The sequence below is a fragment of the Triticum dicoccoides genome, chromosome 4A, assembly GCF_002162155.2.
Source record: "Triticum dicoccoides isolate Atlit2015 ecotype Zavitan chromosome 4A, WEW_v2.0, whole genome shotgun sequence".
In the NCBI taxonomy this organism is placed as follows: domain Eukaryota; kingdom Viridiplantae; phylum Streptophyta; class Magnoliopsida; order Poales; family Poaceae; genus Triticum; species Triticum dicoccoides.
Genome location: NC_041386.1, coordinates 539194671 through 539265181, shown reverse-complemented (window position 1 = coordinate 539265181; position 70511 = coordinate 539194671). Strand labels below are relative to the sequence as shown.

Sequence of the window (70511 nt, the reverse complement as noted above, 5' to 3'; positions counted from 1 at the left end):
GGATCTCCTAGGGCCGGCCACCCCCCCTTGGCCCTCCTATATATAGTGGGGGAGAGGAGGGACTTCATACCTGAACGCCTTGGCCTTTGGTTGCCTCCTTCTCCCTCCCCAACACCTCCTCCACCTCCATAGTGCTTAGCGAAGCTCTGCCGGAGTACTGCAGCTCCATCAACACCACGCCGTCGTGCTGCTGCTGGTGCCATCTCCCTCAACCTCTCCTCCCTTCCTTGCTGGATCAAGAAGGAGGAGACGTGGCTGTTCCGTACGTGTGTTGAACGCGGAGGTGCCGTCCGTTCGGCGCTGGTCATCGGTGATTTGGATCACGTCGAGTACGACTACATCATCACCGTTCTTTTGAACGCTTCCGCTCGCGATCTACAAAGGTATGTAGATGCATCTAATCACTCGTTGCTAGATGAACTCCTAGATGATCTTGGTGAAACGAGTAGGAAAATTTTTGTTTTCTGCAACGTTCCCCAACAGTGGCATCATGAGCTAGGTCTATGCGTAGTTCTTCTTGCGCGAGTAGAACACAATTTGTTGTGGGCGTAGATTTGTCAACTTTCTTGCCGTTACTATTCCTTTCTTGCTTCAGCGGTATTGTGGGATGAAGCGGCCCGGACCAACCTTACACGTACGCTTACGTGAGACCGGTTCCACCGACTAACATGCACTAGTTGCATAAGGTGGCTGGCGGGTGTCTGTCTCTCCTACCTTAGTTGGAGCGGAATCAATGAACAGGGTCCTTATGAAGGGTAAATAGAAGTTGACAAATCATGTTGTGGCTTTAACGTAGGTAAGAAAACGTTCTTGCTAGAACCCTAATTCAGCCACGTAAAACTTGCAACAACAATTAGAGGACGTCTAACTTGTTTTTGCAGCAAGTGGTTTGTGATATGATATGGCCAAAGTTGTGATGAATGATGAATGATCTATATGTGATGTATGAGATGTTCATGCTATTGTAATAGGATTCACGACTTGCATGTCGATGAGTATGACAACCGGCAGGAGCCATAGGAGTTGTCTTTATTCTTTTATATGACCTGCGTGTCATCAAGAAACGCCATGTAAATTACTTTACTTTATTGCTAAACGCGTTAGCCATAGTAGTAGAAGTAATAGTTGGCGAGCAACTTCATGGAGACACGATGATGGAGATCATGATGATGGAGATCATGGTGTCAAGCCGGTGACAAGATGATCATGGAGCCCCAAGATGGAGATCAAAGGAGCTATGTGATATTGGCCATATCATGTCACGTTTATTATTTGATTGCATGTGATGTTTATCATGTTTTGCATCTTGTTTACTTAGAACGACGGTAGTAAATAAGATGATCCCTCACAATAAATTCAAGAAGTGTTCCCCCTAACTGTGCACCGTTGCGCAGTTCGCTGTTTCAAAACACCACGTGATGATCGGGTGTTTTATTCAGACGTTCACATACAACGGGTGTAAGACAGATTTACACATGCAAACACTTAGGTTGACTTGACGAGTCTAGCATGTACAGACATGGCCTCGGAACACATAAGACCGAAAGGTCGAGCATGAGTCGTATAGAAGATATGATCAACATGAAGATGTTCACCGATGTTGACTAGTCCGTCTCACGTGATGATCGGACACGGTCTAGTTTAACTCGGATCATGTAATACTTAGATGGATAGAGGGATATCTAATCTAAGTGGGAGTTCACTAATAATTTGATTAGTTGAACTTAATTATCATGAACTTAGTCTAAAATCTTTGCAATATGTCTTGTAGATCAAATGGCCAACGTAGTCCTCAACTTCAACGCGTTCCTAGAGAAAACTAAGCTGAAAGACGATGGCAGCAACTATACGGACTGGGTCCGAAACCTGAGGATCATCCTCATAGCTGCCAAGAAAGATTATGTCCTACAAGCACCGCTTGGTGACGCACCCGTTCTCCCTGCAGAACAAGATGTTATGAACGCTTGGCAGGCACGTTTCGATGACTACTCCCTCGTTCAGTGCGGCATGCTTTACAGCCTAGAGCCGGGGCTCCAAAAGCGTTTTGAGAGACATGGAGCATATGAGATGTTCGAAGAGCTGAAAATGGTTTTCCAAGCTCATGCCTGGGTCGAGAGATATGAAGTCTCCGACAAATTCTTCAGCTGTAAGATGGAGGAAAACAGTTCTGTCAGTGAGCACATACTCACTATGTCTGGGTTGCATAACCGCTTGACTCAGCTGGGAGTTAATCTCCCGGATGATGCGGTCATTGACAGAATCCTCCAGTCGCTTCCACCAAGCTACAAGAGCTTTGTGATGAACTTCAATATGCAGGGGATGGAAAAGACCATTCCTGAAGTATTTGCTATGCTGAAATCAGCAGAGGTAGAAGTCAGGAAGGAACATTAAGTGTTGATGGTCAATAAAACCACTAAGTTCAACAAAGGCAAGGGTAAAAAGAACTTCAAGAAGGACGGCAAGGAGGTTGCCGCGCCCGGCAAACAAGCTGCCGGGAAGAAGCCAAAGAATGGACCCAAGCCCGAAACTGAGTGCTTTTATTGCAAGGGAAGCGGTCACTGGAAGCGGAACTGCCCTAAGTACTTAGCGGATAAGAAGGCCGGCAAAACAAAAGGTATATGTGATATACATGTAATTGATGTGTACCTTACTAGTGCCCGTAGTGGCTCCTGGGTATTTGATACCGGTGCAGTTGCTCACATTTGTAACTCAAAGCAGGGGCTGCGGAATAAGCGGACACTGGCAAAGGACGAGGTGACGATGCGCGTCGGGAATGGTTCCAAGGTCAATGTGATCGCCGTCGGCACGCTGCCTCTGCATCTCCCTTCGGGATTAGTTTTAAACCTTAATAATTGTTATTTAGTGCCAGCTTTGAGCATGAACATTGTATCGGGATCTCGTTTAATTCGAGATGGCTACTCTTTTAAATCTGAGAATAATGGTTGTTCCATTTTTATGAGAGATATGTTTTATGGTCATGCTCCTATGGTGAATGGTTTATTCTTTATGAATCTCGAACGTGATGCTACACATGTTCATAATGTGAGTACCAAAAGAAGTAAGGTTGATAATGATAGTCCCACATACTTGTGGCACTGCCGCCTTGGTCACATAGGTGTCAAACGCATGAAGAAGCTCCATGCTGATGGACTTTTAGAGTCACTTGATTATGAATCATTTGACACGTGCGAACCATGCCTTATGGGTAAAATGACCAAGACTCCGTTCTCAGGAACAATGGAGCGAGCAACCGACTTATTGGAAATCATACATACTGATGTGTGCGGTCCAATGAGTGTTGAGGCTCGCGGTGGCTATCGTTATGTTCTCACCCTCACTGATGATTTAAGTAGGTATGGGTATATCTACTTAATGAAACACAAGTCTGAAACCTTTGAAAAGTTCAAGGAATTTCAGAGTGAGGTTGAAAATCAACGTGACAGGAAAATCAAGTTTCTACGATCAGATCGTGGAGGAGAATACTTGAGTCACGAGTTTGGGGCACACTTAAGAAAATGTGGAATAGTTTCACAACTCACGCCGCCTGGAACACCTCAGCGTAATGGTGTGTCCGAACGTCGTAATCGCACTCTGTTAGATATGGTGCGATCTATGATGTCTCTTACCGATTTATCGCTTTCTTTTTGGGGCTATGCTTTAGAGACTGCCGCATTCACTTTAAATAGGGCTCCGTCGAAATCCATTGAGACGACACCGTATAAATTATGGTTTGGGAAGAAACCTAAGCTGTCGTTTCTAAAAGTTTGGGGATGCGATGCTTATGTCAAGAAACTTCAACCTGAAAAGCTCGAACCCAAGTCGGAAAAATGCGTCTTCATAGGATACCCAAAAGAAACTATTGGGTACACCTTCTACCTCAGATCCGAAGGCAAGATCTTTGTTGCCAAGAATGGGTCCTTTCTGGAGAAAGAGTTTCTCTCGAAAGAAGTAAGTGGGAGGAAAGTAGAGCTTGATGAAGTATTACCTCTTGAACCGGAAAATGGCGCAACTCAAGAAAATGTTCCTGAGGTGCCTGCACCGACTAGAGAGGAAGTTAATGACAATGATCAAGATACTTCTGATCAAGCCTCTACTGAAATTCAAAGGTACACAAGGACACGTTCCGCACCAGAGTGGTACGGCAACCCTGTCTTGGAAATCATGATGTTAGACAACGGTGAACCTTCGAACTATGAAGAAGCGATGGCGGGCCCGGATTCCGACAAATGGCTAGAAGCCATGAAATCCGAGATAGGATCCATGTATGAAAACAAAGTATGGACTTTGACTGACTTGCCCGTTGAGCGGCGAGCCATAGAAAATAAATGGATCTTTAAGAGGAAGACAGACGCGGATGGTAATGTGACCATCTATAAAGCTCGGCTTGTCGCTAAGGGTTATCGACAAGTTCAAGGGGTTGACTACGATGAGACTTTCTCACCGGTAGCGAAGCTGAAGTCCGTCCGAATCATGTTAGCAATTGCCCCATTCTATGATTATGAAATATGGCAAATGGACGTCAAAACGGCATTCCTTAATGGTTTCCTTAAGGAAGAATTGTATATGATGCAGCCGGAAGGTTTTGTCGATCCTAAGAATGCTGACAAAGTGTGCAAGCTCCAACGCTCGATTTATGGGCTGGTGCAAGCATCTCGGAGTTGGAACATTCGCTTTGATAAGATGATCAAAGCGTTTGGGTTTACACAGACTTATGGAGAAGCCTGCGTTTACAAGAAAGTGAGTGGGAGCTCTGTAGCATTTCTCATATTATATGTAGATGACATACTGTTGATGGGAAATGATATAGAACTCTTGGACAACATCAAGGCCTACTTGAATAAAAGTTTTTCAATGAAGGACCTTGGAGAAGCTGATTATATATTAGGCATCAAAATCTATAGAGATAGATCGAGACGCCTCATAGGTCTTTCACAAAGCACATACCTTGATAAGATATTGAAGAAGTTCAATATGGATCAATCCAAGAAGGGGTTCTTGCCTGTGTTACAAGGTGTGAAATTGAGCTCAGCTCAATGTCCGACCACGGCAGAAGATATAGAAGAGATGAGCGTCATCCCCTATGCCTCAGCCATAGGTTCTATTATGTATGCCATGCTGTGTACCAGACCTGATGTTAACCTTGCCGTCAGTTTGGTAGGAAGGTACCAAAGTAATCCCGGCAAGGAACACTGGACAGCGGTCAAGAATATCCTGAAGTACCTGAAAAGGACTAAGGAAATGTTTCTCGTTTATGGAGGTGATGAAGAGCTCGTCGTAAAGGGTTACGTCGACGCTAGCTTCGACACAGATCTGGATGACTCTAAGTCACAAACCGGATACGTGTATATTTTGAATGGTGGGGCAGTAAGCTAGTGCAGTTGCAAGCAAAGCGTCGTGGCGGGATCTACATGTGAAGCGGAGTACATGGCAGCCTCGGAGGCAGCACATGAAGCAATATGGGTGAAGGAGTTCATCACCGACCTCGGAGTCATACCCAATGCGTCGGGGCCAATCAAGCTCTTCTGTGACAACACTGGAGCTATTGCACTTGCCAAGGAGCCCAGGTTTCACAAGAAGACAAGGCACATCAAGCGTCGCTTCAACTCCATTCGTGAAAATGTTCAAGATGGAGACATAGAGATTTGTAAAGTACATACGGACCTGAATATAGCAGATTCGTTGACTAAACCTCTCCCTAGAGCAAAACATGATCAACACCAGAATTCCATGGGTGTTCGATTCATCACAATGTAACTAGATTATTGACTCTAGTGCAAGTGGGAGACTGTTGGAAATATGCCCTAGAGGCAATAATAAAAGCATTATTATTATATTTCCTTGTTCATGATAATTGTCTTTATTCATGCTATAATTGTGTTATCCGGAAATCGTAATACATGTGTGAATAACAGACACCAACATGTCCCTAGTGAGCCTCTAGTTGACTAGCTCGTTGATCAACAGATAGTCATGGTTTCCTGACTATGGACACTGGATGTCATTGATAACGAGATCACATCATTAGGAGAATGATGTGATGGACAAGACCCAATCCTAAACATAGCACAAGATCGTATAGTTCATTTGCTAGAGTTTTCCAATGTCAAGTATCTTTTCCTTAGACCATGAGATCGAGTAACTCCCGGATACCGTAGGAGTGCTTTGGGTATGCCAAACATCACAACGTAACTGGGTGACTATAAAGGTAGACTACGGGTATCTCCGAAAGTGTCTGTTGGGTGACATGGATCAAGACTGGGATTTGTCACTCCGTATGACGGAGAGGTATCACTGGGCCCACTCGGTAATGCATCATCATAATGAGCTCAGAGTGACCAAGTGTCTAGTCACGGGATCATGCATTACGGTACGAGTAAAGTGACTTGCCGGTAACGAGATTGAACGAGGTATTGGGATACCGACGATCGAATCTCGGGCAAGTAACATATTGATAGACAAAGGGAATAGCGTACGGGGTTGATAGAATCCTCGACATCGTGGTTCATCCGATGAGATCATCGTGGAGCATGTGGGAGCCAGCATGGGTATCCAGATCCCGCTGTTGGTTATTGACCGGAGAGTCGTCTCGGTCATGTCTGCTTGTCTCCCGAACCCGTAGGGTCTACACACTTAAGGTTCAGTTACGCTAGGGTTGTAGGGATATGTATATGCAGTAACCCGAATGTTGTTCGGAGTCCCGGATGAGATCCCGGACGTCACGAGGAGTTCCGGAATGGTCCGGAGGTAAAGATTTATATATGGGAAGTCCTGTTTCGGGCATCGGGACAAGTTTCGGGGTTATCGGTATTGTACCGGGACCACCGGAAGGGTCCCGGGGGTCCACCGGGTGGGTCCACCTGTCCCGGGGGGGCCACATGGGCTGTAGGGGGTGCGCCTTGGCCTAATGGGCCAAGGGCACCAGCCCCACATAGGCCCATGCGCCTAGGGTTTGAGGGGGAAAGAGTCCTAGGAGGGGAAGGCACCTCCTAGGTGCCTTGGGGGGAAGGGAAACCCCCCTTGGCCGCCGCACCCCTAGGAGATTGGATCTCCTAGGGCCGGCCACCCCCCCTTGGCACCCCTATATATAGTGGGGGAGAGGAGGGACTTCATACCTGAACGCCTTGGCCTTTGGTTGCCTCCTTCTCCCTCCCCAACACCTCCTCCACCTCCATAGTGCTTAGCGAAGCTCTGCCGGAGTACTGCAGCTCCATCAACACCACGCCGTCGTGCTGCTGCTGGTGCCATCTCCCTCAACCTCTCCTCCCTCCCTTGCTGGATCAAGAAGGAGGAGACGTGGCTGTTCCGTACGTGTGTTGAACGCGGAGGTGCCGTCCGTTCGGCGCTGGTCATCGGTGATTTGGATCACGTCGAGTACGACTACATCATCACCGTTCTTTTGAACGCTTCCGCTCGCGATCTACAAAGGTATGTAGATGCATCTAATCACTCGTTGCTAGATGAACTCCTAGATGATCTTGGTGAAACGAGTAGGAAAATTTTTGTTTTCTGCAACGTTCCCCAACAGGGAACACCAGCTCGAAACTGACAAGACATTGCGCCACATCACTCCTTAGCCTTGGTACGATTTCTAGATCGATCACCTTCTGAGAGATTGCATTGAGGAATGCACATAGCTTCACAATGGCTAATCAGACGTTTTCTGGTAGAAGCCCCCTCAATGCAACCGGAAGCAGTTGCGTCATAATCGTGGCAGTCATGAGACTTTAGGTTTTGAAACTTTTTCTCTGGCATATTTATTATTCCCTTTATATTCGACGAGAAGCCAGTCGTGACCTTCATACTGAGCAGGCATTCAAAGAAGATTTCTTTCTCTTCTTTCGTAAGAGCGTAGCTGGCAGGACCTTTATACTACTTCGGAGGCATGCCGTCTTTTTTGTGCAAATGTTGCAGGTCCTCCCATGCCTCAGGTGTATCTTTTGTCTTCCCATACACGCCCAAGAAGCCTAGCAAGTTCACGCAAAGGTTCTTCGTCACGTGCATCACGTCGATTGAAGAGCGGACCTCTAGGTCTTTCCAGTAGGGTAGGTCCCAAAATATAGATTTCTTCTTCCACATGAGTGTGTGTCCCTCAGCATCATTCGGAACAGCTAGTCCACTGGGACCCTTTCCAAAGACTACGTGTAAATCATTGACCATAGCAAGTACGTGATCACCGGTACGCATGGCGGGCTTCTTCCGGTGATCTGCCTCGCCTTTGAAATGCTTGCCTTTCTTTCGACATTGATGGTTGGTCGGAAGAAATCGACGATGGCCCAGGTACACATTCTTCCTGCATTTGTCCAGGTATATACTTTCAGTGTCATCTAAACAGTGCGTGCATGCGTGGTATCCTTTGTTTGTCTGTCCTGAAAGGTTACTGAGAGCGGGCCAATCGTTGATGGTCACGAACAGCAACGCCTTAAGGTTAAATTCCTCCTGTCTGTGCTCATCCCACGTACGTACACTGTTTCTATTCCACAGCTGTAAAAGTTCTTCAACTAATGGCCTTAGGTACACATCAATGTCGTTGCCGGGTTGCTTAGGGCCTTGGATGAGAACTGGCATCATAATGAACTTCTGCTTCATGCACATCCAAGGAGGAAGGTTATACATACATAGAGTCACAGGCCAGGTGCTGTGATTGCTGCTCTGCTCCCCAAAAGGATTAATGCCATCCGCGCTTAAAGCAAACCATACATTCCTTGGGTCCTTTGCAAACTCATCCCAGTACTTTCTCTCGATTTTTCTCCACTGCGACCCGTCAGCGGGTGCTCTCAACTTCCCATCTTTCTTTCGGTTCTCACTGTGCCATCGCATCAACTTGGCATGCTCTTCGTTTCTGAACAGACGTTTCAACCATGGTATTATAGGAGCATACCACATCACCTTCGCAGGAACCCTCTTCCTGGGGGGCTCGCCGTCAACATCACCAGGGTCATCTCGTCTGATCTTATACCGCAATGCACCGCATACCGGGCATGCTTCAGATCCTTGTATGCACCGCGTTAGAGGATGCAGTCATTAGGGCATGCATGTATCTTCTCCACCTCCAATCCTAGAGGGCATACAACCTTCTTTGCTGCGTATGTACTGTCGGGCAATTCGTTATCCTTTGGAAGCTTCTTCTTCAATATTTTCAGTAGCTTCTCAAATCCTTTGTCAGCCACAGCATTCTCTGCCTTCCACTGTAGCAATTCCAGTACGGTACCGAGCTTTGTGTTGCCATCTTCGCAATTGGGGTACAACCTTTTTTTGTGATCCTCTAACATGCGATCGAACTTCAGCTTCTCCTTTTGACTTTCGCATTGCGTCCTTGCATCGACAATGACCCGGCGGAGATCATCATCATCGGGCACATCGTCTGGTTCCTCTTAATCTTCAGCAGCTTCACCCGTTGCAGCATCATTGGGCACATCGTCTGGTTCCTCTTGATCTTCACCATCTCCCCCCGTTGCAGCATCACCGTATTCAGGGGCACATAGTTGTCATCGTACTCTTCTTCTTCGCCGTCTTCCATCATAACCCCTATTTCTCCGTGCCTCGTCCAAACATTATAGTGTGGCATGAAACCCTTGTAAAGCAGGTGGGAGTGAAGGATTTTCCGGTTAGAGTAAGACCTCGTATTCCCATATTCAGTGCATGGACAACACATAAAACCATTCTGCTTGTTTGCCTCAGCCGCATCGAGAAACTCATGCACGCCCTTAATGTACTCGCAGGTGTGTCTATCACCGTACATCCATTGCCGGTTCATCTGTGTGCATTATATATAATTAAGTGTCCAAATTAATAGAAGTTCATCATCACATTAAAACCAAAGTGCATACATAGTTCTCATCTAACAACATATAGCTCTCCAGAGCATCTAATTAATTAAACCATACATTGAAACTATGTAAAACATTTCAATGCGAAAACAAATGTGATCATAATCGCAACCAAGGTAACAATTGATCCAACGGCATAATGATACCAAGCCTCGGTATGAATGGCATATTTTCTAATCTTTCTAATCTTCAAGCGCATTGCATCCATCTTGATCTTGTGATCATCGACGACATCCGCAACATGCAACTCCAATATCATCTTCTCCTCCTCAATTTTTTTTTATTTTTTCCTTCAACAAATTGTTTTCTTCTTCAACTAAATTTAACCTCTCTACAATAGGGTCGGTTGGCATTTCCGATTCACATACATCCTACATAAATAAAATCTATGTCATGTTGGTCGGTATAATTTTCATAAACAATAAATGAACCAATAGTTATAAAGATAATATATATACCACATCCGAATCATAGACAGGACGAGGGCTGACGGGGGCGGATACCAAAACCATCGCACTATATAAGATGCAATAATAAAAGTAAGAAAATAATACAAGTATCTATGTAAACATACAAGTAAGAATATTTTTCCTTTCAGAAAGAAGATAAGAACAAGAGGCTCACCACGGTGGTGCCGACGATGAGCTCGGCGCGGGTGATCGACGGCGGTGAAGACGGGGACGGGGTGTGACGGACCGCTAAATCTAGACAAATATTGTGGAAAATGGAGTTTGGAGGTCGAGCTTGGAGAGGAGAAAGCTTAAGTAGTGTGGCTCGGGCATTCCATCGAACACCTTGTGTGCATAGGAGGTGAGCTAGAGCACCACCAAGCCCTCTCCCCCTCGGCCAAAAAAAAACAGAGCAGTGTGCTTTGCTCTTACGCGAGGGGGTATATATAGGCACTTCATTGGTCCCGGTTGGTGGCATGAACCGGGACTAAAGGGGAGCGAGGCCCATTGGTCCCGGTTCATCCCACCAACCGGGACCAAAAGGTCCAGATGAACCGGGACCAATGGCCCACGTGGCCCGGCCGGCCCCCTGGGCTCACGAACCGGGACCAATGCCCTCATTGGTCCCGGTTCTGGACTGAACCGGGACTAATGGGCTGACCCGGCCTGGACCAAAGCCCTGTTTTCTACTAGTGATTACTAAGGCATCCAGACCGATAGCTCTCAAAACCCTAGTGAGCGAATAGACAGCAGCAATCTTGAAACACCTTTCCATCGCTAGCCTAGCCACCAAGTCTAGGAACTCCAGGCCGCCACCCTTGCGAAGCTCGATATACTATGATATGAATCTGTTATAACAGTTGTATGATACTTGGATATATTTTTTCCAGATGCCTTGCTTTTAACTCTAGCCGAATAGTGCACATATTTCTTACCATGATTTCCAAATAATATTATTTCCTCTAACAGATTAGAACTGAGTTGTGTTGATGTTGGGACTGCTTGATTTGTCTATTCTAGAAGAAGAGGAAGCGGGTATGAGCAGGTGCATAGATTGATGTATGTGATATGGCAAACACTAGTAAAGTGAAGTTTTCGTCCCTCAACTAATCGCAAGGTGTGGCTTTCGTCCCTGAACTTTTTTTTTTGGTGTGACATTCGTCCATAGTTAGTTCCTCGTAGTGGTATTCCTCGGTAAAAAAAAAACCATATTATCATACTAAACATATTTGGTATTCCATCAAGCCAATGGTCAGCAACACTTGTTGGTGGATACAAATTTGATTAGTCTTCTCCTCACTGGATTTTGCAAACTGAGACACACAACACATCCGCAACAAAAGTGTTGATATTGTAGTACTAGGCGCAAAAATATTCCAAAAGCGGAAAAAGAAGCATTGTACATGCCGTATATCAAAATATTGGGTCGGGCTCTCCTGCTGGGATCCCTGCACGCACTATCGTGCAGGGCCAACCAGCGGCCAACACGTGGCCTGGTGGACCCCATCACTAAAACAACCAGCCTGTATCTCTCTAATTACATAAAATCAGTAAAACTGCCTTTCTTTCTCGCGCGTATCAACAGATTGCCGCCAAAATCTCCAACATCCTTTCTCCTATCTATCTACTCCATTGTGGATCACACGAGATCAGGATCGATAGAGAATTGCCCTCTCACGTGGACCAGCATCTACGGTGTTCTTCGGCATGGAAGGAGCTCCTGCGACTTCATCCATAGGTTTGTTGTTGTGTCTTGAATCTGCAAATTATCAACGCTCTCATCATATGGAGGAGACAAGATTAAACAGAAACAAAGGAAGAGCTTAATCTATGACATGCAAATTAATCCTCGAGACTTAGCTCCACGTACTTCATCTTCCATAGGTTTGTTTCTTGTGTCTTCTTTGCCAATTGTAATGATAGAGATTATTATATCTAAGAAAAAGGACAATGTTTTGCTAATGCTCCTATGAATACAGTGTGATATTTGGCAAAATATGTTGTCCCATCTTCAAGTGTTGTTCAGGTTTCACTACAACAGGACTCTGAATATCGTGTTTTGTTTTAACAAAACTGTGTCATCCATGAACTAATTAGTATATGATATTTTTATGTTGTGTAGATCATGAGACCACTAATGTGGGAGAGGCAGGTCGAAACACAGATGATTATTACAGCAAAAGGTTAAAACCAGAGATAGGAATGGAATTTGAGAATGAAGATATAGCATATGAGTTTTATATAATGCATATGCAGGACATGTAGGTTTTAGTGTCAGGAAATTTTGGCATGATAAATCCTCAACGAATGTTATTCGAACAAAGGAAATTGTATGCTCAAAGGCAGGTTTCAAGGAGAAGAGCAAGGAACAATGCCAGCGGAAGCGAGTTTCACTTACAAGTCAGACTCTCAAATTCAAGTTTATTTCTCACACGAAATCGTTCCTTTTTTTTATTTCAGGACTTGGGTAGCCAATCAAGCCATGGACAAGATAGCACTTTTAAATAGCTCATTCGCAAAAAAAAAAAAAGCTCTATATAAACTTTGCTTCTCAGGATTGCTCTACAAAACAATTACGTCCCCATGTAATAGTTTATCTTACTGTTCCTTTTGGTGTGAGATGTATAACGGATTTATTCTAAATGGATATATATAGGTGCACCGATTAGTTGCTGGTTATTTCTCCGTGGTTCCACCCACAAGGATCTTTCACCAATTTGAGATTTCTGTGACTGTCGTGTGACTAAAAACAGAGAACATAGCTGAACATAGCTACATGACGCTGCTTAGTTTGAAGTCATTGAAAGCTAGTTTAATCTCAAATTAACGGTTATCTTAGCAACATACTAGCAGTAATTAATTGGATAGCCCTTGTACTAGTTTGAAGCCATCGAAAGCTAGCTACTACTACAGGATAGATGAAGAAATCAGCTACCACTAACCTGTAACCTCTGTTCGACGAGTGTGCATCGGGCTCCCGTCTTGATGTGCGCCTGCATGGCCTCTTGCGGCATCTCGGCGAAGCAGTGCTGCACCCAGCCGGCCGCATGCCCTGCAGTTCCCCACCTTCTCCAAGGGATCTGGTCGGTCCAGGAGGGGAACGGCGGCATGCCAGAGCAGCTGCTCCAGCCTTGGCCGGGGCTTGGGCGCGCCGGAGTCAGGCAGCGGCAGCCGCGGCTGCTCCCTCTGTCGCTCGCCACGACCACGACGTTGCCGGACGGCGGACCTCACTTTCTGGAACTCTATATCTCTCTCACTCACGGAGCTTAGTTCAGTGGAATAATGGTAGTACTAGCTCGAAGCGTCCGCGGCGGATAAGGCAAGGAGAAGGACTTTTCAGAAAATTAAACAAAACAAAATCTGTTTATTAAGTGGTGGGGTCCACCAGGCCACGTGTTGGCCGCTGGTTGGCCATGCACAATAGTGGGTGCAGGGCTCCCAGCAGGAGAGCCGAACCCAAAATATTAAACGAAGTCTAGACAACATTCAAAAGAGTAGCATCGCTTAGCATTGTTTTCCACATTAATGATATGACCGAAACCTACATATTGAAAAGCAAGTACAGATATGAGAACATCGTGGGGCGTGGGTGCTTCCACCAGTTTCTTCACTTACACCAAACCTTACAAGCATTCAGGGTGAGTGGCCATGGAAGCTCACAAGGATAGGCCACGACGTCGTCATTCTTCTTGCACTTGTACTCCGCCACGTCCATGGTCTCAAGGTCGACCGAGAACATCCACGCCTTTGCTGCTGCGGCGAGGACTACAGACCCCTTGTCGGCCGCAATAATCTCCAGGGCACCGCTACCACCTCGAAGGTATTCCTCTTTGTATCCTACCAGCCCACTTGTAGCCTCCGTTAACTGGATGCTCTTTTCAAGCACCGAGTTCTCCATATTATAAAACAGCGCCACAAAGATCCGTAGAGTGCTGCCATGCAAGCAAACAACACGAATCTTGTCGTACTGACTGGTACGATCAACAAGACGGAAGACCGACCCTCGAGCGACGTCGGGCACACTGTAGACTTCGGTATATCCTTTAAAAAGCAGCAAGGCTCGATCATCATGCTTGATACCCCAATACGGAAAATGTGTCGTGCGCCCCAAGAAATAGAGAGATTCTGGACCATGAAGATTAAGAGACGACGGCCCATGGTACTCCTTCTTGAGGTACCATCCTGGCGGACGGTTCAAGACCAATCTGCCACAATGAGTGTAGTAGTAGAAGACGCAGACCCTGGCCCTGCCAATCTCCTCACACACGCGGTCGTGCCTTTGGTAGAGCAGGCAGACCACCTGGAACGTGGACTGGTTATAGCTCTTCTCCTCCCACGAGCCCACGTTGATGGCTCCGTCTCCATAGAGGAAGGCGCCGAAGTAGCGCTCGTGCTTCATCTCCTCCATGCGCGGGATGAGCTGGTAGCGCCGCGTGGCCGGCTCGCAGAGCACCAGGTCCGGGAAGCAGCGGCGCATCCACCCTGTCTTCCTCTTTGCCAGGAGCAGCACACTGCGGGAGCTGTCGATGATCTCCCATGGCCCGCCACCGCCGGGGAGGAAGTCGAGGGAGAAGTGGCGGCGCTCCACGGCGGCCACCGCGAGCGGGGAAGGAACGAAGACGGGGCCGCGGGCGGGCGCGGCGCGGTTGTTGCGGTAACTGCCTACGACGAGGGGGTGCAGTAGTTGTCGACGGGGGATGTACACGTGAAGGATGATTCGGCGCCACCGCCTGCATGTGGCGGCGGCGCGGACGAACCAGAGGGGCCAGCCGAGGCGCTCGAAGATGAGCCTGAGCAGCTTGTCGGGGACGTGGTGCACGGTCGTCGTCGTCGGAGACACCGGCACCGGGGGTGCCGCCCGTGAGCTCTTGTTGGCCGCCATGCTTTGGATCGATCGAGTTGATCGGTCGGCAGAGGTTCCTAAGATGCCGATTAGTGCTCCAATTAGAGTTTGACCAGGTTTATACGTCCGAACATTGCGCGGCGCCCGTTCATGGATCCGGTCGTCACGCGCGCGCAGCGGCAGGCGTGTGTGCTTTGAGATTCGTAGTATGCGCACGCGCGCGTGGATCTTTCAGCTTCGATCGGTCCACTTCATGAAAGGAAAGCCTATTCCCGCAAAAAAAAAAAAAATGCGTACATGAAAGGAAAGCCTTGGCCTAGCAGAACTAGTAGAATGCCTTGCTACGGGCTACAATGCATATAAATGAATCAAACACATGATTAAGGTCGTCTCTAAGGTCGAAACTCATTTCTCCCTCATATGTCCAAGCGTGTTTGCACATCAGACATGCGCCTAGTGAACTCCGCAAAATCAAACCGCCTGAATAGTTTCAAGCTACGACAAATCCAGCCCATATATGGGAAAGAAATGTGGTTGTCTGAATTATCTGTCATGTTATCTCCAACACGTGGTCCCAACACAAGAACCCCACCCCATGATGCTTAGTTTCCCGTCGGACCATCCTTTTCCTGCTCGGTTTCCCGTCGTAGCGGGAGATTTCTCGCTAGAGTCTTATCCTTTAAAACTGTATGATGCCCACCTTTCCCTCGCCATGGTGCCTTCTCTTCTTGACACCATACTTCCCCATGAACCGCCAAGGAGGAATCCCCCGCCAACTGTCCCGCTCTCCATCTTGATCCCCTCCCCCCGTGTTCGTGCCGATTCGTCGCCACCATCAAGGGGGGTGAGACATGTGCCGCTCATGATGCCCAGAGAGCCAAGAAGGCAGATCCGAACAAGCCGCACTCCACGTTTGTCACTACAAATCAATATGGGCAGAAACTTATACAACAAGTGTGATTTGGTAAAAATCAAACACCACACATAAAGAAAATGCTTACAGAATAAATCACTCCGACATATACACCACCTCCACTTAGAGTTGTAGCCGCTCCATACTATGATGACAACATGGGCAGCGTCTCCATACTACGATGATGACTCTGAACCTCCTTCCTTAAACACCTTCACACGGTTGGGGACATCCTCGAGGAGATAGAAAACAATATTATTGCACCCTCAACGGATAGAGTAATAACCATATCTAGTACATACAAAGTTTGGTTTATATTAAGAAGAAAATGATGAGAATATCGGATGGTAAGAAAATGATTAGCTGAACTCCAAGTAATCTGCTAGTGTGGGGGCCAAAAGGAAATCTTACAAAATATCATAAAAAGAGACACGCCTGTTCAAGAAGCAACTCAACAAGAACATGTGCAGTTCCACATATCTAGTTGGCGGTGTGAACTCTGTTCCCCAAAATATCAGCAAATTGATGTACTAAACTAAAGTTTTGCAACAAGTTTATATACTATATAAAAGTGCAATTACTTGATCTGTTAAGCAACAATCTCGACTTCATTTCTGAATTTATGAAGGTTCAAAAGTGTCAGTATGTTTTTGCCAGTTCATCTGCTATATAATTAGAATGCTCATGACATTATCGCACTGTCAAAACAGCCTGCCACTATCACCGACAAGATAACAAAAACAAATTGTTGCGGCAGAAAAATACTACCATAGCATGGAATACAGAAATAAAAGTACGCTCGAGAGAGGAAAGATATAGAGCAACCGGTTACGGGTGACATTGCACAGAGAATACGTAATTTATGGTTCCAGTTATGAATTTTAATAGTGGGCACTCAATTCTAGCAGAATAAAAGGATAGGTTTCTTGCTATGTGAGCAGGCTCACACTACATGTAAGTTAAGGTAAGCCATTGGGTAGATTCTGAATATACTGATCTATTTTGCTTTAGCACATGTGTCTTCCCATCCTCTTCAACTCTTGAGGAATAAGGTAGGAAGAATTTGCTTCAGCACATGACTAAATCAAAGTCTACAAAGAGAATTGGGTTGGTGCGGCAAACCAGCATAGGCTGTACAACAAAATATACATGCAGAAATGAGGGCTCTTGGAGCCTTGTGGTAGTCAAACAACGGAAAGAGTTTATCTTAAAAAATGCCGAAGAGCTTCAACACATATACACATGCAAGTAGCCACAGAAGGATCATCTTTTACATGTACACAACACAGCCTAGCTAGTCAAACAAAGAGACTGTAGCTTGCTCAACAGCGAACTCGTTCAACGCATGAAGAGCATGGAATCTTAACTGCAGTTGTTTATGAGAAATATAATATGCTCTTACATATGTAACTTTAGAATATCAGTCCAATAATAAAAAAATTAGTCCTGCAGCTTATTAGTACATCGCAACCATGGCAAATGGGGGCATGCCACTTGAACTTCTCTCAAAATTAGCATGATTACTTGGCATGATTACCAAGTTTTATGTGGAAATTTCAGGACATCATTAAACGAGAGAGGGCATGTCTTACAGATATAGTAACTTTTGTGTTAACATTGTGAGGTAGAAGGCAAGTACCAGAAGCAGGATATCTGCAATGGTAAAAAACATGACATTTTTAAACCTCTCGACCTTTTGTTTTCATGTGTGCATACACCAAAGCATACTAAGGAACAACTTCAAAACATTTTTTCTCTGCCATGGCGAACATCATGACATCTTTAAAGCAAAGAAAATGCATGATAATGTAGAGAACTGAACAATGACAATTGGAAAAGTACCTCACTAATATTCAGATTGACTACAACCAATACAAAAGTCAGATTTCAGATCAAGGCAAATCAGGAGAAGTGTGACTACTGTCTTAGGTAATTGACCACATACAACACTATACATCAATGAATCAGGGTCATCACGGCCTGTGATAACAAAAACAAATGGCGTGGCCTCCCTTATAAATCACGCCAAGATGAAAAATAGTTATAAGCAGGGTCTAATAGTTTTTAAGGTACAGTCTAGATAGCAGTCCCATTTATCCTTAGAAGACAAACGAATCAGAAATTATGCACGAACAAATATCTTATTATGCTGTTTGACTCTGACTTCTATAACCTGTATGAATCAGCTTTAAAATATTTTCTAAATTGGCCCGACTTACACCGGAATGAGCTGTGCAAATGGTATGATCAATGTGCTATTAGTGAAAGATGAGAAAGTGTCAGATGTATTATACTAATATATATGGTGTACATTTCCTTTTTGAATATTCCTGCTCCGCTCTAAATGAATTATGTGACATCCTACTAAAGGAAATCAATAATGATCTAGCTTGGGGCTTACTCTCCTTGAGCCATTGAATCCTCATTTTGTCAAAAAACTTCTTGATTTAATCTCACTCCCCTTGCTTCCACAACCCGTGGATGATCTTAATAAAGATCTTCGGGTCTATGTACATCCCTTCCTCCTGCATTGAACCAAAGAACTACAGAGCATGTTTCATGCTCCCAACCCGACAGCACCTCGAATCAAAGCATTCCACATAGCAATATACAGCTTGATCCCCTCTGTACGGCATACCTGACATAGGAAACGAACATATGAATATGGTATAATGCATATTTTGGTAAAGATCAAAAGCATATCATGAGAAATCGATGAACTTGCATTTGTTGGGCTCATTAACACCAATTAAACTATTTGCTCAGCCCAAACCTAAGCCTGACCAGTGTAAAAGTTCAGCCACAGAATTATATTTTGACCTAAATGTATTCTCTTACGGATTAAGGGGCATCCTTCCATCTTATTCATCCTTCTTCCAACTCCAAAATAAAATAAAAATCTAGATGGTATCTCTATGGGAAGACACAACGTCTCACATACCAATGTATATGGCCTAAATCTTCGAAATTCAAACAAGGTAAAATGTACCCTTTGTAAGCCACTGAACATTTGTAATTAATGTGAGGCCCAGATGTGCAGTTCCTTACTTTTTCTCATGATCACAGCACCTTATCACATATATACCTCTGCTGTACACCCGCGCCAACTGAAACTTGACAGTAGCAATTTTTAAAATGTTAGAGAAGTAATCCAGACCAAATGAACATGGTGAGCGAGTGAAAGCGTCAACGTTGGTTAACCAAAATCTCCTCATAAGCCAAACAAATATCCTCCCTGTATTTTTAACATATCACATTGGAATATTTAGATGTATCAAGAAAATCAAGCTAGTCTAGTCTAGTCTCGGCAGTCAAGCTTCTGAGCAAATGCTGCCAAAAGGGCAAGCAACTATAGCAGTTTGTATGAAAATGATTACCATCAGGAAAAAACAATTTTCATGAAAAAAAATCCTTTTGGAGGTACTGACATGCACTTTACTATTAACCTAAAAAACATCCACTTTACTGAGATATGAAAAATTATGATAATGCAATAGAACTCTAGAATTGAGTAGAAAATGACCAAAAAGTAGCTCAAATCTCTAGTGGCTGAGTTTAGACCATCCTGCTACTATACAACTTCATGCCACCAACATCCCTGCCACAATCGTGTCCTCATCCGACGGATGGTCATAATTCACACCGTAGCCTTGATCATGTAGGGAGATGCAAATTGGATTTCATTGCTCACAACCATAGAAAAGAGGAAAGACAAAATCAAATACACCGGAGCAAACAATAGCTTCTTCAGATGAAGGTTGTCCATGGCTGCTGCATGGTTTATATGTGAGGAATCATGTCGACGGATATCAAAAAAGCTGGGGCATCGCCTAAGGCGTACAAGATTGATTCAACTCACCTTGCGGGATCCGAACAGCAAAAATAAACCGGACAGCGACGCCCTCAGGTATGGCGACGTGCCGATGTCGATGGCCAACTCGGACCCCATGGTGTGGTACAACAGCTTCGAGTACCTGGACATGATGTCCCGGGCGATGCGGACACGGAGGGCGTGGTAGACGCGGAACCGCTTCTTAAAGCTGGCACCGCCCACGCGCGGCCTAACAAACGCAAACGCCGTGACTGGCCATTCTCAAAGATTTCGAACGTGTTCAGGGTGGCCAGCGCCGCCCCGAGGTTGTGTCGCATCACCATGATGCTCACCTCCACATCCTTGGAGGTGTCCACCAACTTCCATACCTGTCATCAATGACTCCTAGCTTTCCCTGCTTCAAGAGGCACCACAATCAGTAGAAAACACAAAGTACAACAACAAGTACAGAGAATCTGTAATCCAAATATAAATATATGCTGTGTAAATAGTAATCACAAGTGGATAAAGCATATGTGCAAATTCTATGACACTAATATACTTATGTTCCAACTCAAAACTCAATCCATCAGACACAAGAAATACATCGTCTGGAATAAAAAAACGAGCATTGTTTCTGGACAGGACAGGCAATATTCCTCTACCTCACCTTTAAATTTTAGATTCTGAATTAAGTTCTTGGTTGATGGAATTAGAAGCCATATCTTCAAAAATCCTGAGCAATGAATCAAGCTGAATAATATGCAGCTGGAACTTGAGGTCCGTTCCTCCATCCTTAGCATGTTCCTCAATAAGTGTTTATTATCTTCAATAAGGTGAATGCAACGAACCTAGTGGAACAAAGGTATCCAAATTTGAATGCTGGAAATAATCCATGCATGAAAGTATTGTCCTAAGACACTGGCACCGAATAAAGAACAGAACTAAATCAAGGTGCACAAGAGGCCTCAAGTGGGAAGGACCAAAAGAAAAATAAAAGCTTAACACATAAATAAAGATAATTATGAGATGAAAAGAACTGAAAATCCACAGTAAACTGAACCGACAAAACCATGGGCGTGCATCTTCCTGTTTGTACCACTCATGACCCCATGCCGGCCAACTCCTCCCTCTCTCCTGCAAAAAAGACAAAATTCAGTACGGACAAGAGTTTGACCTTCATTGCATTAAATACTAATTTGAGTTTAATGGTAAATCAGCAAAGAAGTCACCGACCTGGTTGATTTTTCTTGTTTTTATCGGTTATCGCTTTTGATGGTAGAACCCAATCCGTTTTTTGGATAGAATGGAAAAAAGGTAGTAACCACTCTCTCTATATAAATCTACATCATACAATAATTAACATGATTGTATTTCACCTTACAAAAGAAATAAAGAATTGTCTTCAACATAACTGCTACCCGCAAAAATAAAAGACATGACACCCGCAAAATAAACGACATGTTGAAGAGGAAGGTTGTAGTTACATATGATGTCTTGTAGTACTTGTAGATGACCAGGATGTAGTAAACACTCAAAAATGGTGAGCTCATTTTTGCTAAACGTTATGTGTCCAACTGATTTTTTGCCTTATTTCCCGCTAAATACCTTATTCTTTGTTCTTCCAATGACTCTCTTCACCACCCCTACCTTGGCTCCTCTCCACTCCATGTCAACCTAATGTGGCATGCATATTCTGATCATGTCTATCATTCATATACCCAAGTTCCCCACCACTGTGTTCCCATCCTTCCGCATCTTGACAAGTGTCTGCGAGCATCACGCTTCCATCACGCCTAGCACAATCAATGTTGCAGTGTACTATTTAACAAATATAACAAAAAAATTATTATCAGGCAAAGCACCTTTTTTGACAGATGAACTACAACATTTGGGAGTCATCCGAGGGGTAATAGAAAGATATTTTATGTAAAGGACAAGAGAAATATCATGAAAACATACATAGCAAAAAAGAGGAAAGGTATCCAACGCACTGATGAACATCATTTGGCCTTATGAAAATAAGAACCCCTTTGAACTTCACCAGATCAAAACAATAAAAACATAGGTGCGTCACACACCTATTGCCATCCAATAGATTTTCCCGTGTTTGCGCGTTCTGTGCGTTACATGTGTGCGCTCATCTAGCTGAAGATTAACTAATCAAGCTAACTTTCTGTATTAGCGCATCTGGCCAAAATCAATTAGTGAATCTATGTTGTTTCACGTGAGTGTACGGGAAGAAGTAATCAGCAAGAAGGCGTGCTATCTGGCTGTGCAAACAAAGATAACAAAACTACTTAGCTTCATCGGTCTGCAGCTTGCCGATTCCTTTCCAGCCGGATGGGCATGTCTGGCTGCTGCGCAATACAAAGCAAGCAAGCTGGATCGAATCAGGTTTTCAGTGAATCACAGGGGGAGGCACGGGGCAGTGGAAGGTGAGGACTGCAACATTGATACCTTCAGCAAGGAAACGGCCTGCCGGCGCGGCCATCGACAACTCCGGCCACTGCCGGAGTTCAGCTTTCGCCGGCAACCTCAACCATCCAACCAGTGGACCCGAGTAGCCCACCTCGCCAAGCATCACCGTGTAAGACCAGCGCACCTACAGCCCCTCCAACCACCGACCAGTCGCGGAGAAACGGCCACTTCGCGCTGCCATGCCCAGATCCGCGCCAGCCCTCACGTGCAGCCGCACGCCCCGCACCAGCTGCCCAAGAACGCCCGCCCTCTGGAGGCCAGCAGCGCCATCAGCAGGGACGCCCACCTCCACAGCCAGGCCAGATCTGGCCGGCCCGCCCGCCCACTCAAGCAGCAGGGCGCCGCTAGACCAGTGGCTGAGGCCGCATCAACTCTGGCGCCCTGCGCCGCACGCAGGCGATGCACCCGCGAGCCTCCTTGCGGCCCGGAGCACGGGCGCTCCCGCCCACGCCCTCCAGATCGATGCCCTGCTCCACGACGCCCTCCACCACACTGCCATGGTGCCACGCCCTCCTGCACGCTGCGACGAGCTCGCCTGCACGGGATACGCCACACCTCTACGCGCCATCACCGCGCAGTCCATCCTCCGGGCCGCTCAGGCAGCCATGGCCTACGGAAACGGAAGAAGGGCCCCATCGTCGCCTTCCTTGGAGGCGACGCGGGCTTCGTCGGCCGCTCCTCCGGCGACGGCGAGACGAAGGGCAGGGAGATAGGGTGGCGGCGCGCGTGGTCTAGGGTTTCCCCTGTACCGCCAGGGAGGGCGGCGGTGAAGCGGGAGATGGGGCGGCGGCGGTGGAGCGGGAGATGGGGGAAAGAGAGAGGTCGCAGCGGGAGGGGGTGGATCCAGAGGAGAGGCGGTTTTTTTACGTAGGGGTGAGGGGGGGACCTGGCGAAAAAAACCAACTAAAAAAACCGGATGAAAATAATGGGACGAAAAAAAACCTGGAAGCGAGACTGCCAACTGCTTCATTAGGAATAGAGATTTTACGTTTCCTTATCGTAGCTGGCACAATCTTTCAGCGCCTGTTTTTCCGGACACGTGCGATACACAACACAGAGAGAGAGAGGATAAGGACGGACGGAATTTGTTCAGGAGCTACGTGCCCGCTCGCCTGGTCTCTGAAGGTGAGAGACACGTACAGCTCCATGGATATTCAGCTCCATCGACCGGCCATTGCTATGATTCTGGTCTTGTATGGGTCTTTGCTTCGGTCCTGTTTAGGTCAGCCAGGTCGTTTTGATCCATGGTGGGTCGCTGTAGACGTAGTATATACTCCCTCCGTTCCAAAATAGATGACTCCGTTTCGTTTCTGTTCTTGTTCTTCTTTTTCATTCTCTTTTCTTTTCTTTTCTTGCTTGTTTACCGGACCAGAGTGTACTTTCTATCGTATCTATTTACTCCGTATATACACATACATGCATGCAGTTCTCCATTAATACACAAGCACCAATTTGCAAATATAGTTTGCGAAACATTGCATCTAATTAATTTTGTTAGAGTTATCACTTGAGTTTAACTCACTTTTATAATCAACTACTCCATCCGCCCCACAATATAAGATCATTTTCAAGCTTGAAAAACAATCTTAATTATATTGTGGGAGGGATTGAGGGAGTATCATATAATTCTACACACTGCTTAATTCTAACACGATTCTACGACCGTGTATGGATCTTTTATATACTTTATCCATGATAAATGCTTTTTTTAGCTACCGACAGGAGCGTTACCTTTTCATTAAGAAGGGGGAAGTATTTACAAGGATAAACTCTATATTTATCTGATGCATTCTTGAATTCGCACTTACATGCAATCTGCAAAAGCTTATGTCCATTAAAATATGAGCTATCAGTAAACTAAACATGATTCAAAAAATAACAAACCAGAGCTTAAAATTCACTGCATGCATGCATATAATCTCCTAAATCTAAACTATTGAAGGAATATTATTCATGTTTTTATAAATGAGGAAACCAATTACATGATTGCAACAGTTCTGAGATTAAAAAAACAATTGTACTTATGGGCATGCAAGCAGAAAAGAAGGAGACAATTGCTAACAAGCTGATGGTAATATACCAGTTTTGATCTCATGTTGGAATGTGCGTATCAGCTCATGAAGCTAATTTGTCCGTGTCATTGGTCTCAATGAAAGTTTGAAACTAATGTATGTTCCTATTGACCGGCTCAGGATGGCAATGGTGTTGGATTTAAAGTTAAACATAGTCCACTTTTTTTCTTGAATAGAGTCCACTTTTCAAATATTCATTGTTATGGGTTTGCTTAGTTTTTTTAAAGCCTTACAGAACTCTACAAACATTCTTATGTCCTTACAGAACTCTCCAAACATTCTTATGTCCTTATAGAACTCCCCAAACATTCTTATGTGTTCCACTTCAGTCGTACACACTTGTGATATCATCATATAGTATGTGTGGATGCGCTGGTTTTCGACTAATTGAACTAATCATCTTCCATTGACAGGTTTTCTGAATATACTCACAAGTCACAACCATGGCATTACAGTGCTACGTCCCTCTGGTGAAGCCCCAACTGGCCCAAGTCTACATCAGCCCTTCCCTTAACACGATACAGATTCCAGGTATGCATCGTTGGTGTTTTTCTGATTGATTGATAAGTGTTAGAACATCTTGTAATATCATCATATAGAACGTGTGGAAGCACTGCTTTATGACTAGTTGATCCTATTATCTTGCATTGACAGGTTCTCTAAATATACACGAAATAATGGCCCTGCAGAGCCAGTGCTACGCCCCTCTGCTCAAGCCTCAACTGGCCCAAGTCTCGGCCAGCCCTTCTCTCAACGCGATGCGGATTGCAGGTCCTCCTCGCACGAATATGCTCGTTGCATAAGCTAGTAGCCTCTAGTCATTTTTCATCATACTTGCATCATGCCTGATAACTTCTTTTGTGCCACCAATTTTAGTGTATGTTTGAGGAGTAGCGGACTTTAGGGATCGTGTTTTCGTGTCGTTGCTTCAAATGGAAATTTAAGTAACAGACGACAGGTCAAGCGGAAATTTAAACCAGTTTATGATTTGGTAAGAAATTGATATATACTAGTGCATGTTGGTACATTGAGCTCTACATAACGGGGAGCACACAAAAATTACATTCAATCCAAACAGGGCTGGTGTTTGCATCTGTATGCTATATTTAAATAAAGAGTTTCATCTGTCCTCTTAATAATGATACTCCCTCTGTTCTATTTTATAAGTCGTTTCAGACAGCTGAAATTGAGCTGTTTTGCACGCTGTCTGGAATGTCTACAAGTCTTATAAAAGTGAACAGAGGGAGCAAATGTTGTTTACGTGAAAATATGTGTAAGCCTAGCTGAACAAAGTTGAACTATAAGTTTGCCATGTTTCAAAATACTACACAGTTTAGTACTTTTTTCCGGAAACCTTTCTTCTCAAAATAGAAGAAAACTTTCCAGGATTCTGCATTAAAAAAACGGTGTCTCGATGTGATCTGATCATCAGAATGCATGAACTATATTGAATTTTTCTAAGGAAGTATCTGAACGTTGCTTGTCTTGATCTAATTATCTGCAATCCACAGGCTATGGAGCTGCACTTGCAGTGGTGGCAGGAACGACCTTGCTTGGGCCACCTTCTCTTCGATCACCCCAAATAACCAGGAGGCGTCCCTCGGTGGTTTCGATGGCTCAACGCCGCAATGCTAAGGTGTCGGGTCTAAGAGCAGCACACGCTCCCGCGGTTACTCCTGGCCTCGGCTTCAGATCAACAGAGCAAGGTTTGAGGATTTCATCGTCGAGAGGGAAAAAGGATGATCGTTTCGTCACCAGAGCAATGCTTGAGGGTTTCACTGAGCACGCGTTAGATGTCATGGCTCTCGCACAAGAGGAGGCACGACTTTTTTTAGGCCAGCACAACCTTGCAAACGTAGCACGTATCGTCGCACACAACATAGTTATAGTTGCCGTGGGCTATGCGCTTGATGAGGTAAATAAAGTTCATTTAGATTTTAGAATCCTGCTTATGTATGTCTAGTTGTGAGTTCATGCTTTGTAAATTTGTCTTGCATCGCAGATCTTCCGAAGGATTTTTCAAGCCACACGTGGTCAAGCGGTTGGTGCTCGTGTTGTGGCAGGAAGCAGTGAAGCTAAGATGCCGACACTCGAGGAGTATGGAACGAATCTTACAAAATTAGCACAGGAGGTACTATACTAGAGTGACTGTGCATTGCAAATTAATTTCAACACAAATGAGAATGTTGAAAGAGAAGACATGCCATTTTTCTACAGGGGAAGTTAGCACCTGTTGTCGGAAGGGAAAAGGAGATCGAGAGTGTCACGCAAATCTTGGGCAAAATGAAGAAGAAGAATCCCTGCCTGATTGGAGAGCCTGGTGTTGGGAAAACGGTGATAGTCGAAGGGCTTGCTCTACGCATCGTTGCCGGGGATGTGCCTGAAACAATTCAAGGGAAAACGGTTCGTGCTGGCTCCGATGACATCTCTTCTTTTTTGACTAAAATTTTGACCTGTCTCGTACAAAAAATGTTCTGATCTTGAATTTCTGTAGCTTTAGCAGTCCTGCACGTTTGGTGTGAGATGAACAATTAGTTAGCTGCTCTTGTTATAAATATAGTAGTCTATATCATGTCAGGTTATCAGCCTTGATATGGGGCTTCTGGTTGCTGGTACCAAATACCGTGGAGAGTTCGAAGAAAGGCTGAAGAACCTGATGGAAGAAATCAAACAGAACGGCGAGGTAATACTGTTCCTCGATGAAGTTCACACTCTGGTAGGAGCAGGAGCAGCAGAAGGTGCTATCGACGCTGCCAATATACTGAAGCCAGCATTGGCAAGAGGTGAAATTCAGGTACGCCTAGAATGTTGTGCATAGTTGGTCGATTGGTCGCACCAGCATCGTCAGTAAATGAAATGCGAGCATCTTGATCATTTTTCTTCGCAAAATCGATCGCCGGAACTTTGGTTGTCAGTGCATCGGAGCCACCACATTCGACGAATACGCGAAGCACATTGAGAAAGACCCTGCACTGGAGAGGCGCTTCCAGACGGTGAAAGTTCTAGAGCCCACGGTTGATGAAGCCATAGGAACTCTCAAAGGGCTCCAGGAGGGGTACGAGGACCACCACAAGGTCAAATATTCCATGGAAGCGCTGATCGCCGCTGCTCGGCTCTCGCACCGATACATCAGGTTTCTGAATTCCACCAAATGTTCCTCTCTCTAATGGTTTCAGTATATTTCGGTTCCTTTTGGTCTTTTTTTAACACCATCTTTTGTTTGCAGTAATCGTTTCCTCCCGGATAAAGCCATCGACTTGATTGATGAGGCGGGATCTCAAGTCAGGCTACGACATGGCAAGGTGAACATTTTCTCTCATTACATATGATGGACCTAAGTGTAAACCTGCACGCAGTTTAGTTTTCATGATCCGAGAATCTGAATTTAGAACTGTACTGACACTGACAGTTACCTGAGGAAGTCAAAGATCTTTGCAAGAAGCGTGAGGAAATCATCAAACGGAGGGACGACGCCGTCCGTTGCCAGAATTTCGAGCTGGTAATAGAATCGAAAATTAGTCAAGTACGATTTCGCATTTCGTTTAAAATTTCCATTATGATGCTATGTGATTACAGGCGAAAGAGCTTCGCATGGAAGAGCTGGAGCTCACGTCCAAGATCACGTCTGCCGTGCCGACGGTCACCGAGGCGGACATCCAGCGCGTCGTCTCCTCGTCGACGGGCATCCCCGTGGAGAGGGACTCCGCGGACGAGTCGGCCGGGCTGCTAACGATGGAGGAGACCCTGCACCGGCGCGTCGTCGGCCAGGACGAGGCCGTCAAGGCGGTGAGCCGCGCCATGCGCCGCTCGCGCGCCGGCCTTCGGGACCCCAGCCGGCCGATCGCCAGCTTCGTGTTCGCCGGCCCGACGGGCGTGGGCAAGACGGAGGTCGTCAAGGCGCTCGCCGCGTGCAACTACGGCTCGGAGGAGGCCATGGTCCGGCTCCACATGAGCGAGTACAGCGAGCGGCATGCCGTTGCTAAACTGATCGGAGCGTCCCCGGGCTACGTCGGGTACGAGGAGGGCGGGCAGCTGACGGAGGCGGTGCGCCGGCGGCCGCACGCGGTGGTGCTGTTGGACGAGATCGAGAAGGCGCACAGGGACGTGTACAACATGCTGCTGCAGGTGCTGGAGGACGGCCGACTGACGGACGGCAAGGGGAGGACGGTGGACTTCCGGAACACGATCATCATCATGACCTCCAACGCCGGCAGCGGGGAGATGACGGGCGTGATGGTCGAGAAGGACATGAGGGAGAAGCACGGGTTCCCGCCGGAGTTCCTGAACCGTCTCGACGAGGTGATCGTGTTCCGGGAGCTCACCAGGCCGGAGATGAAGGAGATCGCCTCCAAGATGCTGGAGGAGGTGGTCCGGCGGATGAGGGAGAAGGGGATGGAGCTGCGGGTGACGGAGAGGTTCAAGGAGGTGATGGCCGAGGAAGGGTACGACCGCAGCTACGGCGCGCGGCCGCTGCGGAGGGCCATCACCAGGCTGCTGGAGGACAAGCTGGTGGACATGATGCTCGCCGGGGAGGCCAAGGAAGGGGATTCGTTGACTGTAGATGTTGACCCCGAGGGGAACGTGGTCGTCCACAACCGACGGGCTGGCTGACCAGTGTGTTTCCACTGTTGCTATCAACAATTGTCAAAGTCTTTCTTTTGTGACCGGCCTTTGGTTTTATGATGCGGGGATGCCTGTGGCTGTGTGTTTTTTTAGGGGAAAAGTCATTTTTTATTGATAAAATTCCACAGACAGTGGGATACAAAGTGGGGGCCAAGCCATACATGAGGCCCCTAAACTGAAGTAGTAGTAAACTTTGCTAAACTATGAGCTTCGTAATTTATAGCACGCCCTTTAAAAATGAGTTACAAAAAAAAAATTGATCTAGATCTGATTTCGCTTATGATTGCTCCATAGTCATGGGAAGATCCGAACAAGTTGATCTAGTTTTTTTTTTTTTTTGAAACACCAACTACAATGTCGTCACCCACATACATACTAAAGACCGAGAGTCGCAAAGATTCAAGTTTGCGAGGTAGTTTATAGCCCAAAGGAGGGTGGGCCAACATGCAAAATAGCTCATGGGCTGATGTTTTAAGGCCCGGGAGTAGACGTATAATGTGTAAAACTTCATGGGTTGGGTAGGTCACGGCCCATTCGGCCTTGCTGAAGCTCCGCAGAGGTGAGAATGACACCTCACTATCAACAAAAACTTCGTCTTCGGTTGTTGAGGGGCTCGCTGGCCATGCCTGGTTAGGTGATGTTCATGAAGCCCTCGGTTCAGCTGTGCTTGAGAAATACGTATGGCTTTGGTGCCCCCTCTACCGCATGAAACTATCCACTACTCTCGACCGCCTCTCTTGGAGATGGACGTGCGATGGATGCTACGCGATGACAATATAAGTGAACTTGGCCAGTGTAACACGTAGGCAAAACCATCCTCAAAACCACCACGAGAGCCTTAGGGGGTGATTTGTCTGGTTTTGGAAAGTTGAGAGGATGAAGATCCCGGTTTTAGAGGTCAGGGGGTTATGTGGCCAAAACGTGATACTTCTGGGGGTTATATACACTTCTTTCTTTGATGCTGGACCTTGGCGATATTGGCACGACACCGTCTGCCGCAAAATGATTATTGCGCCCTCTGCGACCAAGCGTCGGAGACCATGCAACACCTCCTCATTGGTGCCTCCTCTCAGGTAGGTTTGGCTTTGGCATGGCATGCTTGGGTGGTACCGGACCACCGCCGGCGCCGCCCGATGACGAGGATTTTCTCCTCTGATGGGCCTCAATCACCTATACATCGCCTACCGGCCATCGGAAAGGCCTCGCGTCACTGGTGAACCTCATGGTACTCACGATAAAGGACCGGCTTAACCAGCATACATTATCGTGTCGGTTTTTAGGAATTCCTATTTGTGTGCTCCGAAGGACTTGTCATAAAAAACGTTTGCATTTGTCATTGCCCCCTAGCGAACGTTCGCCGAATAGCATAATAATACCCGATAAAAAAAAAAACTGATGTCCACGGTGCAGTGGTGTCCGTCTCAAAGCCTCTGGCCGCGGGTCCCCTTCCTTCCACGGAAGCGCGCCACCCTCGGCGGAACTCTTCCTCTCGTAGCCAACTGGGTACCTGATTCTGATTGTGGCGCTGGTGGACGTGATCTCTTTCTGTACTTCTCTGTTGCTAATCAGCCCAGCCCCGATCGATCCCCCCGGCCATTGCTCCAGGATCGGCGCCCTCTGGTACGTGAGCGGATCGATTTCTAATCCCATCAATCCATGATTCCATGCATGCATGGCTCCCTTACGTTCTTCTTCCTGTCCTTGATGAAGATCGATCCCGCGGATCACGCCGTTAATTAATTTTCTTACCAAGATTCCAAATCCTGTTCTTGACTGCGCAACAATGCCGATGATCGATCGTCGATTTTCCGTTTGTTAACCTTGGTCTTCTTCTTCGGCAGGTCGCCGGAAGCTACCTGTCTGTCTAGGAATCCGCCGCCGCCATGGAGAGCACCTTGCTGAGGCCACCCGCTCTGGGACTGGGATCGCCCGCCGGGCTTGGAGGCGGCACGGCCGGCTGGAGGTCTCGGAGCGCCACGAGGCCTCCCTCCGTCGTCCCGGCGCTTCCCAGGCCGGCACGCTGGCGCCCCGTCAAGATGTCAGCGCTCGCCGGCCACCGGCGAGATTTTCACACCCCTCCGGTCACGCTCACGCCCGCGTCCGTGTTCTCCGTCGGCGGCGGATTCGGGCCATCGTCGTCGTCGTCCCGCGGGTCGTCATCGAGGGGCCGACGTCGCCTCGTCGCCAGGGCCATGTTCGAGAGCTTCACCGGGAAGGCCATCAGGGTGATCATGCTGGCGCAGGAGGAGTCGCGGCGCCTCGGGCACCACACGGTCGGCAGCGAGCAGATCCTCCTGGGCCTCGTCGGAGAGGGCACCGGCATCGCCGCCAAGGTGCTCAGGTCCGCCGGGCTGAACCTCAAGGACGCCCGCGCCGAGGTGGAGAAGGTCCTCGGGAGGGGCCCTGGCCTCATCCCCATCAAGATCCCCTTCACCGCGTCGGCCAAGAAGGTGATCGAGTCCTCGACCGAAGAATCGCGCCAGCTAGGTATGTTTATGCCCCATTGCAAGTTCATCCAAATAAGATGTTCTTGCGTTAGGTTATCTTTTTGTTATTAGTGAAGTTCTTCTCTTGATTTATTTATCAGCACAAACAATTTTGTTAGGGTCTGATTTGTTTTGTCCACACATATGGTTCTCATTTGCAGTAAAATTTCACCAAAATTGCAGATATTCAGTAGACGTAAGAGTATTTGTATTTGGGTCGAAAATTGCATCGCCGTCAAAATATTTCAGTGAACGTGAATTTTAGCAGAATTTAAACAGAGCTCAAAATTTCATCCAACTTTGATTGTATTCGGTCAAATTCAAGGGGAATTTTTTGTCATTCGGCCGAACTGGAAACCGAAGTACAATGTCGGTGATTTCAGCGATGGTCCAATTCTGATTGAAATCGAGAATATGAACAGTGGTCAAGACAATCATTAGATAGAATGTACATTATGGTTAACTGCAATCCCTCTCATCGAATGTCCTTCACGAAATATTAAACATTCTGACTTTCTTTTAGTTTTCTTACCACGCCAGCTAGGTATGCCCCATTGCAAGTTCATCCAAAGAATATGTTCTTGCACCAGCTAGGTTATCTTTTTGTATAGTTCTTTGCTTTAATGCTGATGCACATCAGCGCAAAGTATTTTTTAGCGACTGTTTTGTCCACACATATGTTTCTCATTTTCAATATAATTTCACCAAAATTGCCCACATTTCAATAGGCATAAGAATATTTGTATTCCGTCAAATTTGCATCACCATCAAAATATTTCAGTGAACGTGAATTTCAGCAGAATTTAAATATAACTCCAATTTCATCCAACTTTGGTTATATTTCAGTCAAAGTCAAGGGAGAACTTTTGTCATTCAGCCAAACTGAACCAAAATAACAATGTCGGTGATTTCAGCGACGGCCCAATTCTGATCGACATCGAGAATATGAATCATGGCCAAACATTCCATAGATGCAAAGTACAGCATGGTTAACTGTATTCTCTCGTGATAGAATATCATTCGCGCATTATTAAGAATTAGGAGTACTTATTTAGTTCTCTCATTATCATTGTTCTTTGTTGCTATTGTTGCTACTGCACATTATACTTTCTTAAAGAATTTAGACAGTCGGTTATTCATTTTTAGCACTAAATCGCCTTAAAACTGTCCAGGGCATAACTACATTGGAACGGAGCACTTGCTTCTTGGGTTGATCCGTGAGGATGATGGTGCGGCAGCCATTGTACTCAAGAACTTTCAGGCTGATCTCGGTGACATACGCAACGAGGTAGCTTTACACTGAGAACTGCTGACCAAACGGTCAGTCTTTTTTTACTTCCATTCTCAGTTGGCAGCCTCACAGCTACTCCCTCCGTTCCAAAATAGATGACCCAACTTTGTACTAAGGTTAGTACAAAGTTGGGTTATCTATTTTGGAACGGAGGGAGTATGAGTTATGTGTTGCTTCTTTTAGGTTATCAAAATGATTACCGACATGTCTGAAGATCAAACTGTCGGTGCCAGCGTTGGGGGCGGAAGCAGTGGAGCCAAGATGCCAACACTGGAGGAGTATGGGACTAATCTGACAAAATTAGCACAGGAGGTACTGAACTAGGCCCATCGTGTCATAATAATAGCAGTAGTTCAGAATGCAAGGAAATAGAGTAAATAACTTGTGAATCCTGATATTTTCTGTAGGGGAAGCTAGACCCCGTCGTCGGAAGGAACAAGCAGATCGAGCGCGTGCTGCAGATTTTGGGGAGACGAACAAAGAACAATCCCTGCCTAATTGGAGAACCCGGTGTTGGAAAGACGGCTATCGCGGAAGGCCTTGCGCAGCGCATTGCCACCGGGGATGTGCCTGAAACAGTTGAAGGGAAAACGGTTTGTGTTCATCACATCTCTTGTGCTAAATATGCTATGATATTGGCTCTGTGTATCTCCTTTTACACAAAGCGAAGCCGATATGAGGCATGAGGGAGTAGCTCTATATATGTCTGGTACACAAAGCGAAGTCGATATGAGGCATGATCACCATTGGCCATGTTTTCTTTTGTTTGAGCCGTCCTGGATTTTGTTTGACATCACTAGGTGAGATGAATAATGGATCTTCTTCTTGTAACCTGTCATGGTAGGTTATCACCCTTGATATGGGACTTCTTGTTGCCGGGACCAAATACCGTGGAGAGTTCGAAGAAAGGTTGAAGAAACTGATGGAAGAGATCAAGCAGAATGGAGACATAATACTTTTCCTTGATGAAGTCCACACTCTGGTGGGAGCAGGAGCAGCAGAAGGTGCTATTGACGCTGCTAACATTCTGAAGCCAGCGTTGGCGAGAGGCGAACTTCAGGTACAAACCGATACTTATCTCAACAATGTGTCCACTTTACTCATCTGAAGTCTCGACAATTTAATACAAATTTGGAAATTTTATCAGTGTCTTGGAGCCACTACAATCGACGAATACAGGAAGCACATTGAGAAAGACCCTGCGCTGGAGAGGCGCTTCCAACCCGTGAAAGTTCCGGAGCCCACAGTTGATGAAACCATAGGAATCCTCAAGGGGCTCCGGGAGCGATACGAGATCCACCACAAACTCCGATATAGCGACGAAGCGCTGATTGCCGCTGCCCAGCTCTCATACCAATACATCAGGTTTGTGAATTCCAAGAGCGCTTGTACTATCACATACTGAGCTGAAATCTCTAAAAGGTCTTATATTTAGGAACGGAGGGAGTAGTTGGTCAGATTCGCTTGCAAACTTCAGTGTTGGATAGGAGTAGTTCCCAGCATACAATGAAGTTTTCTGACAGACTATTTTGTTTGCAGTGATCGTTTCCTCCCAGACAAAGCAATCGACCTGGTTGATGAGGCAGGATCTCTTGTCAGGCTACGCCATGCCAAGGTAGTACAGATGTTCTGGAATGACGATGCACCTAAACATTTTTCCAAACTGTTGCATTTACAAGATCTGTATCTGAATTTTGAGCTGTAATGACAGCTACCTGACGAAGCTAAAGATCTCGACAAGAAGCTCAAGGAAATCACCAGACAGAAGAACGACGCCATCCGCTCCCAGGAATTCGAGACGGTAATCTTCTCGTCCATGATTCAACAAGAGTCGACCTGAAATGCACATCTTATAGGAGAACGTTAATTCTCTGAATGATTGTAGGCCGGAGAGCTTCGCAGAGAAGAGCTGGAGCTCAAGACCCAGATCATGTCGCTGGTGGACAAGAGCAAGGAGGTGAGCAAGGCGGAGATGGAGTCGGGAGCGTCGGCCGGCCCAATGGTGACGGAGGCGGACATCCAGCGCATTGTTGCGTCATGGACCAGCGTCCCCGTGGAGAAGGTCTCCGTTGACGAGTCCAGCCGGCTCCTCAAGATGGAGGAGACCCTGCACGGGCGCGTCATCGGCCAGGACGAGGCCGTGCGGGCCATAGGCCGCGCCATCCGCCGCGCGCGCGTCGGGCTCAGGAACCCCAACCGGCCGGTGGCCAGCTTCATATTCGCCGGCCCGACGGGCGTGGGCAAGTCGGAGCTGGCCAAGGCGCTGGCAACCAGCTACTACGGCTCGGAAGAGGCCATGGTCCGGCTGGACATGAGCGAGTTCATGGAGCGGCACACGGTGGCCAAGCTCATCGGCTCCCCTCCCGGCTACGTCGGGTACACGGAGGGCGGGCAGCTGACGGAGGCCGTCCGGCGGCGGCCCTACACCGTGGTCCTCCTGGACGAGATCGAGAAGGCGCACCCGGACGTGTTCAACCTGATGCTGCAGATCATGGAGGACGGCCGGCTGACGGACAGCAGGGGGCGGACGGTGGACTTCAAGAACACGCTCATCATCATGACCTCCAACGTCGGCAGCAGCGTGATCGAGAAGGGCGGGAAGCAGCTGGGCTTCGACCACGACGACGGCGAGGCCCGCAGCAGCTACGGCAGGATCAAGAGCCTGGTGGACGAGGAGATGAAGCAGTACTTCCGGCCAGAGTTCCTGAACCGGCTCGACGAGATGATCGTGTTCCGGCAGCTCACCAAGATGGAGGTCAAGGAGATCGCCATCATCATGCTGGCGGAGGTGACCGGCCGGATGAAGGCCAAGGGGATCGAGCTGATGGTGACAGAGAACTTCAAGGATCTGGTTGTGGAGGAAGGCTACGACCCCAGCTACGGCGCCCGGCCGCTGAGGAGGGCCATCATGAGGCTGCTTGAGGACAAGCTCGCGGACAAGATGCTCGCCGAGGATGTCAAGGAGGGAGACTATGTGATCATCGACGCCGACCCGATGGGTAACGTCGCCGTCCTCAGCCGGCACAGCGACTCGCCGGAGGACCAGCCGCTGGCGTTTCCTGCCTAGCTAGTACAGTTTAATCAAGCAGTTTGTTTTTTGTTTTTATATATTTTGTACTACAGGGGATTAAGCAGTTGCACAGCAGTTAAGTTTCAGATGCCAGCCATGTTTAGCATTTTGGTAAGCAATGAATGAAAGAGAGATCTCCTGATTACTGATGCTCGGCAAACACTAGCCATTTGGCAAGCAATACAAGACAAGGATTAAACTTGGACGATTTTCCTTCGATCATGGAAAATCATATTGCAACTTGACAGGGTCGATAATATATTACTTCTATACAAAAGGATGATACTACTATAGTTCTCCAATGGCACTGCCAAAGGAGGCTATCCAAACAATATAGGCCAGCCAAAAGAACCCAGGAAAGTACCTGTACTATATACCTTCCATACCACCACATCAGTAGCTAACGCATGTTAAGAAGGTTCAGAGGGCACCCCGCCGACTAGGTTGGACCTAGACCTCGCTTCTTTTGCTTCGGATTGGGACTTGACGCTTCCTTAAAAGCTGATGGGCAAATGGTGTTTATGCCACAGCTGCCGCATTTGGGCCTCAGCGGCGTACAGATTGTCTGACCAAATCCAACCTACATGAGATTTTCAGTTCCAACGTAAGACAAGCATTTCATTTCTGGGAATTACGAAGGTATAATCCAAATGTGTTCTGCTCGATCCCCACCAAAAAAATAAGAGCTTGTGGTTACTTGGGAAATAGGAAATAAAACATTCCCTGTAATCAAAGTTGAACCAATTCAGTGGAGCATTACCAGTAGTGGGTTTATCGGCTCCCACTCATCCTTGGGCAGCCACTTCTCAAGAGACATCCTTGTCTGTTCTGGTGTAGTAGTTTTCTGTGCCAAAAAAAATTCAATGGTAAATATAACTTGTTTCCAAGCAGAAAGAGTAGACAATGCGAACTTAACAAACAACCTGCTTTGTTCCTTCTCGGAAGACCCATCCAAGACGGTTAGAAATGCGATGCACATGAGTGTCCACACAGATTCCTTGAGTATTCTTCCATGCAATGCTCATCACCTGTTTAGTGAAAAATAGCTGTGAAGAAACTTAAGTTTAAATTCCAACTATGGATTATATGATTAGTAGATAAATTACCAGATGAGCCATTTTAGGACCAACTCCTTTCAAAGCAAGCAGATCAGTCAAAGTATCTGGAATATCTCCTCCAAATCGCTCAAGGCAAATTCTGGAAGCTTCTTTTATGAATTGGGCCTTCCTCTGATAGAATCCAACCTGATTAAATTATGCACAGTACTGTATAAATAGTTGACCTCAATAGCTTAACGTAAGCGGTGCGAAGATGACAGTAGAAGCTAACAAAACCGTTATAGCGCTTGCCTCCGACTAGCTAATTTAGCAACAATTGCAATTAACCGCACGTGATAGTAACAAAGTCTAAAGCAGGGTTATACGGGTCTAGCCTGTTATCTATTGCCATTATGCCAATGATGTGACAACAAAAGTAGATGATCAAATTATATTTTCATGTTCATAGCTTCAGATACTAATAAAGTACTCCCTCTGTCCCAAAATATAAGAACGTTTTTGGTACTATGTTAGTGTAAAAAACGTTCTTATATTTTGGGACGGAGGGAGTAACAGTTACCGTTTAAACTAAATCAGGAAGGTGCCTACTTTTGATCCTAATTAAGCAAAAGGCCCTGGCAACTTACAGGTTTGATAAGATTTGCCAGTGTGGCCTCATCTGTTCTGACGATAGCATCAGGGTCAAGTAAACCGTTCTCACCGAGACGCTCCACAGCAGCTGATAACAATTCAGTCCAAAATACAATCAGCATTCCTTTGAAAGAGAAACGCTACTAAGTAATGTTACAGCTAGGGAAAATAATTAAGTAGAGTCAGACTTTTTCATGACAAGATTAACTCAATTCACTGGAATATGTAGTCATGTAAATATTGTAACTTATTTTGGTTCTTTAATAGAAAATATACCGTAGGGGGCTCCCCTACTGTTCAATGGTTAAAAAATCAATTCAGTGGACAAACAACTTGAAAATCCACCTCAAGTTCGGAAATTTGAACCGCCAACTAATCTATATTAACACCATATAAAAGATTCCTACTAAATTCAAACTCATATTCCGTAAAAAAACAAATTTGTATATAATAATAAAAGAGCTCACAGGTGTAAGCATGCTCAAATCTTCCACAGGGCCCCTCTTCATCCAACAGTATAGCACATTTATTAATGGACCATAATGGTTAGATCCATGCAAGTATTTTATACCAACAAGGGATGAGCAAACCGGTTGGGATGAGCAAACCAGACAAACAATATGATTATTGTTTTCTGCTAATTGCTTACAAACTCATGTTTCTAATAATTGTCAAAACAGGGTGAAATTACATGTTTCTGGAGAGATGGGGAGAGGATAAGGAACAGACTAGTGTGTATTCCAGCAATGCTTTGGACTTGCTGTTGAACATCTATGTAAGAACGCCGTCACATTTGAACAATTTTCAGCAGAACATGGATTAGTGCCAGCTTCAGCATTCACAGGCCATCATTAATAGGCATGAAATGATAAGTTGAGTCAAGTTCCACAATGTACTATACTCCGAGCAGTAATTGCATGAGAATTAAGTCTCAGATGCATATGTTGAGGTCATAATTTCACGGCCGTGGAAACTGAACTAAGTGATTTGAACTCTCGAGCATCTTCAACAATCGGCTCTAAGTGAACCACTGATTCAGTTACTTTCATTTCCACTACAAAATTGGAAGATACATATAGTAATAACCTATTCCAAAAAAAAAAATCCTAAGGCATACCATGAGTAACTTCATCTTTTGTCTGGCTTGACATCATTGTTGATATAAGAACTGCAAACCTTCTTTCCTGCACAGGAGGAAATGTAGCTTATGGTTTGTTAACTAATGGGGATCAATAGTGTTGCATAGCATCATTCAATGCAACTGGAGCCAGTGGAAAACAAATATCAGATCCACCTAAAAAAAGTAGCAGATCAATGTGCAAAACTTTGTTTACAACAAATATGCAGTGATATGAGATCAATCGAAAATTAATGGATCAATAGGCCCAAATCCATGGCCAATCTGCAATCCATTAGCCATGAACCCATCTACAGACTGCATTTTCTGCCTAGCTAGCAAACAGAAATACTTTTTCAAATGGTAACATAGCACAAGAAAATTAGGGGAATTTGCAAATTACATAAAACCCACACTCCCTATGTATGACATATTAAGCCAAAGAGGATCACATCCTCATGTACTGTTCATAGTAAATGGACTTTGTAAACTACACTTTTGAGTCTGAACAACTCTCCGACGAATACCTTGGGTGGAAGAAGAGAACCAGCCTTTTCACAGCCCTTTGTATCTACGGGGGCCTGGCCAGATAACCTAATGTTTTTAATACCTTCAAGAACTGCTTCCCAATTTTCTGGAGCTGCAACTACATACATTACTATGTTAGCTTCTTGATCAGCAAACGGACATGAGGATCAACACAGTTACATGTAGGAGCAAAAACTCTTAATAGAGTAGTCAAAATATCTGGTTTTGACACAATTGCTTCGCATGGTGCAACATTTAACTATTCAAGTGGTACGTATGTAATGGTGTGAAGTCAGGAAAAGTGGACCAAATGTATTCAAGAGGTAGAAAGAATTTGAAAACTCCGCGAAAAATTAGGCATCCCGATAAATATGTCTGCAGGAATCAAAAGGCCAGAATGTAGGAGCAACATGTATGGTTAAATTGATCCCACGAAAGAATTTAAGCACTACATGGACAAAATGATGCATTCATTAATTCAAAAATTGAGGAAATATTGTGGATACTGATTGAATAGGTTTGACTTGATATCAGGTTATGTTTGAAGCAGAAGCTGCGTCTGTCTATTTTCATAAAGACCGTCATTTTGGTAACATGGGCCATCTGGAACACTAGAAATGAATTTATTTCTAAAGGTCTTCAGCCAAATCTATACAGATGCAGGAATAGATTTAAGGAGGAAATGAGATTGCTTGTTCACACAGCTAAAAGGAAAGCATACTCAGGGCTGCAACCTTGGGTTGAGGCGTTCATCTGACTTGGTGTGTTCTAGTAAGGGGCTCTACTTTGTGTTAGTTTTATTTCATTTTGTGTTTTCCTGTACATCCTTCGAAACTTAAAATATAAATACACGCAGTAGGGAAATCTACTGTCTTCCTCAAAAAAAAAATCAGGTTGCAAGAACAGAGATCATCTATAGTAAGAATAACAGCGGCATCATCTCAAAAAAAGAATAACATCAATATAATTTGGACTAATATGACATAATTTATCTTTCCTGGAAATCTTTTGATGTCTAATTACCTTCCACTTTCACAACAGATGAAACTCTGATCTTTTTCTCCAACCTGACTGAAGACGTGAAAGGGTAAGCTTTTCATAGGACATAAGGGCAAAATTTACACCTACAGTAAAATGACACATGCAGATTTACAACAAGATTAACCATATGCAAGAAACCCAAAAGGGGGGTTACTGCACAGAATAATGATAACAAGCCACGCTTGAAGAAACAAACACAAACATGCAACAATTGACTCTTAACATTCATAATAGTCCTTAAGCAATGCAAAATATAAGCACATGGTACATGTGGAGCAATTGATTGACGAACTATGATTATGGATCAAACCATTTAGATGAAACATCGAAACTTACCTGGTGAACTGTTCTTATTTGATGATGCTGGTACCCTCTTTGTAGATACTGCTGTTTTTGCCTCGGTCTTTACATATCGAAAATCATCAATGTCAGGAACAGCACCAACCTGCATATGTGTAAATATTTTCTTCAGTGGGACCTGAATTGGACCGAAAAACCAATAGTAGAAAAGGGAGCACTGCTAAACTGAGAGCACGAATGCACTGAAAGGGTTAAAGTGCAGCTGTACAATTACATCTCAGCATAACCGAACACGCAAGCGCACAGTAATTTAAACCAAGTCCAGGAAGAAGAATTAGTGATGCGCAACGCTTCATTTTTAATATGAAGAGAAACATTATTATAGTTAGTCAGCATATACCTGCTTAGGATGCTCGTCATTTACTTCAAGCACACGGTTCAGCCTTTTCCTCTCCACGGAATTCATTTCAGACTTGGAGTAGTCAAAAGAAACACTGGGTTCACACTTCACTTCCTTTACACCTGAAAAGGCACCAGTCATGCTTTAGACAAAACGAGTAATAGTAAACACACTATAAACAAGAATGCGGATTTTAACAGTCATAGATATGACTGAATGGAAAGTATCGAGTCGTAGCTGAAGTGAATCGATGCGTAACAAAATTTTAGTGATCTTATTTATGAAAGGAAAAAATAAAATATTTTGGATCATACTTATGTCTTGAAATTAAAAGGTTCAGGCAACATGAACATACAGAAATAACTGAGATAACTCATCTAGAAAATGTTTTCCTTACGGAGGGTTACTGCACAGAATAATGTACAAGCCATGCTTGAAGAAACAAACACAAACATGCAACAACTGACTCTTAACATTCATAATGGTCCTTAAGCAATGCCAAAATATAAGCGCTGGTACATGTAGAGCAATTTATTGACGAACTATGATAGACTTTTAGCATTCGTAATAGTCCTTAAGCAATGCAAAATATAAGCACATGGTACATGTAGAGCAATTGATTGACGAACTATGATTATCGATCAAACCATTTAGAGGAAACATCGAAAATTACCTGGTGAACTGTTCTTATTTGATGATGCTGGTACCCTCTTTGCAGTTACTGACATTTTTGCCCCGGTCTTCACATATCGAAAATCTTCGATGTCAGGAACAATACCAACCTGCATATGTCGAAATATTTTCTTAGTGGGACATGAATTGGACCAAAAACCAATAGTAGAAAAGGAAGCGCTGCTAAACTGGCAACACGAATGCACAAATGCACTGAAAGGTTTAAACTGCAGTTGTGCAATTACAATCTCAGAATAATTGAACACTCAAGCGGACAGTAATTTAAACCAAGGATTTGAGAAGTCCAGAAAGAAATTGAAAGATGCACAACGCTTCCTTTTTAATATGAAGAAAAACGTTATTATAGTTAGTCAGCAGATACCTGCTTCTTAGGAAGCTCCTCCTTTACTTCAAGCACACGGTTCAGCCTTTTCCTCTTGACGGAATTCATTTCAGACTTGGAGTAGTCAAAAGAAACACCGGGTTCACGCTTCACTTCCCTTGCACCTGGAAAATGCATCAATTCATACTTGATAGAAAACGAATAATGATACTAAACAAACTTCGGAAACAAACTTCGGAAGTAGTGAGTCGTGGTTGAAGTGAATTGATGTGTAGTTAGGCTGAAAAAATGTTAGTGATCATACTTGAGCTTTTCTTCTTGTCAATTAAGAAGATATAAATGACAAGCAAACTTCTTGCATTTACGAAAGAAGAAAATAATCAATTTTGGATAGTGTTTATGCGTTGCAATTAAAGCTTCAGCCTTGAGGCAAGATGAACATACATAAATAAGTGAGACAACTCATCTGAAAAATTGTTTTCCTTACATTCGACAAATAAGCACATGATAACTAAAAGACTATGATGCATAAGAACATCACCAGCTTTTAGTGATAAGAAAATAAAATGGTATCCGGGTGGGGTTGCCTCCATCTTTTGTAGCATTTCAAGAAAAAGCCGCGCCAGGGGAGAAAGGACTGAAACTTTGCGACTTTGCAAACATATTTCACACGAATTAAAAGTGTATATGGCATCTTTCTAGCATATTTTGGATCGTACTTATGTCTTGAAATTAAAAGGTTGAGGCAACATGAAAAATACAGAAATAACTCATCTACGCAATGTCTTCCCTGCATTCTTTTTTAGGGAACCTTACATTCAACAAACAAGCACATGATTACTAAAAGTGTATGACCCACGGGGATATCACCAGATCTTCAAGAGAGCACACTCGCTGATTTCACACAATTTGTCAAGTGAGATGAACAATTCCGGCCACTAAGCTTTTAGTAATAAGAAAAAATTGTTTTGGGCGGGTGGGGTTGCTTCCAACTTTAGTACTAGCATTTCAAGAAATAACCAACTAAATGTACAAGTATTTCCATAATACTAGCAGCAAATGGGGCAAGGAAATACACAAGCACGGAACTGAATTCAAAAGGGGGGGAAAGAGGCGAACTTTCAGCTGGGCTGAGCTCCGGGCGGGATGCGCGGGTGAGCCTGGAGGCGCGCCGCGAGCTGGACATGGCGGAGATCGACGAGAAGAGGCCAATGCGGGACGGGAGGAGATGCAACTGAAAGGGCATGGGCGGCTGGTGCGCGCCACTGCGTTAGGGTTTTATGAGCAACGGGAGGGAGGGAGGGAGGGAGGAACAGGGCTGCTGGTTGCTTTCCAACTTTTCCCCTGTCTTCGTCTTGGTGGGTGGGGGTCTTCCCCTGCGGCGAGTGGCGTTCCACGGCGATGCGTGGCTCCCTTCTTGCGGCGGCCAGGTTTGTCTCGTGGGATGCTGCGTCGCCTCTCGTAATCGGGTTGTGGGTTGTTTGTTGGCCTTTGAGTGGAACCCTGTCGTGTCAACTGGTTAGACTAATCAAAAGTAATCAAGTGTTGGGCATCTTCTCACCAAAACGTCAGCAAATATTTAGACCGTCTAATTGCAAGTAATTAAGAGCTAGGCATCTTCAATGGTGATCATCAAATCGACCGCAAATATTCTGACCGTTAGGCCTCCAACACACGGCACCAAATTCGATCCGACTGGTCCACGCATCCAAAACACCCACAGCCTAACCCGGAATTGAGGAGAGATCCGACAGGGCCCGAACATCTACCACGTCACACGTCGACACCTCAGGCCCATCCCAAAAACCCTCTTCAGCCGTCCGGCTCTAGAACCTCCGTCTAGAACCTCCAGGAGCGCCTCCTCGTCCAAGTCCAAAGCCGTGGCAAAGGCGCGCATGGGGCGTCGTCAAGAATCCTTCTGCTGCATGGGTCTTCTCTCAAGATTCGGGGATGATGACACAGGGTTCCGGAGATCTTCTTGTGGTATGGTTGTCTTAGGTTACTCTAGGTGTTCATGGTCCTTTGTGTTTTCGTTTCAGTGTGCTTGTAAGAGTCAACTTCTTTGTACTGATTCGTGATATGAATGAAAAAATTCTCAGAAAAAAAAAGAACCAGGCGGCGCTTGCATGGTGCTCGCGAAGGCTTAGGCCATCGACCGGTCCAAAACCACCGAGTAGTTGGACGCCCGCCATTGACATCGGCTCAATGACCAGCTCCTCAAAGGTGGGTCCAGCGGAGTCCGACCACATCTCTTCATCCGAGTCGCCGAAGACAAGCGACACAAAAGGAGTGGAGGATGTGACAGAGCATCTACACCACGAGCGTGCGGCGGTGGCCGGGCAAGGATACTTCAACGCCTAGTAGGCCTTTTGCCACTGGCGCAACAGCGATAACAACAACTGGCGCGGATGACGATGGATATGTTGGTGGCCATGCCTAGGAAGTCACTCTCCGGTAACCGGACTAGTTTCTTTTTGCAAATACCTGGCCTAGTTTAGTTAGCTTTTAGTTTCAGTTTAACTTGTTAAACTTCATCCGTTTGGCTGTAAATATTTCAAACTTCATTAAATTTCATCTGTTTAGCTGTCTTTGTTTGGTTCGTTTCAAATGGGTTGGAAATTTGATGCTCATGGTTGGCGGGCCTCCGCCCACGCCGGCTGTCCGCGGACAGTTGGTGATGTTTGGTGATCCACATTTAAGATGCCTTCAGAATGTTTTCAATGCATTTAATCTTTAACGGGCATGGTATTTTAGTTTGTCAAATTAAAATTTGAAGTACAACACATATTTCACTAGCCAAATCATCAAAAACTAAAACTTAGGGACCGAGTCCGTTGGGAGTAGTGGAAGATTTTTAAAGACAAGCGCAATACATTATTTTCTTTAGTTAGACAACCACAATAATACATTGTCTCTAGATATTGTATCTAAAAATGCTGTTGTATTTAATTGGTTCAAGGATTAAATTAGCATTTCAACATTGTGTTATGATTCAAACATTGGGGTGCTTGGTTGCTCATTTTGGTCAATTTGAACTCCCATAACGTCATACATTTAGTAACAAAGGGAGTAGATTATTTTCATCTCTTCCTGTCGGTCTGATGTGCAAAATCCGACGATAATAGAGAAGTGATTCCAGTACAGCTAGCCCACGAAAATGTAACCACATTTGCAAAAAGAGATTATGATGACCAGCATTCCAAACACAAAAATCGATCTCCATAAACATGATCGATGAATTTATTAAAAGTGCATTACTAGAAAGATCAACAAACTATGTGCTTGATCTAAAGAACCTATCATGCAAAACGACAGCAATTCACACGACAGGCAGGACACTAACACTGAGCAGCCTTTCACTCCTGGTCCAGGTCAAAGGCAACGGTTTCTTCTGTGACATCAACCAGCTCCTCCGCCTCAATCTCCTTGTATTCCGCCTCTTCTTCCTTGTCGCTGTCCTCCCCGCCCCTAAGCTGCATCCTGAATGCTCGCTCCTCCTCGTGCAGCTGCTTCCACTTGGCGACCCATGCTTCCCACACCTCTTGAAGCCGCATCCGTCTCTTGCGCTCCTCCTCGTCCAAAAGGTGGTGCACGTCCTGATCCTCTTGTTCGTACTTCTTGCTGTACCGCTTGAGGTTCTTTGTGATGTCCTCCTCCTTCTCCGGAGTAAGTAGCGACGGTGGCCTTGGGCGCCATTGGAACTGTACCATCATCATGCAAAGGGCAAAAACATTACTACAGAAGGATAGATACAGCAATGCATAGACTCAAACAACAAACGAGGGATGGATGGAATGGAAGCTATACCTGATAGAATTGATCCTTTAAAACCTTGTAAATTTGCTTGCCATTGAAGGACCAGATTTGGAAACCATTTTCCATCTCATGAACCGAGGTAACTGCAGTTGCGAGATATCTGAACAAGCAAGTTCCAAAACCATCTTAGTTCATCCGTGGTAAACCAAACTACTACTCCCTCAATCCCAAAATTCTTGTCTTAGATTTATCTAGATACGTATGTATCTAACACTAAAACGTAACTAGATACATCCGTATTTAGAAAAAATCTAAGACAAGAATTTTGGGAGGGAGGGAGTATTTGTTAATTTCAACTACTAAGTCCATGCAATTTGAGGGTGAGTGTTGTTTTAACAGGTGAAGACAATTAAAAATTTCAGCTGAGCATCTATGTTCGTAGTGTTCAGGGTGTGATAATTCCTGTAACCTATTCAGTGTATGTTTATTATTGCTTTAACATTTGTTTTGTAAATATCACCAGATAGCGACAAGAAGAAAATTTTCAATTAAGTGATAGGCTCACCTTCCAGTAGGATCCCACATGATGTCAGTCGCCATAAAATGTTCTCCTGTCGCCATGGTCTCAAGATCATCAACGTTGAAGAACTCCAGCTGGCCATTGAAACCCCTCAGCCCTGCCAGAACAATGAAACGCCCAGCAGGAGACCAGAACAATGAATTGGCCTGCTTGCCCTTGAGTGTGGTGAGCTTGGACACACGACTAACATTATTGTTGACTGCTTTCATGGTGTAGAAACTTATATCAGGCTTAGGCCCATCACCATGAATAACAGCAAAGCGGTGACCTTTAGGCTCCCATGCAAAGGCAATTATCTTGTCATTCTTGTTGTCCAATTCAAAGACCTCAATTGGGATGTCTCGTTCCTTGATTCTGAACAGCTCGAACCCAGTGTAAATGCTCTTCTTTGTTTTTGTGTACCTGTCTACCTGGACAGCCAGATACTCTCCATTGTTTTGCCAGTACATTTTGCAGTCGCTCACACTGAAAAGGTTTTTCTGCCGAATCTCCTCTTTGCCCGGAATTTGCACAAGACTCACCTTTCAACACAAAACACATATTTTAGCATTTGATGCTAACTGGATAAACATCTTAAAAGAGGTAGCAGTAGCAATTTGTACTTACCCTGGCAGGCTGATTTCCACCACCCAATTCAGGCACAAAGAGTGATATGATAGGATCAGTGGGAGACCAACTGAAGTCAACCACATTTTCTACCTTCAAGGACTTCTTATCAATAAGAGCGAACGTCTCAGTATCATAGACAGATATAACATTCTTTCCAAGCCTAGCAAAATACTTATCATCTCTTCCACCACCCCACCTTCAAAAAAAAAAACATAAATAAAAACATCCTAAGCATCAAACCATGACAACCTCATAAGATGTGCATTCACTTCGAAGCACAGAAGTAGTGGGTTCACCTGAAGATAGGCCATGAAACACCAGACACACCCATATTTCCACCAGTAGTGAAATCATCAGCACTTCCCTTGAACTCCCGCATTACTTTTCCAGTCCGTACATCAAAGATATTTAGTACAACCCTCTACAAGTATAACATTTGCAAGTCAGATAGGAGACAATATATGAACAGAAAGAAGTCTTGTAACATTCACTTACATGTGTGTCTATGGGGTTGCTGGGCTCATGGCTGCTGTAAGTGATCAAATATTTCTCACCGGGAGAGAAATCGATGAGTTTCAGCTGTGACAGGTAGCTGTCAGCTAAAAGGACATTGTGTATTGCATATATTTACTGTTAGCACAAACCAGTACCTGTGGATGAAGAAAGCGCATTAGACGAACAAACTTATCATCACCACCCCACACCTGCGCGCCCTGCCTATGCACGGTCGCCAAGTGTGTTCCAAGAGGGGACCATTGAATATAGCTATCCGTCCAGTACTGTCAAAGAAGAAGGATACAGGATATTCATGAAAATTAGTTCTCCTTATAGGATATAGCCATGACCTTTAGTTTCCATTTTCCAAGAAAACTAAAAGCAAAAGGTAAATAAAAAAATGAAGCACCTGCTTTTGGTACACAAGCTCAGGCATTGCCCGTCTAGCGTCATTCCAGTACACTTCCGTGAACGTACCAGCACGGATCACAAACTGATCTCTGGCCTTATCATCAGTTAGCCACTTGAGAAGATTTTCCTGCAACACACACACATATAACAGTCAAGTTACATAAAACCTCTAGTAATGTAAAGAAACAAACAAGTCTGTGTATGGTGGTGGGGGGTAGAGAATACGCACTCCAGGAGTGTATGGCTTGATTTCAGCAGGCGCCCACTCATCAGGAACTTTCATGTACTTCTCGAAGTCATCAAACATATTAACAGCAAATATGTGAGATTTGTCCAGTTTGTAGCCACGTGTTTTTTCCATAGCAAACTCAGCTTCCTGGCACATTGTCAAATAATCCTCTTTCAATCAACCAAGAGGGTCATGATAATTCCAGTCACAGAATGCAAAACAATTTATGAAAGCAAAAGTGGAGTTAATTTCGGATAGGCATTTAATTAAATTTGGTCACAACAATAGAACACTATCACATATACTAGCAATAATCCAGTAAAACTAAAAGCACAAAGTCTTGCTTCGAACAATCGTCTTGCTACAGAAAAATCCCAACAATTAAGCAATAGAACAAACTCTAACAAAACAAAGGTGTTTCCATGCATGTTTCCACTCAGTTGATTATCTTCTTCCGATCCACGTACAAAAGTTAATCAGGATTGAGAGTTCAAATGGAATAGGGATGACCTTTCTCATTGTAGGAATGCACATGACTTGCAAAGGTAACAGAATCAAGCCATTGCCTCATTCCATCATGCAGATATGTATGTATGAATAAACCTAACTTACAAGAAGCAACATACCTGCGGAGTATTAAACTCAATGAAGCAGTAGCCCTGGGTCTTCTTGGTCTCTGGGTCCGTGGGCATCCAAAGCCCACCTTCCTTGATCACACCAAGCTGACCGTATATCTTGCGCAAAACATTCTCCAGCTTCTCGTACTTCTCCGGGGGAACGACCGGCAGATTGTCCACCACAATAATGTTTGCAAAACCCATCTCGAGCTCCGGAATGTCTTCATCCTGAAGCAAATCCTCGTCGTCGCTGCAAATCGTGATCGAACGGCAACATGAATAACAAAATCAACAAATATATGCGACTCCTGCCTACTTTGACCGCTTGCGGAAAGGAGGTGGCGGGGCTGGGAAGGGAAGATGATGGATGATACCGGAGGATGTCGAAGTCCTCGCCGGGCGGGAGGGCGATGGAGTCGACGTCGACGGAGTCGAGGTCGATCCCCAGCTCCCGCGCGCGCGCATCTATGGCTTCCATCGAGATTGCCAGCGCCATCTTCCACGGAGTTTGGGGGCACCCGCAGGTGAGCGGCGGAGCGCAGGCGAGGGCGAGGGCGAGTGCGCGGCGGCGCGCAGGCGAGGGCGAGCGCGAGGCGGGGCGCAGGCGACGGCGACGGCGAAGGAGCGGCGGGGCGGAGGCGCTGTGGAGCTTCTAGGGTTTAGGATTCGGCCGGGGGGGTTCGGGGAACTGCCATGTGAGGAGAGCCGGCCCAGTAGCACGCGTGACCGGCACGTCACATGCCGTCGTGGGCTGTTTCGTGCCAGCCACGGTGGTTAAGCGTGGGTCGGGCCGTGCTGGCCCAGATGGCCAGGTCCGTTCGGGAGTGCTCCACGGCCGCTAGCCCCCCGGACCTATCGATTCGCAAGACTCAGCATTATGCGAGAGCAGCAAAACCAGCAGCTAAGATTCGAAGACACGGCTGAAAACAACCTGGAGTTGGATTTGCAAAGCTGAATGTCGATGCGGCGTTCTCTGTTGATGCGATGATCAAGGCAGATTCTTATCGGCGAGTGCTTGTGCTATCAGTTACGTAGCTGATGCACCTACAGCTGAAGCTCGCTCTATCCGGGACGGATTGATCCTAGCAAGCAACTCAGGATGCAATGACATCATTTTTAATTCAGACTGCCTGAAAGTAATTCAGACTATGCAGGAGGATGGCAATTCGATTGGTGCTGCAGCTGCTATCTATGAGGAGTGTAGTTTTTTAGCAAGGAATTTCTCCAGTATTTCTTTTGTTCATTGTCTTAGGGAAAGTAATAAGGTAGCTCATTTGCTAGCTAGTCAAGCGGAGGGACCTCTTACCACTTCGTGGTTTGTGGATCCGCCTAGTTTCATTTTAGATGCTTTGGCAAATGATGTAAACTTACTTGAAGATTAATAAATTGCCAGAAGGCTTTCCCTCCAAAAAAAAAAAATCGGCTCCCACGTGCGAAAAATAATTTTCCGAAATGTCAACAAATCTCAACTAAAATATGATGTGTTCATGGTCACATTCAAATGTTACCTGCAAATTTTTAGATAAAAATGGTAAGCATTTTGACCTGCGCAAAAAAATAAACATCAGATGTTACACCCTATTTTGTTGTTTCACCGATGAAAACGCTGGTCCGTTTCGCATAGAAATTATCAATTATGCTTGCGACACTAATACGAACATTTAAAAAAAACTATAATTTTTAAATTATTTTAAAAAAATACTGTTCATACAAGAGCAAATGCACCCAGGAGCCAAAACGTCCTCCACACATTTTTCGTCCATATCTTTTTATAATCATAGGGAGGGCTCTCTTCATTACTCAAATGAAACCCAACATGTTATACAACAACTCACACAGAGGAACAGTTTAAGAGATAAAATGACTACATCTATAAAAGACGGTTATGAAATCTACAAGCATAAAAGGCAGCGTGAGAGTTAAAGATAGACAAGCAACTTTCATGTGACGTCATAAATGATCTCACGATACGACATTTTGGTCTTCAAGGGTGGCGCAGATGCCGCCTGAGGAGACCAACACACGGCATGGGTAGACACTGGACTGGTTTATGGTGGACTTGCTCCCAGCGCTTCTCTTCTTGATTGGCAACATGAAGTTGGCGGCCTCGTCGGAGATCTTGAACTTGCTCCAAGGGTCACCAAGGGGTGAGGATCCAGTGTAATATGAGGTGACATACTCAGCCACCCAAGATTATCAGAGGTTGCCAGATAAAACTTGTCGGGATTTCTCAAAAGTCCATCAACCTCACTCTGCTTTGTTTTGGAGATAGGACCGCCCAGAACCTGATGGTTCTTAAGATCAGTCTCCAAATATGTGTAACAAAGATCCATTTGGCGTTGTAAAAAATCATAGAGTTCCTATATTCTCACAAGCACCAAATTGTAGCAGAACTAATAGTATTCAAAGCTATGTTCTTATTATTTCTAGTCCAAAATATAGATATAGATTCAAAATCACTTCCAATAGTGAGTTCAAAGTAATACCCAATAAACGACCAAATATTCGTGGCAACCACACAACCAAAAAACATATGAGAGACAGATTCATCTTCTATGAAAAAAACACAATCTAGTGGTTTGATTATCTGTCTCTTCCTAAGATTGTCCCTAGTCATTAGCTTATTATGGGGGAACAACCAAAGGAAGACATGGGTTTTTAAAGGAACTTTAAGGTTCTACACAATAGAGACAAAAACTAGTTGAACTCCTCTGAAGCTAATCACATGGTACAAGGAGTTGTTGGAGTACTGCCCCTTGTTTTTTGATCCCTCTGTAAACTAATATAAAACATTTTAGACCACTAAAGTAGTAATTGCCAAACCAGAGAGTCATGATCTGCATTAAAAAATCGTCCATTATGGCTGGACTCGTTCGGTTGTGGCATAGGAAAAGGGATGGCGGGCTGTGTAAATGGTTGGGCTCGGTCAATTGTGAGGGCAGACATGTTGGGAAGATGCATTGGTTGTTCTGTTTCATTGTGAATAACATCGTGTCGGAGACAAAAGGCAATACCAAGAGATTCAATTTTCCATAAACTGCTGCATATAAGTGATTCGAGGAAAAGGGTTTTTCTTTGTCAATGCATCTGTATACGACGTGTATCGAATTTGTAACGAAAATGGATATCAGGGCAACTCAAAAGTGCACAAGATCCAGATGTTGGTGTGTCCTCATTCAAAAAGATTTGCACTTGCCTCCTCTTCTATTAGATTTGCCAACAAAAGTTCTTTCATGTTTATAAAACAATATGACATGTTGAAATAAAGCGGGTTAGCTTTCATTAGTTGATGCCATTAGATGAGAGAAACATACATGCATCCAGATGATGCGATGTAATAACACCTACACAGCAAATTCATGTCTTATCTGTTAACGGGATTACAATCTCGCAGTGCATAAAAAATCGGTTCTTGTCAAGGTTTTGCAAGTCTCAGTTGGCTTCGTTAGTAGGGATTACATGTCCAATTCTGCACAATAGTAACACCAAATACTGTAGGAGTGGATTATTTTTCAAGCAATCGAAAAAGCAGTAAAGCCGCAATGTTAAGGGTGTAGTGTAAAGCACTAGGAAGAATATTAAGGATGGCAATGGGTAGGCTATGGGACGGGTAAAGCAATGCCATACCCATGCCCGTGTAGCCAATGGATACAAAAATCTACCCATACCCGTACCCATGGGTATGAAACTTTACCCGTACACATACCCGACGAGTACCCATAACCATTGGGTACCCAACGGGTAGATAAAAAATACACAAGTTATTCATAATTTTACAGTCATCGATAGAACACTTGACAAAAAGCATTTGACGGAGAAGAGGGGATTTTGTGTGATGATGTGAGGCTTAATTACGGGAGTAGTTGTGTAACGCCCACGATGCGGCTATATCTCCCACGTGTCGAAGCACGACTTAGAGCCATAACCGCATTGTAAGCAATGTCGCAAGTGAGGTAATCTTCGCAACAGCCCATGTAATGCATAATAGAAAAGAGGTACATAGTTGGCTTACAATCGCCACGTGACACAATAGCATAAATAACATTACATTCATCCAGATACACTCAAGGTCCGACTACGGAACCAAAATAAAGAATAACCCCAAATGCGACAAAGTCCCCGATCGCCCCAACTAGGCACCACTACTGATCGTCTGGAAAGAAAACATAGTATCGTCCTGAGTCCTCATCGAACTCCCACTTGAGCTCAGTCGAATCTCCTGGAGCGGTATCATCGGTCCCTGCATCTGATTTTGGAAGTAATCTGTGAGTCACGGGGACTCAGCAATCTCACACCCTCGCGATCAAGACTATTTAAGCTTATAGGTAGGTAAAGGCATGAGGTGGAGCTGCAGCAAGCAACTAGCAGATATGGTGGCTAACATACGCAAATGAGAGCGAAAAGAGAAGGCAAAGACACGGTCGATAAACTATGATCAAGAAGTGATCCTAGAACAACCTACGATCAAGCATAATTCGAGACCGTGTTCTCTTTCCGGACTCCGCCGAAAAGAGACCATCACGGCCACACACTCTGTTGATTCATTTTAATTAAGTTAAGTTACGGTTTTCTACAATCGGACATTAACAAATTCCCATCTGCCGATAACCGCGGGCACGGCTTTCGAAAGTTCAAATCCCTGTAGGGGTGTCCCAACTTAGCCCATCACAAGCTCTCACGGTCAACGAAGGATATTCTTTCTCCCAAGACAACCCGATCAGACTCGGAATCCCGGTTACAAGACATCTCGACAATGGTAAAATTAAACCAGCAAAGCCACCCGAATGTGCCGACAAATCCCGATAGGAGCTGCACATATCTCATTCTCAGGGCACACCGGATTGTCCAAGGTTCCGGTAGGCCAGCCCAGAGTTGCCCCTGGTGACCACCGGCAGCTGACAGGTTGGACCAACACTCAGAGGAGCACTGGCCCGGGGGTTTAAAATAAAGATGACCCTTAAGTCCGCGGAACCCAAGGGAAAAGAGACTAGGTGGCAAATGGTAAAATCAATGTTGGGCCTTGCTGGAGGAGTTTTATTCAAGACGAACTGTCAAGGGGTTCCCATTATAACCCAACCGTGTAACGAACGCAAAATCAAGGAACATAACACCGGTATGACGGAAACTAGGACGGTAAGAGTGGAACAAAACACCACGCATAAGGCCGAGCCTTCCACCCTTTACCAAGTATATAGGTGCATTAAAATAGACAAAATATAATAATGATATCCCAACAATAAACTGAAGGAAATATGCCCTAGAGGCAATAATAAAGTTATTATTCATGCTAGAATTGTATTAACCGGAAACATAATACATGTGTGAATACATAGACAAACAGAGTGTCACTAGTATGCCTCTACTTGACTAGCTCGTTGAATCAAAGATGGTTAAGTTTCCTAGCCATAGACATGAGTTGCCATTTGATTAACGGGGTCACATCATTAGAGAATGATGTGATTGACTTGACCCATTCCGTTAGCATGTCACTTGATCATTTAGTTTGTTGCTATTGCTTTCTTCATGACTTATACATGTTCCTATGACTATGAGATTATGCAACTCCCGTTTACCGGGAGGAACACTTTTTGTGCTACCAAATGTCACAACGTAACTGGGTGATTATAAAGGTGCTCTACAGGTGTCTCCAGAGGTACTTGTTGGGTTGGCATATTTCGAGATTAGGATTTGTCACTCCGATTGTCAGAGAGGTATCTCTGGGCCCTCTCGGTAATGCACATCACTTAAGCCTTGCAAGCATTGCAACTAATGAGTTATTTGCGGGATGATGTATTATGGAACAAGTAAAGAGACTTGCCAGTGACGAGATTGAACTAGGTATTGAGATACCGACGATCGAATCTCACGCAAGTAACATACCAATGACAAAGGGAACAACGTATGTTGTTATGCGGTCTGGCCGATAAAGATCTTCGTAGAAAATGTAGGAGCCAATATGAGCATCCAGGTTCCGCTATTGGTTATTGACCAGAGACATGTCTCGATCATGTCTACATTGTTCTCGAACCCGTAGGGTCCGCACGCTTAACGTTACGATGACAGTTTCATTATGAGTTTATATATTTTGATGTACCGAAGGTTGTTCGGAGTCCCGGATATGATCACGGACATGACGAGGAGTCTCAAAATGGTTGAGACATGAAGATTGATATATTGGAAGCCTATGTTTGGACATCGGAAGTGTTCCGGGTGAAATCGGCATTCTACCGGAGTACCGGGAGGTTACTAGACCCCCCGGTAACCTAATGGGCCTTAATGGGCCTAGTGGAGGAAGTGGAGAGGAGGCCAAGGGGCAGCCGCGCGCCCCTTCCCCCCTAGTCCGAATTGGACAAGGAGGGCGTCGGCGCCCCCTCCTTTTCCTTTTCCCTCTCTCTCCTTCTCCCCCAAGTCCTAGTCCAACATGGAAAGGGGGGAGTCCTACTCCCAGGAGGAGTAGGACTCCTCCTAGCGCCGCGCGCCCCTTGCTTGGCCGCACCTCCTCCCCCTTGCTCCTTTATATACAGGGGCAGGGGGCACCCCAGACACAAGTTGATCGGTTGATCTCTCCCAGCCGTGCGCGGTGCCCCTCTCCACCATATTCCACCTCGGTCATATAGTAGCGGTGCTTAGGCGAAGCCCGGTGTCGGTAGCAACATCATCACCGTCACCACGCCGTCGTGCTGAGGGAACTCTCCCGTGAAGCTCTGCTGGATCGGAGTTCGCGGGACGTCATCGAGCTGAACGTGTGCTGAACTCGGAGGTGCCATGCGTTTGGTACTTGGATCGGTCGGATCATGAAGACGTATGACTACATCAACCGCGTTGTGCTAATGCTTCCACTTTCGGTCTATGAGGGTACGTGGACAACACTCTCCCTTCTCGTTGCTATGCATCACCATGATCTTGCGTGTGCGTAGGAAATTTTTTGAAATTACTACGTTCCCCAACAGTGGCATCCGAGCCAGGTTTTATGCGTTGATGTAATATGCACGAGTAGAACACAAGTGAGTTGTGGGCGATATAAGTCATACTGCTTACCAGCATGTCACACTTTGGTTCGGCGGTATTGTTGGATGAAGCGGCCCGGACCGACATTACGCGTACGCTTACGCGAGACTGGTTTTACCGCCGTGCTATGCACACAGGTGACTAGCGGGTGTCAGTTTCTCCAACTTTAGTTGAATCGAGTGTGGCTACGCCCGGTCCTTGAGAAGGTTAAAACAACACTAACTTGACAAACTATCGTTGTGGTTTTGATGCGTAGGTAAGAACGGTCCTTGCTCAGCCCGTAGCAGCCACGTAAAACTTGCAACAACAAAGTAGAGGACGTCTAACTTGTTTTTGCAGGGCATGTTGTGATGTGATATGGTCTAGACGTGATGAAATATAAGTTGTTGTATAAGATGATCATGTTTTGTTAAAGTTATCGGCAACTGGCAGAAGCCTTATGGTTTTTTCTTTATTGCATAAGATGCAAGAACCAAATAATTGCTTTACTTTATCGCTATGCGATAGCAATAGTTGCAAGAGCAATAGTTGGCGAGACGACCATGTGACAACACATTGATATAGATCAAGATGATGGAGATCATGGTGTCATGCCGGTGACGATGGAAATCATGACGATGCTTTGGAGATGGAAATCAAAGGCACAAGATGATGATGGCCATATCATGTCACATATTTTGATTGCATGAGATGTTTATCTTTTATACATCTTACTTTGCTTAGTTATGATGGTAGCATTATAAGATGATCTCTCACTAAATTTCAAGATAAAAGTGTTCTCCCTGAGTATGCACCGTTGCGAAAGTTCGTCGTGCCCAGACACCACGTGATGATCGGGTGTGATAAGCTCTACGTCCATCTACAACGGGTGCAAGTCAGTTTTACACACGCAGAATACTCAGGTTAAACTTGACGAGTCTAGCATATGCAGATATGGCCTCGGAACACTGAGACCGAAAGGTCGAGCGTGAATCATATAGTAGGTATGATCAACACAGTGATGTTCACCATTGAAAACTACTCCATTTCACGTGATGATCGGACATGGTTTAGTTGATTTGGATCACGTGATCACTTAGAAGATTAGAGGGATGTATTTCTAAGTGTGAGTTCTTAAGTAATATGATTAATTGCAGTTAAATTTATCATGAACTTAGTCTTGGTAGTATTAGCATATCTATGTTGTAGATCAATAGCTCGTGTTTAGCTCCCCTGTTTTATTTTTGATATGTTCCTAGAGAAAACTAAGTTGAAAGATGTTAGTAGCAATGATGCGGATTGGATCCGTGATTTGAGGTTTATCATCATTGCTGCACAGAAGAATGATGTCCTTAATGCACCGCTAGGTGACTGACCTATTGCAGGAGTAGATGCAGACGTTATGAACGTTTGGCTAGCTCAATATGATGGCTACTTGATAGTTTAGTGCACCATGCTTAACAACTTAGAATCGGGATTTCAAAGACGTTTTGAACGTCATGGACCATATGAGATGTTCCAGGAGTTGAAGTTAATATTTCAAGTAAATACCCGAGTTGAGAGATATGAAGTCTCCAACAAGTTCTATAGCTAAAAGATGGAGGAGAATAGCTCAAGCAGTGAGCATGTGCTCAGATTGTCTGGGTACTACAATCGCTTGAATCAAGTGGGAGTTGATCTTCCAGATAAAATAATGATTGACAGAATTCTCTAGTCACCATCACCAAGTTAGTAGAACTTCATGATGAACTATAATATGTAAGGGATAACGGAAATGATTCCCAAGCTCTTTGTGATGCTGAAATCGACGAAGGTAGAAATCAAGAAAAGCATCAAGTGTTGATGGTAAAACCACTAGTTTCAAGTAAAGGGACAAAGGGAAGAAAGGGGAACTTCAAGAAGAACGGCAAACAAGTTGCTGCTCAAGTGAAAAAACCCAAGTCTGGACCTAAGCCTGAAACTGAGTGCTTCTACTGCAAAGGGACTGGTCATTGGAAGCAGAACTACCCCAAGTAATTGGCGGATAAGAAGGATGGCAAAGTGAACATAGGTATATTTGATATACATGTTATTGATGTGTACTTTACTAGTGTTTATAGCAACCCCTCGGTATTTGATACTGGTTCAGTTGCTAAGAGTAGTAACTCGAAATGGGAGTTGCAAAATAAATAGAGACTAGTTAAGGGTGAAGTGACGATGTGTGTTGGAAGTGGTTCCAAGATTGATATGATCATCATCGCACACTCCCTATACTTTCGGGATTAGTGTTGAACCTAAATAAATGTTATTTGGTGTTTGCGTTGAGCATAAATATGATTGGATCATGTTTATTGCAATACGGTTATTCATGTAAGTTAGAGAATAATTGCTGTTCTGTTTATATGAATAAAACCTTCTATGGTCATACACCCAATGAAAATGGTTTGTTGGATCTCGATCGTGGTGATACACGTTTTCATAATATTGAAGCTAAAAGATGCAATGTTAATAATGATAGTGCAACTTATTTGTGGCACTGCCGTTTAGGTCATATTGGTGTAAAACGCATGAAGAAAATCCATGCTGATGGGCTTTTGGAATCACTTGATTATGAATCAGTTGAAGCTTGCAAACCATGCCTCATGGGCAAGATGACTAAGACTCCGTTCTCCGGAACAATGAAGCGAGCAACAGATTTGTTGGAAATCATACATACTGATGTATGTGGTCCGATGAATATTGAGGCTCGCGGCAGGTATCATTATTTTCTGATCTTCGCAGATGATTTGAGCAGATATGAGTATATCTACTTGATGAAACACAAGTCTGAAATATTTGAAAAGTTCAAAGAATTTCAGAGTGAAGTGGAGAATCATCGTAACAAAAATAAAGTTTCTACGATATGATCGCAGAAGTAAAATATTTGAGTTACGAGTTTGGCCTTGAGTTAAAACAATGTGAAATAGTTTCACTACTCACGCCACCTGGAACACCACAGTGTAATGGTGTGTCCGAACGTCGTAATCATACTTTACTAGATATGGTGCGATCTATGATGTCTCTTACAGATTTACCACTATCATTTTGGGGTTATGATTTAGAGACGGCTGCATTCACGTTAAATAGGGCACCATCGAAATCCGTTGAGACGACACCTTACGAACCGTGGTTTGGCAAGAAACCAAAGTTGTCGTTTCTGAAAGTTTGGGGCTGCGATGCTTATGTGAAAAAGCTTCAACCTGATAAGCTCAAACCCAAATCGGAGAAATGTGTCTTCATAGGATACCCAAAGGAAACTGTTGGGTACACCTTCTATCACAAATCCGAAGGCAAGATTTTCGTTGCTAAGAATGGATCCTTTCTAGAGAAGGAGTTTCTCTCGAAAGAAGTGAGTGGGAGGAAAGTAGAACTTGATGAGGTAACTGTACCTACTCCCTTGTTGGAAAGTAGTACATCACAGAAAACGGTCTCCGTGACACCTACACCAATTAGTGAGGAAGCTAATGATAATGATCATGAAACTTCAGATGAAGTTACTACCGAACCTCGTAGATCAACCAGAATAAGATCCGCACCAGAGTAGTATGGTAATCCTATTCTGGAAGTCATGCTACTAGATCATGATGAACCTACGAACTATGAAGAAGCGATGGTGAGCCCCGATTCCGCAAAATGGCTAGAATCCATGAAATCTGAGATGGGATCCATGTATGAGAACAAAGTATGGACTTTGGTTGACTTGCTGGTTGATCAGCAAGCAATTGAGAATAAATGGATCTTCAAGAAGAAGACTGACGCTGACGGTAATGTTACTGTCTACAAAGCTCGACTTGTTGCAAAAGGTTTTCGACAAGTTCAAAGTGTTGACTATGATGAGAGTTTCTCACACGTATCTATGCTTAAGTCTATCCGAATCATGTTAGCAATTGCCTCTTTTTATGATTATGAAATTTGGCAGATGGATGTCAAAACTGCATTCCTGAGTGGATTTCTGGAAGAAGAGTTGTATATGATGCAACCGGAAGGTTTTGTCGATCCAAAGGGAGCTAACAAAGTTTGCAAGCTCCAGCGATCCATTTATGGACTGGTGCAAGCCTCTCGGACTTGGAATAAACGCTTTGATAAGTTGATCAAATCATATAGTTTTATACAGACTTGCGGTGAAGCCTGTATTTACAAGAAAGTGAGTGGGAGCACTACAACATTTTTGATAAGTATATGTGTATGACATATTGTTGATCGGAGATAATGTAGATTTATTCTGCAAAGCATAAAGGAATGTTTGAAAGGAATTTTTCAAAGAAAGACCTCGGTGAAGCTGCTTACACATTGAGCATCAAGATCTATAGAGTTAGATCAAGACGCTTGATAAGTTTTTCAATGAGTACATACCTTGACAAGATTTTGAAGTAGTTCAAAATGGAACAGTCAAAGAAGGAGTTCTTGCCTGTGTTACAAAGGTGTGAAGTTGAGTAAGACTCAAAACCCGACCACGACAGAAGATAGAGAGAGAATGAAAGTCATTCCCTATGCCTCAGCCATAGGTTCTATAAAGTATGCCATGCTGTATACCAGACCTATTGTATACCCCGCCCTGAGTTTGGCAAGGGAGTACAATAGTGATCTAGGATTAGATCACTAGACATTGGTCAAAATTATCCTTAGTGGAATAAGGATATGTTTCTCGATTATGGAGGTGACAAAAGGTTCGTCGTAAAAGGTTACATCGATGCAAGTTTTGACACTAATCTAGATGACTCAAAGTCTTAATCTGGATACATATTGAAAGTGGGAGCAATTAGCTAGAGTAGCTTAGTGCAAAACATTGTTGACATAGAAATTTGCAAAATACTTATGAATCTGAATGTGGCAGACCCGTTGACTAAACTTCTCTCACAAACAAAACATGATCACACCTTAGTACTCTTTAGGCGTTAATCACATAACGATGTGAACTAGATTATTGAATCTAGTAAACCCTTTGGGTGTTGGTCACATGACGATGTGAACTATGGGTGTTAATCACATAGTGATGTGAACTATTGATGTTAAATCACATGGCGATGTGAACTAGATTATTGACTCATGTGCAAGTGGGAGACTGAAGGAAATATGCCCTAGAGGCAATAATAAAGTTATTATTTATTTCCTTATTTCATGATAAATGTTTATTATTCATGCTAGAATTGTATTAACCGGAAACATAATACATGTGTGAATACATAGACAAACAGAGTGTCACTAGTATGCCTCTACTTGACTAGCTCGTTGAATCAAAGATGGTTAAGTGTCCTAGCCATAGACATGAGTTGTCATTTGATTAACGGGGTCACATCATTAGAGAATGATGTGATTGACTTGACCCATTCCGTTAGCATATCACTTGATCGTTTAGTTTGTTACTATTGCTTTCTTCATGACTTATACATGTTCCTATGACTATGAGATTATGCAACTCCCATTTACCGAAGGAACACTTTGTGTGCTACCAAACGTCACAACGTAACTGGGTGATTATAAAGGTGCTCTACAGGTGTCTCCAAAGGTACATGTTGGGTTGGCGTATTTCGAGATTAGGATTTGTCACTCCGATTGTCAGAGAGGTATCTCTGGACCCTCTCGGTAATGCACATCACTTAAGCCTTGCAAGCATTGCAACTAATGAGTTAGTTGCGGGATGATGTATTACAGAACGAGTAAAGAGACTTGCCGGTAACGAGATTGAACTAGGTATTGAGATACCGACGATCGAATCTCGGGCAAGTAACATACCGATGACAAAGGGAACAACGTATGTTGTTATGCGGTCTGACTGATAAAGATCTTCGTAGAAAATGTAGGAGCCAATATGAGCATCCAGGTTCCGCTATTGGTTATTGACCAGAGACATGTCTCGGTCATGTCTACATTGTTCTCGAACCCGTAGGGTCCGCACGCTTAACGTTACGGTGACAGTGTCATTATGAGCTTATATATTTTGATGTACCGAAGGTTGTTCGGAGTCCCGGATATGATCACGGACATGACGAGGAGTCTCGAAATGGTCGAGACATGAAGATTGATATATTGGAAGCCTATGTTTGGACATCGGAAGTGTTCCGGGTGAAATCAGCATTTTACCGAAGTACCGGGAGGTTACCGGAACCCCCCGGTAACCTAATGGGCCTTAATGGGCCTAGTGGAGGAAGTGGAGAGGAGGGCAGCCGTGTGCCCCTTCCCCCCAGTCCGAATTGGACAAGGAGGGGGGTCGGCGCCCCCCCCCCCTTTTCCTTTTTCCTCTCTCTCCTTCTCCCCCAAGTTCTAGTCCAACATGGAAAGGGGGGGAGTCCTACTCCCAGGAGGAGTAGGACTCCTCCTGGTGCGCCCCTTGCTTGGCCGCACCTCCTCCCCCTTGCTCCTTTATATACAGGGGCAGGGGGACACCCCAGACACAAGTTGATCAGTTGATCTCTCCCAGCCGTGTGCGGTGCCCCCTCCACCATATTCCACCTCGGTCATTGTTGGGGAACGTAGTAATTTCAAAATTTTCCTACGCTCACGCAAGATCATAGTGATGCATAGCAACGAGAGGGGGAGAGTGTGATCTACGTACCCTTGTAGATCGACAACGGAAGCGTTAACTTGGTTGATGTAGTCGTACGTCTTCACGGCCCGACCGATCAAGCACCGAAACTACGACACCTCCGAGTTCTAGCACACGTTCAGCTCGATGACGATCCCCGGACTCCGATCCAGCAAAGTGTCGGGGAAGAGTTCCGTCAGCGCGACGGCGTGGTGACGATCTTGATGTACTACCATCGCAGGGCTTCGCCTAAGCACCGCTACAATATGACCGATGTGGAATATGGTGGAGGGGGGCACCGCACACGGCTAAGGAACGATCACGAAGATCAACTTGTGTCTATGGGGTGCCCCTTGCCTCAGTATATAAAGGATGGAGGAGGAGGAGGCCGGCCAAGGCAATTGGTGCGGCCAGGATGTGGAGTCCTACTAGGACTCCAAGTCCTAGTAGGAGTCCACCAAGAGGGGAGGAAGGGAGAAGGAAGTGGAGGAGAAGGAAAGGTGGCCGGCCCCCTTTTCCCTAGTCCAATTCGGACTAGAGGGGAGGGGGCGCAGCAGCCCCTTGGCCCTTTTTCCTCTTCCCACTAAAGCCCATCAAGGCCCATTGCTTCTCCCGTAACTACCCGGTACTCCGAAAAATACCCGAATCACTCGGAACCTTTCCGATGTCCGAATATAGTCGTCCAATATATCGGTCTTTACGTCTCGACCATTTCGAGACTCCTCGTCATGTCCCCGATCTCATCCGGGACTCCGAACTCCTTCGGTACATCAAAACTCATAAACTCATAATATAACTGTCATCGAAACCTTAAGCGTGCGGACCCTACGGGTTCGAGAACAATGTAGACATGACCGAGACACGTCTCCGGTCAATAACCAATAGCGGGACCTGGATGCCCATATTGGCTCCTACATATTCTACGAAGATCTTTATCGGTCAGACCGCATAACAACATACGTTGTTCCCTTTGTCATCGGTATGTTACTTGCCCGAGATTCGATCGTCGGTATCTCAATACCTAGTTCAATCTCGTTACCGGCAAGTCTCTTTACTCGTTCCGTAATACATCATCCCGCAACTAACTCATTAGTTGCAATGCTTGCAAGGCTTAAGTGATGTGCATTACCGAGAGGGTCCAGAGATACCTCTCCGACAATCGGAGTGACAAATCCTAATCTCAAAATACGCCAACCCAACATGTACCTTTGGAGACACCTGTAGAGCACCTTTATAATCACCCAGTTACGTTGTGACGTTTGGTAGCACACAAAGTGTTCCTCCGGCAAACGGGAGTTGCATAATCCTATAGTCATAGGAACATGTATAAGTCATGAAGAAAGCAATAACAACATACTAAACGATCGGGTGCTAAGCTAATGGAACGGGTCATGTCAATCAGATCATTCAACTAATGATGTGATCCCGTTAATCAAATAACAACTCTTTGTCCATGGTTAGGAAACATAACCATCTTTGATTAACGAGCTAGTCAAGTAGAGGCATACTAGTGACACTCTGTTTGTCTATGTATTCACACATGTATTATGTTTCCGATTAATACAATTCTATCATGAATAATAAACATTTATCATGATATAAGGAAATAAATAATAACTTTATTATTGCCTCTAGGGCATATTTCCTTCAGTCTCCCACTTGCACTAGAGTCAATAATTTAGATCACATCACCATGTGATTTAACATCGATAGTTCACATCATCATGTGATTAACACCCATAGTTCACATCACCATGTGACCAACACCCAAAGGGTTTACTAGATTCAGTAATCTAGTTCACATCGCTATGTGATTAACACCCAAAGAGTACTAAGGTGTGATCATATTTTGCTTGCGAGAGAATCTTAGTCAACGGATCTGCCACATTCAGATCCGCATGTATTTTGCAAATTTCTATGTCAACAATGCTCTGCATGGAGCTACTCTAGCTAATCGCTCCCACTTTCAATATGTATCTAGACTGAGACTTAGAGTCATCTAGATTAGTGTCAAAACTTGCATCGGCGTAACCCTTTACGACGAACCTTTTTTCACTTCCATAATCGAGAAACATATCCTTATTCCACTAAGGATAATTTTGACCGATGTCCAGTGATCTACTCGTAGATCACTATCGTACTCCCTTGCCAAACTCAGTGGTAGGGCATACAATAGATCTGGTATACAGCATGGCATACTTTATAGAACCTATGACCAAGGCATAGGGAATGACATTCATTCTCTTTCTATCTTCTGCCGTGGTCGGGCTTTGAGTCTTACTCAATTTCACACCTTGTAACATAGGCAAGAAATTCTTTCTTTGACTGCTCCATTTTGAACTACTTCAAAATCTTGTCAAGGTATGTATTTATTGAAAAAACTTATCAAGCGTCTTGATCTATCTCTATAGATCTTGATGCTCAATATGTAAGCAACTTCACCGAGGTCTTTCTTTGAAAAACTCCTTTCAAACACTCCTTTATGCTTTGCAGAATAATTCTACATTATTTCCGATCAACAATATGTCATTCACATATACTTATCAGAAATGCTGTAGTGCTCCCACTCACTTTCTTGTAAATACAGGCTTCACCGCAAGTCTGTATAAAACTATATGCTTTGATCAACTTATCAAAGCGTATATTCCAACTCCGAGATGCTTACACCAGTCCATAGATGGATCGCTGGAGTTTGCACATTTTGTTAACACCTTTAGGATTGACAAAAACTTCTGGTTGCATCATATACAACTCTTCTTTAAGAAATCCATTAAGGATTGCAGTTTTGTTATCCATTTGCCAGATTTCATAAAATGCGGCAATTGCTAACATGATTCGGACAGATTTAAGCATAGATACGAGTGAGAAACTCTCATCGTAGTCAACACCTTGAACTTGTCGAAAACCTTTTGCGACAATTCTAGCTTTGTAGATAGTAACACTACTATCAGCGTCCGTCTTCCTCTTGAAGATCCATTTATTCTCAATTGCTTGCCGATCATCAGGCAAGTCAACCAAAGTCCATACTTTGTTCTCATACATGGATCCCATCTCAGATTTCATGGCCTCAAGCCATTTTGCGGAATCTGGGCTCATCATCGCTTCCTCAATAGTTCACAAGTTCGTCATGGTCTAGTAACATGACTTCCAGAACAGGATTACAGTATCACTCTGGTGCGTATCTCACTCTGGTTTACCTGCGAGATTCGGTAGTAACTTGATCTGAAGTTACATGATCATCATCATTAGCTTCCTCACTAATTGGTGTAGTAGTCACAGGAACAAATTTCTGTGATGAACTACTTTTTAATAAGGGAGAAGGTACAATTACCTTATCAAGTTTTTACTTTCCTCCCACTCACTTCTTTCGAGAGAAACTCCTTCTCCAGAAAGTTTCCGAACTTAGCAACAAAAGTCTTGCCTTCGGATTTGTGATAGAAGGTGTATCCAATAGTTTCCTTTGGATATCCTATGAAGATTTACTTCTCCGATTTGGGTTCGAGCTTATCATGTTGAAACTTTTTCACATAAGCATCGCAGTCCCAAACTTTAAGAAACGACAGCTTAGGTTTCTTGCCAAACAATAGTTCACACGGTGTCGTCTCAACGGATTTAGATGGTGCCCTATTTAACGTGAATGCAGCTGTCTCTAATGCATAACCCTAAAATGATAGTGGTAGATCGGTAAGAGACATCATAGATCACACTATATCTAATAAAGTACGGTTATGACGTTCGGACACACCATTACACTATGGTGTTCCAGGTGGCGTGAGTAGTGAAACTATTTCACATTGTTTTAATTGAAGACCAAACTCGTGACTCAAATATTTTACCTCTGCGATCATATCGTAGAAACTTTTATTTTCTTGTCACGATGATTTTCCACTTCACTCTGAAATTCTTTGAACTTTTCAAATGTTTCAGACTTATGTTTCATCAAGCAGATATACCCATATCTGCTCAAATCATATGTGAAGGTTAGAAAATAACGATACCCGCCGCGAGCTTCAACACTCATCGGATTGCATACATCAGTATGTATTATTTCCAATAAGTCAGTTGCTCGCTCCATTGTTCCGGAGAACGGAGTCTTTAGTCATCTTGCCCATAAGGCATGGTTCGCAAGCACCAAGTGATTCATAATCAAGTGATTCCAAAATCCCATCAGCATGGAGTTTCTTCATGCGCTTTACACCAATATGACCTAAACGGCAGTGCCACAAATAAGTTGCACTCTCATTATTAACTTTGCATCTTTTGGTTTCAACATTATGAATATGTGTATCACTACGATCGAGATCCAATGAACTTGTTTCATTGGGTGTATGACCATCAAAGGTTTTATTCATGTAAACAGAACAACAATTATTCTCCGACTTTAATGAATAACCGTATTGCAATAAACATGATCAAATCATATTCATGCTCAACGCAAAAACCAAATAACACTTATTTAGGTTCAACACTAATCCCGAAAGTATAGGGGAGTGTGCGATGATGATCATATCAATCTTGGAACTACTTCCAACACACATCGTCACTTCATCCTTAACTAGTCTCTGATTATTCTGCAACTCCTGTTTCTAGTTACTACTCTTAGCAACTGATCCAGTATCAAATACTGAGGGGTTGCTATAAACACTAGTAAAGTACACATCAATAACATGTATATCAAATATACCTTTGTTCACTTTGCCATCCTTCCTATCCGCCAAATACTTGGGGCAGTTCCGCTTCCAGTGACCAGTCCCTTTGCAGTAGAAGCACTTAGTCTCAGGCTTAGGACCAGACTTGGGCTTCTTCACTTGAGCAGCAACTTGCTTGCCGTTCTTCTTGAAGTTCCCCTTCTTCCCTTTGCCCTTTTCTTGAAACTAGTGATCCTGTCAACCATCAACACTTGATGCTCTTTCTTGATTTCTACCTTCATCGATTTCATCATCATGAAAAGCTCGGGATTCGTTTTCGTCATCCCTTGCATACTATAGTTCATCACGAAGTTCTACTAACTTGGTGATGGTGACTAGAGAATTCTGTCAATCACTATCTTATCTGGAAGATTAACTCCCACTTGATTCAAGCGATTGTAGTACCCACACAATCTGAGCACATGCTCACTAGTTGAGCGATTCTCCTCCATCTTTTAGCTATAGAACTTGTTGGAGACTTCATATCTCTCAACTCGGGTATTTGCTTGAAATATTAATTTCAACTCCTGGAACATCTCATATGTTCCATGACGTTCAAAACGTCTTTGAAGTCCCGTTTCTAAGCCATTAAGCATGGTGCACTAAACTATCAAGTAGTCATCATATTGAGCTATCCAAATGTTCATAAAGTCTGCATCTGCTCCTCCAATAGGTCCGTCACCTAGCGGTGCATCAAGGACATAATTCTTCTGTGCAGCAATGAGGATAAATCTCAGATCACGGATCCAATCCGCATCATTGCTACTAACATCTTTCAACACAATTTTCTCTAGGAACATATCAAAATAAACACAGGGAAGCAACAACACGAGATATTGATCTACAACATAATTTGCAAAATACTACTAGGACTAAGTTCATGATAAATTTAAGTTCAATTTAATCATATTACTTAAGAACTCCCACTTAGATAGACATCCCTCTAATCCTCTAAGTGATCACGTGATCCAAATCAACTAAACCATGTCCGATCATCACGTGAGATGGAGCAGTTTCATTGGTGAACATCACTATGTTGATCATATCTACTATATGATTCACGCTCGACCTTTCGGTCTCCGTATTCCGAGGCCATATCTGTATATGCTTGGCTCGTCAAGTATAACCTGAGTATTCCGCGTGTGCAACTGTTTTGCACCCATTGTATTTGAACGTAGAGCCTATCACACCCGATCATCACGTGGTGTCTCAGCACGAAGAACTTTCGCAACGGTGCATACTCAGGGAGAACACTTCTTGATAATTAGTGAGAGATCATCTTAAAATGCTACCGTCAAACTAAGCAAAAATAAGATGTATAAAAGATAAACATCATATGCAATCAAAATATGTGACATGATATGGCCATCATCATCTTGCTTCTTTGATCTCCATCTCCAAAGTACTGTCATGATCTATATCATCACCGGCATGACACCATGATCTTCATCATCTTGATCTATATCAATGTGTCGTCATGTGGTCGTCTCGCCAACAATTGCTCTTGCAACTATTGCTATCGCATAGCGATAAAGTAAAGCAGTTATTGGGCGCTTGCATCTTATGCAATAGAAAGACAACCATAAGGATTTTGCCAGTTGCCGATAACTTCAACAAAACATGATCATCTCATACAACAACTTATATCTCATCACGTCTTGACCATATCACATCACAACATGCCCTGCAAAAACAAGTTAGACGTCCTCTACTTTGTTGTTGCAAGTTTTACGTGGCTGCTACGGGCTTAGCAAGAACCGTTCTTACCTACGCATCAAAAACCACAACGATAGTTTATCAAGTTGGTGCTGTTTTATCCTTCACAAGGACCGGGCGTAGCCACACTCGGTTCAACTAAAGTTGGAGAAACTGTCACCCGCAAGCCACCTATGTGCAAAGCACGTCGGGAGAACCGGTCTCGCGTAAGCGTACGCGTAATGTCGGTCCGGGCCGCTTCATCCAACAATACCGCCGAACCAAAGTATGACATGCTGGTAAGCAATATGACTTATATCGCCCATAACTCACTTGTGTTCTACTCGTGCATATAACATCAACATATAAAACCTAGGCTCTGATACCACTGTTGGGGAATGTAGTAATTTCAAAATTTTCCTACGCTCACGCAAGATCATAGTGATGCATAGAAACGAGAGGGGGAGAGTGTGATCTACGTACCCATGTAGATCGACAATAGAAGCGTTAATTTGGTTGATGTAGTCGTATGTCTTCACGGCCCGACCGATCAAGCACCGAAACTACGGCACCTCCGAGTTCTAGCACACGTTCAGCTCGATGACGATCCCCGGACTCCGATCCAGCAAAGTGTCGGGGAAGAGTTTCGTCAGCGCGATGGCGTGGTGACGATCTTGATGTACTACCGTCGCAGGGCTTCGCCTAAGCACCGCTACAGTATGACCGAGGTGGAATATGGTGGAGGGGGGCACCGCACACGGCTAAGGAACGATCACGAAGATCAACTTGTGTCTATGGGGTGCCCCTTGCCTCAGTATATAAAGGTGTTGGGTAACGTAGTAATTTCAAAAAATTTCCTACGCACACGCAAGATCATGGTGATGATATAGCAACGAGGGGAGAGTGTTGTCTACGTACCCTTGTAGACCGAAGCGGAAGCGTTGACGCAACGTAGAGGAAGTAGTCGTACGTCCTCCGGTTCAACCGATCCAAGTACCGTTACTCCGGCACCTCCGAGTTCTTGACACGTGTACAGCTCGATGACGCACCCTCGATCTCCGATCCAGCAGAGGCGCCGAGGGGGAGTTCCGTCAGCACGACGGCGTGGTGACGATCTTGATGTTCTCCTGTTGCAGGGCTTCGCCTAAGCACCGCTACAATATGACCGAGGTGTAATATCGTGGAGGGGGGCACCGCACACGGCTAAGGAACGATCAATGATCAACTTATGTGTTCTAGGGTGACCCCCTACCCCCGTATATAAAGGAGGGAGGGAGGAGGTGGCCGGCCCTAGGGGGGGCGCGCCATGAGGAGGGGGAAACCTACTCCAAGTAGGTTTCCCTCTCTTTTCCTTATCTTATTTGGATGGGGAAGGAAAGAGTACTAGTATTAGGAAGTAGTACTAGTAGTAGTAATAGGAAGAGGGGGAAGGAGAAAGGAAAGGGGGGGGCCGGCCCTCCTCCCCAATTCGGATTGGGCTTGGGGGGGCGCGCCCCCCTCCCTTGCTCCTTCTCTCTTCCTCCTACATGGGCCCAATAAGGCCCATATACCTCCCGGGGGGTTCCGGTAACCTCCCGGGGCTCCAAACTTCTCCGGAACCTTTCCGGTGTCCAAATATATCCGTCCAATATATCAATCTTTATGTCTCGACCATTTCGAGACTCCTCGTCATGTTCGTAATCATATCCGGGACTCCGAACAACCTTCGGTACATCAAAATACATAAACTCATAATATAACTGTCATCGAAACCTTAAGCGTGCGGACCCTACGGTTCGAGAACGATGTAGACATGACTGAGACACATCTCTGGTCAATAACCAATAGCGGGACCTGGATGCCCATATTGGTTCCCACATATTCTACAAAGATCTTTATCGGTCAAACCGCATAACAACATACGTTGTTCCCTTTGTCATCGGTATGTTACTTGTCCGAGATTCGATCG

The 70511-nt window shown here is 44.6% G+C and overlaps 5 protein-coding genes across 23 annotated transcripts; 2 read left to right on the top strand and 3 right to left on the bottom strand.

Moving 5' to 3' along the window:
- Positions 1 to 15635: 15635 nt before the first annotated feature.
- Positions 15636 to 23233, bottom strand: LOC119286615. Of its 13 annotated transcripts, XR_005140591.1 has the most exons (7): positions 22304 to 23233; positions 21452 to 22203; positions 21080 to 21186; positions 19081 to 20980; positions 18434 to 18670; positions 16121 to 17685; positions 15636 to 16038 (listed from the first exon to the last, which is right to left on the bottom strand). XR_005140591.1 is itself a non-coding variant. In XM_037566017.1 (6 exons), the coding sequence occupies exons 2-6, from the start codon at positions 20947 to 20949 to the stop codon at positions 18619 to 18621; spliced, it is 420 nt and encodes a 139-aa protein (XP_037421914.1). In that variant the 5' UTR covers positions 20950 to 22203; positions 22304 to 23233; the 3' UTR covers positions 18272 to 18618. The 13 variants fall into 13 exon arrangements, 1 of the variants encoding a protein (XP_037421914.1); XR_005140585.1 differs by having other exon boundaries at positions 16121 to 16265; positions 17625 to 17685; positions 19081 to 22203; XR_005140588.1 differs by having other exon boundaries at positions 19081 to 19803; positions 19892 to 22203.
- Positions 23234 to 24839: 1606 nt separating this feature from the next.
- Positions 24840 to 29007, top strand: LOC119283621 (chaperone protein ClpC3, chloroplastic-like). Its single transcript, XM_037563088.1, has 10 exons — positions 24840 to 24927; positions 25051 to 25167; positions 25908 to 26311; positions 26393 to 26527; positions 26614 to 26799; positions 26975 to 27190; positions 27312 to 27529; positions 27623 to 27698; positions 27806 to 27895; positions 27973 to 29007. Exons 1-10 carry the CDS (start codon positions 24840 to 24842, stop codon positions 29005 to 29007), a joined length of 2565 nt encoding a protein of 854 aa, XP_037418985.1.
- A 2048-nt stretch (positions 29008 to 31055) lies between these two features.
- On the top strand, positions 31056 to 35863 carry LOC119286613 (ATP-dependent Clp protease ATP-binding subunit ClpA homolog CD4B, chloroplastic-like). The gene is made up of 9 exons (XM_037566011.1): positions 31056 to 31506; positions 32678 to 32793; positions 32980 to 33108; positions 33204 to 33389; positions 33641 to 33856; positions 33944 to 34161; positions 34336 to 34411; positions 34508 to 34597; positions 34682 to 35863. Exons 1-9 carry the CDS (start codon positions 31056 to 31058, stop codon positions 35861 to 35863), a joined length of 2664 nt encoding a protein of 887 aa, XP_037421908.1.
- Positions 34128 to 43370, bottom strand: LOC119286614 (endonuclease III homolog 1, chloroplastic-like). Of its 7 annotated transcripts, none has more exons than XR_005140580.1 (15): positions 43075 to 43368; positions 41995 to 42119; positions 41614 to 41722; positions 40941 to 41062; positions 40577 to 40685; positions 40223 to 40270; positions 39199 to 39317; positions 38672 to 38738; positions 37551 to 37642; positions 36973 to 37110; positions 36790 to 36894; positions 36627 to 36710; positions 36231 to 36446; positions 34512 to 34632; positions 34128 to 34366 (listed from the first exon to the last, which is right to left on the bottom strand). XR_005140580.1 is itself a non-coding variant. In XM_037566013.1 (13 exons), the coding sequence occupies exons 1-13, from the start codon at positions 43199 to 43201 to the stop codon at positions 36306 to 36308; spliced, it is 1386 nt and encodes a 461-aa protein (XP_037421910.1). In that variant the 5' UTR covers positions 43202 to 43368; the 3' UTR covers positions 35986 to 36305. The 7 variants fall into 7 exon arrangements, 4 of the variants coding, with proteins under 4 accessions (XP_037421910.1, XP_037421911.1, XP_037421912.1 ...); XR_005140579.1 differs by having other exon boundaries at positions 34128 to 34442; positions 34555 to 34632; XR_005140581.1 differs by having other exon boundaries at positions 34329 to 34425.
- Positions 43371 to 45109: 1739 nt separating this feature from the next.
- LOC119286612 (eukaryotic translation initiation factor 3 subunit B-like) lies at positions 45110 to 49254 on the bottom strand. The gene is made up of 11 exons (XM_037566010.1): positions 49027 to 49254; positions 48662 to 48902; positions 48036 to 48182; positions 47805 to 47933; positions 47551 to 47679; positions 47396 to 47479; positions 47197 to 47321; positions 46898 to 47096; positions 46277 to 46812; positions 45763 to 45871; positions 45110 to 45656 (listed from the first exon to the last, which is right to left on the bottom strand). The coding sequence occupies exons 1-11, from the start codon at positions 49146 to 49148 to the stop codon at positions 45312 to 45314; spliced, it is 2166 nt and encodes a 721-aa protein (XP_037421907.1). The 5' UTR covers positions 49149 to 49254; the 3' UTR covers positions 45110 to 45311.
- Between the last annotated feature and the right edge of the window lie 21257 nt (positions 49255 to 70511).

Bases quoted from the DNA above. Each gene is read 5' to 3' on its own strand.
- LOC119286613 (XM_037566011.1), top strand. From the start codon at position 31,056: ATGTCAGCGCTCGCCGGCCACCGGCGAGATTTTCACACCCCTCCGGTC. The intron at 33,109-33,203 runs GTACTGAACTAG...TATTTTCTGTAG, and splicing joins TGACAAAATTAGCACAGGAG to GGGAAGCTAGACCCCGTCGT. The intron at 34,162-34,335 runs GTTTGTGAATTC...TTTTGTTTGCAG, and splicing joins CTCTCATACCAATACATCAG to TGATCGTTTCCTCCCAGACA.
- LOC119286612 (XM_037566010.1), bottom strand. From the start codon at position 49,148: ATGGCGCTGGCAATCTCGATGGAAGCCATAGATGCGCGCGCGCGGGAG. The intron at 48,183-48,661 runs GTATGTTGCTTC...ACAATGTGCCAG, and splicing joins TTGAGTTTAATACTCCGCAG to GAAGCTGAGTTTGCTATGGA. The intron at 47,680-47,804 runs GTGCTTCATTTT...CTTCTTTGACAG, and splicing joins AGCTTGTGTACCAAAAGCAG to TACTGGACGGATAGCTATAT.
- LOC119286614 (XM_037566013.1), bottom strand. From the start codon at position 43,201: ATGCCCTTTCAGTTGCATCTCCTCCCGTCCCGCATTGGCCTCTTCTCG. The intron at 38,739-39,198 runs GTATTCGTCGGA...CCTCCTGTGCAG, and splicing joins GTTCTCTTCTTCCACCCAAG to GAAAGAAGGTTTGCAGTTCT. The intron at 36,711-36,789 runs GTTGTTTGTTAA...TTTTTGGCACAG, and splicing joins TCCGAGAAGGAACAAAGCAG to AAAACTACTACACCAGAACA.
- LOC119283621 (XM_037563088.1), top strand. From the start codon at position 24,840: ATGGCATTACAGTGCTACGTCCCTCTGGTGAAGCCCCAACTGGCCCAA. The intron at 26,312-26,392 runs GTAAATAAAGTT...ATTTGTCTTGCA, and splicing joins TGGGCTATGCGCTTGATGAG to TCGCAGATCTTCCGAAGGAT. The intron at 27,191-27,311 runs GTACGCCTAGAA...TTTGGTTGTCAG, and splicing joins TGGCAAGAGGTGAAATTCAG to TGCATCGGAGCCACCACATT.
- LOC119286615 (XM_037566017.1), bottom strand. From the start codon at position 20,949: ATGAGTGGTACAAACAGGAAGATGCACGCCCATGGTTTT. The intron at 20,094-20,196 runs GTGAGCATCATG...TGCGTTTGTTAG, and splicing joins ACACCTCCAAGGATGTGGAG to GCCGCGCGTGGGCGGTGCCA. The intron at 18,671-19,080 runs GTAAGGAACTGC...TTCCTATGTCAG, and splicing joins TGCTGTGATCATGAGAAAAA to GTATGCCGTACAGAGGGGAT.